The sequence below is a fragment of the Chenopodium quinoa genome, unplaced genomic scaffold (assembly GCF_001683475.1).
Source record: "Chenopodium quinoa cultivar QQ74 unplaced genomic scaffold, ASM168347v1, whole genome shotgun sequence".
Lineage (NCBI taxonomy): Eukaryota > Viridiplantae > Streptophyta > Magnoliopsida > Caryophyllales > Amaranthaceae > Chenopodium > Chenopodium quinoa.
The window spans coordinates 2,148,644-2,220,732 of NW_018744821.1; the positions used below are offsets into that span (position 1 = coordinate 2,148,644).

General features: G+C 36.2%; 5 protein-coding genes across 5 annotated transcripts; all 5 read right to left on the reverse strand.

Moving 5' to 3' along the window:
• Positions 1-2,700: 2,700 nt before the first annotated feature.
• LOC110704171 (serine/threonine-protein kinase WNK8-like) lies at positions 2,701-17,244 on the reverse strand. Its single transcript, XM_021881956.1, has 2 exons — positions 16,304-17,244; positions 2,701-5,397 (listed from the first exon to the last, which is right to left on the reverse strand). Exons 1-2 carry the CDS (start codon positions 16,359-16,361, stop codon positions 4,280-4,282), a joined length of 1,176 nt encoding a protein of 391 aa, XP_021737648.1. The 5' UTR covers positions 16,362-17,244; the 3' UTR covers positions 2,701-4,279.
• A 6,757-nt stretch (positions 17,245-24,001) lies between these two features.
• Positions 24,002-24,559, reverse strand: LOC110704130 (uncharacterized mitochondrial protein AtMg00810-like). Its single transcript, XM_021881908.1, has one exon. The coding sequence runs from the start codon at positions 24,557-24,559 to the stop codon at positions 24,002-24,004; it is 558 nt and encodes a 185-aa protein (XP_021737600.1).
• Positions 24,560-29,672: 5,113 nt separating this feature from the next.
• On the reverse strand, positions 29,673-31,010 carry LOC110704131 (probable serine/threonine-protein kinase WNK9). The gene has a single exon (XM_021881909.1). It carries the CDS (start codon positions 31,008-31,010, stop codon positions 29,673-29,675), a length of 1,338 nt encoding a protein of 445 aa, XP_021737601.1.
• A 32,009-nt stretch (positions 31,011-63,019) lies between these two features.
• Positions 63,020-64,012, reverse strand: LOC110704132 (probable serine/threonine-protein kinase WNK9). The gene has a single exon (XM_021881910.1). The coding sequence runs from the start codon at positions 64,010-64,012 to the stop codon at positions 63,020-63,022; it is 993 nt and encodes a 330-aa protein (XP_021737602.1).
• Positions 64,013-66,525: 2,513 nt separating this feature from the next.
• On the reverse strand, positions 66,526-67,692 carry LOC110704133 (probable serine/threonine-protein kinase WNK10). The gene has a single exon (XM_021881911.1). It carries the CDS (start codon positions 67,690-67,692, stop codon positions 66,526-66,528), a length of 1,167 nt encoding a protein of 388 aa, XP_021737603.1.
• Positions 67,693-72,089: the final 4,397 nt, after the last annotated feature.

Sequence of the window (72,089 nt, forward strand, 5' to 3'; positions counted from 1 at the left end):
TAAAAATTACTAATTTTAATTTTAAAATTACTAATTTTAATCTTCCAAAAAATAAAATTTTTACTACTTTTAATTGCCTACGGTCTACGGAGTATAAAAATTTCCTTCAACTAGTATTAAAAAAAAAAAAAAAAAAAAGGCGTAAAAAATATTCCCTCCAAATTCTCATTTAAATAAAAAAAATAACAAAAAAAATCCCTCCAAATCTCTTCACTAAAACTCACAAACCCTAAACTTTGAGCCGTTGATTCTCAAAGACTCAAACTTTGTCATTCATTTACTTTCTAATTTCGATCAATTGAGGCGATTGAGCAGCTTTTAAGGTAAGATTTTGTTTCTTTTTGTAAACATGGAATATTAATTTCACAATCTAGGGTTTACCGTTAAATTAATTCTCAGTATGCTCAATTTTGGGTTTTTCTAAATTCGATATAATAGGAAAATTTTGAGCGTGATTTGATATTTGAATGTTGTTTGCCTTTAATGTTAGGATTTAACTATAAAATTGGACCCTTTCTCTGTAAATTTAAGAGCCTTAATTTGATAATTGAATCATATTTGGTTGCTAATGTGTTGCAGAACCATTTGATTATTTGGATTTCGATGATAAGGTTGCTATGTCTCCTGAGTATAGCTCTATTTTTTGTATGGTTGAATTTATTTGGGGTTGTAATTGTTCAAATTCTTGCGTTTTGCTTGCTGAGGGTTAAATAGTTCTAAAGAAGTAAGAGTTTGAGGATAAATTGGTGCATAAAATTTTAATTATTATGAAGTTTTCATCCTTATGTTGTTATGGTTAATGAATGAGCTGTTGTGGTTTGTTCAGGATGGAGAAATACTGGGTACGGATGCTGGCCGAGTCGCTTACGTGGAAGAGCTCAATGGTACTCATAGAGTCATTGGTTAACGTTTGTAATCGTTCCATCAAAGTTAATTTGCCAAGTTTTAGTAACACAACTTAAAATATGTTTCTATAAGGAACTAGAATTTCACAGATTTTCATTTGCTTAAAATATGGTTAGTATCCATAATATTTGTAATCCTTCCATCAAAGTAGTATGTTGTTTCCTGCTTTAAATATGTCAGAAAGAAACTAGAATGCAGAAGTAGTCTTATTGAAGGACTAGAAATTTTACAGATTTTCTTTTTTCTCTCTTTACAAATAGTATAATCATGGTACTTTTGGTTATTGAAATGTGAAAAAAGGATGGAGTGTGTATGGTTTGTTTGATATAAAATCATGTATGATGTATCCAAATAAGTAACTCTATATGTTTTGTGCTTTGGTGCAGATATTCAACGGAGGACAACTGTAATAATCTGGTCGACTCTCCTCAGTTGTCTTAACAAGTAGATGGTTTACAACTTTTTCATCTTGTGACGGAAGAATCAGAAGCTATGTTTGGGGAAGATGGAATATGTTCTGACCCATTACAAAAATTTCTACGCCCACCACCAAAAGCTATGTGTTTAGAAGAGTTACAGACTTGCAGGTCAGTGTCTATTTCCTCTCAGCCCCAGAAAATAGTTTGGGTTAAGCATGGTTTAAAATATCAGAACTATTAAGCCAAAAATACTGTTCTGTTTTCCAAGGCTTATGTTAAGTCTTTTGTTTTTGCAGGGGAAGATCAATAATTTTTTTTGCAGTGAAGAGGCAAGGAAGAAGCTTCAAGGTAGAGGTTCGAAATAGAAAATATTATTGAAACCCTGATTTCTTGTGCCATGTCATGAGGTATCAATGAGATAGGCTCATGCTTCAGTTGAGATGTATTTGACCACATGGATATGATGAGAGGGACTACTTTGATGCAATAGGTAATTAACAATCTCTTAGAGCATATCTTATTGCCTTTGTGTTGCATGTGATTAGGTGTTTTTTTGTTGATGATATATGTGCTGAATTTTCGGTGCAAGTCACACAATTTCTCTGTTTTGAATGTGTACTCGTAAATAAGATGATTAAAGGGTTCGAGTATCAGATTGATGTTCATCTGGGTTCAGTGATTCCGTTTTGAGCTTCTTTGTTTTTGTACATAATATTTTGGGTGCTCTATTTATATAATATATTTGGTGGTCTATTTATCTGGTTTGGCTTATAGCCCTCCTTTTGTTTTCCCTTTAACTTATCAAGAGAGGAATTAAATGGCTTAAATTATAAAGAAAAATGATATTACTGTAAATAGTGCTAATATCGAAGTTCAGGGGTTTTCTTAGTACCTTTTGGTCGATAATATCTTGAGATTGCCCGTGCAGTTGGAGTCGTAGCTGTACTTGTTTCTGCTATTGGTAGATAAAGGTATACGTGATATCTTGAGAGCATGTATATTTCTAGGGTAGGGCGGTGTTGTGGTACTTCCCTGATTTTTCATTAATTTATCCTCATATCATTATTGGAAAAACCCAAACATTGATCAAACTGCTGTTCCAGACATTCCAGTTTGTAATTTTTCTTTTTCACTTAATAGAATGAGAATTTTTCCATGTGCTTAGGCTTGAGACTGATTGATGGAAGCTTCTTAATTCCAATTTAATTGAGTGCATTAGGTTTGAATATGGATGGGATTGGGACATTGGGTATCAAACTGTTGATCTGCTGTGTTACTCTTAAGCTCTCTGAAGTGCAATAGTATTGCTCTTGATATTCCATGTGGGAGCCATAGACTATTTTAAATTCTGGTTGTTTTTGGAGTATCAAACGATATTCCCTTGTGATGTCTAGTCTTTATAACCTGTGAATGGCTCTCTTTGTAGCATGGTTAAGTAGGATGAGTACTGGGCTTAAATCACAATGCTCAACTGCACGTAGGTTGATTATCTCAATAAACGCTACTGGATGATAAAATCTTCAAGAATCTACAATCTTATCAACATCAATGTTTTTTACAGTTAATCAAACAAATTAACTAAAGAATAACTCCCCTTCAACCAAAAAAAACCTAAAGAATAACTCCCCCTCCCTTCTGTAAACTAGGAATCCATAGCCCAAAATCTAGCAACCGTACTTATACACACTAAAGAATATTGTCAAACATACTAATGAATGAAGTTGATCGATCTCAGAATTCATACGTTGCAGCAAAATCAATTGGATAGTACAGGAAACCAAACAGATAATAATCGACGAGGTCCTGACTCATCATCTTGCTCTTCATCACTCGATAGCTCGTATAATATTCATGGTTTACCCAAAGTTAGATAGATTGGGTAAATCGATTTTAATCAGTAAGTTTCTGCATTACTCTTGGACAGTAATATAACTAAATTTTACGGTTTTCAATGTTACTCTATATTAGACCCTAACTGACTGTATCTAAATGTCTCGTTAACCAAATTCAACCCAATTAGAACCATCTAGCCCATAAGAAATATACAATATCCTCATGTCACGTTATTTGGCGTATAAAAATGGTTATTGTATAAACTTAATCCCCCTAGTTATGGTATGGTACTTGCAATGTTCATTGGTATAGTTGAAAGTAATAAGTGGTTTGGGTTATATCTAGCTAGTACATACTCGGAGTAGTTAAATTTCATGATGTGTTGTTTAAAAATAATTATAACATATTTACCATCACCTCTAGGTAAATTTTTTTTTTTTGTAAAGAACCTCTAGGTAAATCTTAATTGTGCACAATTGATTAACATCTTGTGAAAATCGAATTGGACACTCATTAAGTTAAACATTATGCAAATAAATTTTTGCCACTAGTATCAATTTAATCCATATATTTGACTCTGAAACACTAGTTCTAAATATTTGTTAAACTGTATACCCAAAACATGTCTTCGCATGCTTGTGATACGGCTAAATGCAAATTGTTGCATAAGCAAGCCTTCATTATATTTTCTGTACATACTACAGAGGACGAAATACAGAACTTTCATTTTCCAACTAAGTAATGAAAATTCAATAAAAAAATATGAGAAAATCCAGAATAATTTAGTATGAACTGAGAAGTAAGCCAATTTATCGGTTACAGAAGCCAAGACAAAATAAGATCAAAAATAATACGAGTACATCTTCCTCCCTGCCAAGTGCCAACACTAGGAGTAACAAATAACAAGTAACATGCCTAATTTCAAGCAATTATACTGATTGAGACTCAAAGTATATAAAACCCCTAGAATTATACTCAAAATTATCACTCTAAAACATACATGAATATTGTCGAAAAGTCTTGTAATACCAAAGAATTGTGTATTGACCTTATACTTCCATCTGTTGCAGCAAACTGATGATGACAGCATCCCAATATTCCCAAAACCATTTAAGAATCAACTAGGTATCAGTCGATGTCTCGTGTGTCCTAGACGGCGAACCAGTCTCAGATGTTCCCTTTTGTGACCCAAAGGTCTCACCCTCACGCTCCATTTCTCTTTGTCGTTCTAAAGATGGTCTAGAAGCCGGAAAATTGTCTGTCGTGCTGTCAAACTCTTCCTTGTCAGGTTCTTTACGCAGTAATCTAGCCACCTGATGACGCACAGACTCTCTCAGAGTCTGAATACTAGCAGCACTAATACCTGCTGTCGATATTTCAGGAACATCGTTTACAAGAAAAGGGTCATTCAGAAGGTCAATTGCAGCAGGTCTCTCTGATTTAGGACGCAGACACTTATCAATGAATTGCCTTATCTCAGAATCTACCGCATTGTTTAGCGCGGCAGGCATTTCACCCCTCCTAATCATTCCGAAAACTAGTTCTTTGTCGTTGTTGCATTCGCTGTACATCTTTTCCTTAGTCACTATCTGCACTAAAGTCATCCCAAACGAAAATATATCAGCCTTTTCATTATATTCTGCTTCTAGAATTTCCGGTGCCATAGTTTCTGGCGTACCAACACACCTAGTTAGACTTCTTCCAGGTTTAATTTTACGTGCGAAACCATAATCTCCTAGCTTAACCGTGCCCAAATTTCCATCAATGAAGATGTTTTCAATCTTCACATCTCGATGAACTATCGGTATACTACGATCATGAAAATAGTTCAACGCACTTAGAATCTGTCTAGACCAATTCTTGATCGCGGTGTTACCTACAAGATTGTGTTTGTTGGTGTACTTTCTCAAATCTCCGGAAGTACAAAGCTCGGTAATCATGTGAAAGATTTTAGTGGAATCATCGTACCAAGAATGGTAGCATTTGATTACATTTTCATGGTCTAATGACTCTAACAGAGAAGCTTCAGCAAGCAAATTCTTGTATATTTGATTTGATGAATTTGTCAATTGCGTCTTAGACCAAGCAATTTCTATCCCATCGACTTTATCAAACCCCATATAAACTTTTTTTGTTGTACCTTGTCCTATGGATTTGTTGTACCTTACGTATCGCTTTCTCGGACACTCCTCCATAGCTCTGTATTCGCGTCTTTGTGATAAACTCGAACCAGCCATTACTGATTTGTTAACAAAACAGAAGATTTGAGATTGAAGAAATGAGTAAGGTTGTTTTCTAATGATTTAATAATCATGTAGGACAAAAACAGAATACTTGGAATGGAAATATATATGGCTGTGATGGTTGATTTGTTACTTTAGTTAGTTAAGTCGGTTATCAAGATCAAGAAACAGAAGTTGTCATATCTTGATTATTACAAAGATTTGTTTAAAACAAATTGTTAACTCATGCTGCTGATGTGGCAAAGTTAGTTATTGTTAGAGGACCATATTCTTGGGCCTCAACCATCAGCTTAAACTTTTGGTTGAATTGGTCCTCTAACATGGTATCACAGCTTTAGGTTACGATCCTAGTTTTATTTTTTTCTTGCTTCTGCTTCACTTACTGCCGCCCAACCTTTCTTCACTGATCTTTTCACCTAGCTTGCAACTATGTCAAAAGATGGCGACTCACCACCTCCTCCACCGCCAAAACCACCAGTGAATGAATTTCACCCGGCCCTCGCGGTCAATAATATCAAGACAGCAACCCCGATTACCCTTGACTACGCGAACGTCCACTATTTCACATGGGTTGAATTGTTTGAGAACCATGCTTGTGCATATAACGTTCTTGATCATATCGATCCCAAGACTCCGAAACCCACTGACATCTCCGATGCGTTTTGGACTCGATTGGATGCTATTGTAAAGCACTGGATTTATGGAACGATTTCTGTTGATCTTCTCAACACTGTGTTGTCTAGGAAAGCCACGGCTCAGCAAATTTGGGATCGCATCAAGGATATTTTTCAAGATAACAAGAGTACAAGGGCTGTATACCTCGAGAATCAATTTAATACTCTTCATCTTGATAATTTTGCCAATGTTACCTCGTTCTGTCAACAATTGAAAAGCATTGCTGATCAATTAGCCAACGTCGACCAACCCGTTTCCGATCAGAAATTGGTTCTTCGCTTGGTCGCGGGTTTGAACAAAACTAATTTTGACACGGTGGCCACCATGATTGCACAATCCGAACCCCTGCCATCGTTCAACACAGCTCGTTCTCGGCTCTTATTGGAAGAAACCCGCCGGAATTACGATTCCTCACCACCACAAACCTCATTTGTTGCCCAGCACCAATTGGGACAGCAGACCGACTCCACACAGCAGCAGCCGCAGCAAACAACCGCCGCCAGGGGCGGTGGAGTGGTGTCTCCGGGAAGGGACGCGGCGGTGGCAGTAAAGGCTGTGGGAAAGGCCGAGGTAAAGCTGGTGGTCGTGGTGCTCCAGCCAACTCGCAACAGCAGCAGAACAATCAACAACAATTGCAACATTGGCAACCTCAGCCCAGTCCTATTGGGCAGCCTAATTGGGCCCAACAGCAGCAATGGCCCAATCAGCAACAGGCCTGGCCACAACAGCAAACATGGGCTGCTCCTCCTGCACCGTTCCCCACAGCACCTCAATATCAACCTAGGCCGATTCTAAATAGGCCACCTCAGCAGGCCTACTCTATGGGGCCGTCCACTTATGGCCCACCGATGACTCCAACCGAGCTAGGCAATGCGTATTCATCAATGAGTTTATCAACTCCGGAGAATGGATGGTACATGGATTCGGGTGCAACGTCTCATATGACAAACAATCCCGGTACTCTTCTTCCCCTTTTTAATTTAAGCACTAATAATCATATTTTAGTCGGCAATGGGCATCGCATTCCAATTACTGGTTATGGTCATACATCCCTTCCGAATAATAACCTTAGGCTTAATGATGTTTTACTTGCACCTCAAAATATCAAAAATTTAATTTCTGTGCGAAAATTTACTTCTGATAATTCGGTGTCTATTGAATTTGACCCTAATGGTTTTTCTGTGAAGGATCTTCGTACGGGGAGGGTAATAACGAGATGCAATAGTGCCGGGGAGCTTTATCCAGTCACAACCCATATTCCAAGCACATGTCTAGCCACTTCTCTCACTGCAGTCAACCCGTGGCATGATCGTCTAGGACATCCCGGGCCTTCATCTTTACAGTTTCTTAGGAGCAATAATTTTATTTCTTTTAATAAGGAGCACAACCCCTCTCTTTGCAGTTCTTGTCAAATAGGAAAACATGTTAGACTTCCGTTTCATGATTCAAATAATAATACTGTTTCTGCTTTTGATATTATTCATGCTGATTTGTGGACCTCTCCTATTCGGAGTATTAATGGTCATAAATATTATTTGGTTCTACTTGATGATTTTACACATTATGTTTGGGCTATCCCTCTTGCTTATAAATCTCAAGCTTTCCAATCATTCTTACATTTTCGGCAATATGTGCAAACACAATTTGAACGTCCTGTTAAATGCTTTCAAAATGACCATGGTCGCGAATTTGACAATGACCCCTTCAAAAAGTTCTGCCTTGACAATGGATTGGTTTTTAGATTTTCTTGTCCTCACAATTCATCTCAAAATGGAAAAGCCGAACGAATGATTAGAACCATCAATAATATCAACCGAACTCTATTATTCCATGCTTCTTTGCCACCTTCATATTGGTCCCATGCTCTAGAGACGGCCACTTATCTCCTTAATATTTTGCCAACCAAATCTCTTAAGCACATGACCCCGGCTCAAGCTTTGTTTCGTAAAACCCTTCATATGATCATCTACGGATTTTTGGATGTCTATGTTTTCCTAATCTTTCGGCTATTGCTCCTCATAAACTTGCTCCTAGGTCCACTCCTTGTGTCTTCTTAGGGTACCCCTCTAATCATCGAGGTTACAAATGTCTAGACCTTGCAACCCGCAAAATTATTATTTCTCGACACGTAACCTTCAATGAGTCTTTTTTCCCTTTTAAAGACATTGACAAGTTCACTTTAAAAGATTATGATTTTTTGGGCATTGATGACAGATCACCTTTGCTAACCCATGTGTTATTGTAGCAGCCCACTTCCCATAATCAAGCCCAAGTCCAACATCCCAACCCATTGGACGCTGGAAGCCCAGCGGCCCAACCACTGGGTGTCGGACCTGGACCAGCAGCCCAGCCAACAGGCGCTGGGTCTCCCACCCCATTGGGCGCTGGAAACCCAGCGGCCCAGGCAGACCGAGCAAGCCCAGGTCCAACGTCCCCTCCTTTGGGCGCTGGATCACCCAGCTCTCCGCAAATGGGCTCGCCTCTTATACGACCCATTTCCCAACTTTCAGCTCACAGTCCACCCCATTTTACACCCCTAGCCCGCCAATCTGCCATTCTTTCTCGACCCAACATTCTCTTTTCCCCTCAAATGCAGACGAGATCCCGTCATGGCATTATTAAACCAAAACCCAAATATGCTCACTTGACCATTGAGCATAAATCCCCTTTACCAAAACATCACAAACAAGCTCTCCAAGACCATAATTGGAATGCCGCGATGCTAGATGAATATAGTGCTTTAATTAAAACGGGAACTTGGGATTTGGTGCCTAAACCTATGGGGGTGAATGTTGTTAATTGTATGTGGCTTTTTAAGCATAAATACAAGGCTAATGGTGACCTTGAAAGGCATAAAGCTCGTCTTGTGTGTGATGGCAGGTCGCAGGAAATTGGAGTTGATTGTGATGAGACATTTAGTCCGGTCGTAAAACCGGCTACTATTCGCACAGTACTCAGTTTAGCTATGGCTAAAAGTGGTCCATACATCAGTTAGATGTTAAAAATGCTTTTCTACATGGTGACTTACAGGAAACAGTTTATATGCATCAACCTCCGGGCTTCTATGATCGGAGTAAACCCGACTATGTTTGTCGTCTTCGCAAGGCTCTGTATGGTTTGAAACAAGCTCCAAGGGCTTGGTATCAACGTTTTGCGAATTATTTGATCAAGTTGGGGTTCGTCATTGCTAAGAGTGACACTTCTCTTTTCACTTTTAGGCAAGGGAACGATTTGGCATATTTACTGCTTTATGTTGATGATATTATTCTAGTCACTTCTTCTGACAGGTTGCGCATGGAAATTATTTCTAGCTTACAGACAGAGTTTCCTATGTCAGACTTAGGGCCACTGAGTTACTTTATGGGGATTGCAGTTACACGCACACCCTCTTATATGTTATTGTCTCAACAGAAATATGCACAGGAAATTTTAGAGCGTGCAGGTATGAGTTCCTGTAAACCTGCCGCCACTCCAGTCGACACTAAGTCTAAACTTAGTGCCAATTCGGGTTCTCCATTCCGGGATCCTACTCTGTATCGCAGTCTTGCAGGTGCACTTCAGTATCTTACTTTTACTCGTCCAGATATTGCTTATGCGGTACAACAGGTGTGCTTATTCATGCACGATCCCAGGGAGCAGCATTTTGATGCGTTAAAACGCATTCTGCGTTGTATTCAGGGTACTATTGATCATGGTTTACATTTATATCCTTCTGCTCCTACTCGCTTGATTACTTATACTGACGCTGACTGGGGAGGTTGTCCAGACACCCGTCGTTCCACATCGGGTTATTGTTGTTTTCTTGGGGACAACCTCGTTTCTTGGTCAGCAAAGCGTCAACCTACTTTGTCTAAATCAAGTGCAGAGGCGGAGTATCGAGGCGTTGCAAATGTGGTTTCTGAAGCTTATTGGCTTCGTAATTTATTATTGGAGCTTCATTGTCCCCTTCGACAGGCTACTATCGTTTATTGTGATAATGTCAGTGCAATCTATCTCTCTAGTAACCCGGTTCATCACCAACGCACCAAGCATGTGGAATTGGACATCCACTTTGTTCGGGAAAAGGTAGCGTTGGGTGAAGTTCGGGTTCTACATGTGCCTTCACGATTTCAGTTTGCGGACATCTTCACTAAGGGCTTATCAAGGGAGCTATTTTTAGACTTCAGATCCAGTCTCTGCGTTCGTCCTCCTACCGCTTCGACTGTGGGGGTGTGATAGATATTATTTTCTAGATAATATTTGTCGGATATATTTGTATATATTTTGTATAATTATCTTATTAGATTCCTAACGTGATTAGGAATCGCCTGGTAACATTATATAAAGTGATCAATGGTACACACTCCAATTTGAGGAGTTTTCCCGAAATCTAACATGGTATCGGAGTCAGCGTGACACAAAGGTCACGGGTTCGAATCTCATCCGCCCCTCCTTCAAAGTGGAATTAATTCGCACCAGGTATGGGTGGGCCTGTGTTGCATCCACATTTCAAGCCCAAAGGGCCTTTCATGTGAGGGGGAGTGATAGAGTATAAAACATATTCTTGGGCCTCAACCATCAGCTTAAACTTTTGGTTGAATTGGTCCTCTAACAGTTATAATCATAACAAACTTCTTCCAGTATCTTCTTCTGTTATTACATGAATATATACTTGTTTTCCTTCTCTGTAAATTAAGACTTCATTATGAAATAAAATCTCTTAATTTTCTCCCAAATTCCCTCTATTTCTTCACTTTTGTTCACAAACATAACTAAATAATTTGTAATCTACAAAGTAATTAACAACAAATAAAGTTATCTACCGACCCCCATTTCGCAATACAAAGAAGTAAAGACATTTTCATCTATTTATGACTCTTTCGGCCATCCAACGATTTAGTAATTTTTTGTATTTGTATGGTGTTTATTAGACCTGGTTATTAGGCTGGCCGAGTAGGGTTGGTGCAAGTCGGGTTAAAGAGGGTCTCATTTTTTAGGGACAATAGCGGGTTGGGTCATTAGTAAGCTGATAATGGGCGGGTTAACAAACTATCAATTAAAATAACAATTGACAAAGTTATTATTAAGTATATATAACTACAAAAATATTTATGTATTTATTATTATTATTATTATTATTATTATTATTATTATTATTATTATTTTTTTTTTTTACATTATCTATTTTCTTTATCTATAAAATTGAACAAACATTTTGAGCCTATATCCTTCTTACCCAATAAAGGCCTTGTCCAATAAAAACCCTATAAGGGCCTGTTCACTTTTACTAAAATAAGCTGAATTGAACTTATCTGAAGAGGTATTGGAGCTGAACTGAAATATACTATACTGAATAGAAATGAAGCTGAAATGAACAGGCCCTAAATCTTACCACAACCCTTTTATTATTACCCTACCCAATGACCAAGTGTATTGTAGTCGTCGTCAACATGTATAATTGACTATAAATAACAAAAGTTATTATGAAAATTGTTTTTTTATTATTATTATTTTTTTTATATTTTTATTTTTTTTATTATCAAATTGCACATTTTTACGAATCCAATATAAATCCCACAACTATTTTCATATATAACCATTGTTAATTATTACGTGCAATTTTGAAAATTTTAATATCTCACAAATAATATCCTAAAGTTGCACATAATAATTGTTAAATTTCGAAACAATGTGACTTGGGTCTAGGCAACCCGAATAAGGAGGAGGAGAGTTTGGTCCACAAACAAGGCTTTGGAGCTTCCATACTAAAACCAATTGGCAATAGTAGGAGTTACTCCTCTACCTTATAAAGTGGAACCACCTCTCATCTTTCTCCAATGTGGGACACCCACAAGTGATACACGTTGGGTTCCAACACTCCCCCTCACTTGTGGTACAATATAAATCCTCTTTGGGAATGAACATCCAATAGAGACCCCTTAACCAGTGGCTTGACAAATACCCAGTTATAAACGGCCCAACAAACCTGGGCTCTGATACCATGTTAAATTTCGAAACAATGTGAAATGGGCCTGGGCAACCCGAATAAGGAGGAGGAGAGTTTGGTCCACAAACAAGGCTTTGGAACTTCCATACTAAAACCAATTGGCAATAGTAGAAGTTACTCCTCTACTTTATAAAGTGGAACCACCTCTCCTCTTTCTCCAATGTGGGACACTCACAAGTGATACACATTGGGTTCCAATAATAATTAACGGAGGTAACATATTATCAGAAACTTACAACAAATTATTTAAAAGTTTTCGTATGAAATAAGATTTAAGCTACCACTATATTATACAGTTTTTCAAAAAAAAAAAAAAATTATATAGTAGGACATAAGCTTTTATAATACGTAGTAAGTATTAAGCAGACACGTTCCTGACATTTTTTGGGCCTTAGGGCCAACAAGACATAATGGCCCTTTATAATTTTTAATTTTGTCGTCACTTTGACATATATATAGATACGAATTGTTTCATACACTCTTCTTCTTTATTTTTTATTTTTTTTATGAGTTATTGCTTCACACAAATAATACGAATTGCCCTTTAAAATATTAAACATTACCTAGACTAATGGTAATGTTTAATATTTTAAGAAAAAATTTATATATTTATATATTTTTTTGTAAAATAACTAAATTCATTAAGAGTATTTGTACAAATTATTACATTACCATAAGCATTTAAAGATACATTTAAAAAAAAAAAAAAAAAACAAACAAGAATTCAACCAAATGACACAATCGAACCCAAGATCTTATATCCAAACAAGAATTCTCCTATAGCTTTCAAACGTTTATCCACAAAGTTGAGTATTACAAATATTAGCGTAAAAAAGGTTTTATATCATGTTAAACTGTTGGTGATTTTACAAATATTAAGCCCCTAATTGCCATGGCCCTAAGCCACTGCACTCCTCGCCTACGCCCAGGTTCAGGCCTGGAGTTAAGCTTCACGTAATTTTCTATTATCCATCTTTTCAATAAATAAGTGTTAGGCTAATCAGATTCAATCATGTGTACACATATCAAAATTAACTATGTCTTACTAGTGCTAATAAGCTAAGTTAGAAAAGTTAAGTGAATAAAATGCACCTAGCAGAAAGCCAAAGCTGACTTATTGATTTGATACTGAAAATTCAATCTGCAGATGAAGCAAAAGCAGGTAAAAGGCTCAAGGAATAAAGGCGATTATTCCCTTCTTGAGCTAAATCATTGACCTCGCGCCTGGTTTGATAGGACAGTACAACATTTCATCCCGTCTTAGCCGAACTACCTGGCTCGGGTCAGTTCACTCTTTCTCTATCGCAAGCAAATAGCCAAAGAGCTGATGAAAGAGCCTGTAAATTATTGGAACCTAGGAAAATAAACAATAGCTAATTAGCTATGACCTTGGTCTACACGGTATAGCTGTGTGCACTATGCTTAGTGGTAGGCATCGTGACGTGCTGGGCCACTGCATGCCGTGTGTCGCCTTGCCTAGTGGTGGCTCGTATCATGTCGTGTCGTGCTTGCATTTTGGTGGGCCGTGCCGTGATGGGCCACCATTTTGCACACCCGAGCCCACAGCACGACAAGACTCACGAGCCTGCCATGCCATGTCAAGCCGGTCACCGTGTCGCCCATTTTTTTTATTTAAAAAATATCAATATAATATTGTTGAACAACTTTAAAAATGGATACTGTATTTAAATTATTTTATTAATTTATGTGTATGTTATTTTATTATTATATTATTATTATTCTTTTTATTATTTTAGTTCTTTATTATTTATGTTATTTTTATTATTAATTTATATCAAGCAGCGAATGAGTAGTCGTTTTGCACGGGCCGGGCCGTGCCTGTCATGCCACATGTCGTGCTTGGTCGTGCCATGTGTCGTGCTGGCGGGCTAAAGTACTGTGCCGCGCCGCGGGTTCATGTCATGCCCGTGCCGAATTTCAAAATCGTGTTCATGACACGGTCCACGACCCACTCCTCGGTCATCGTGCCGTGTCGTGCCGCTGGCGTGCTATTGCCGTGTCGTGTCTTTTTTCGTGCCGGATCCTTGCCGTCCGCGGGACAGCGTGGCCCATGCCCATCTCATGGAGCACTCGGTGTGAAAACAGAGAGTTAGCTTTCTTTAAAAAAAAAAAATCAAACAATTCACTCACTCAATTAAAAAGGGTTGAGTGTGATCTTTTCCATTATAGTATCTTCCAAAATTAAATGTCTCCATGTTTGCAATTTACTAATTTTGATTTAGTTTAGAGAAAAATTTACAGAGAGCGTGTTTATATAGAGACAAATTTCTAAGCTAGGGAGCGAAATTGAGAAGCAAGAGAACTTACAAAGCAATATTAATGATGTATTGATCAGAATTTTTCCATAATGTTGATAATGAAGGTGAATTTAAGCAGCAAGAAGAGATATGTTGGATTCACCTCACAATTCTAGCAACGTCTTCAGTAGGAACTATTTAAGTACTTTTGTTAATATTTTGCAGCCGCACTTGGCTCCAACTTCAGTCTATAATAACTCTAACTGTAGGTTTAATACTGCTACTACTAATCTGACTACTATGCACAACGGGGGTGGTAATCCACCCACCCACCAGCAACCCTGAGTATTAAAGGAGCCTTTTGTAAGTTGGCTTTGGATTGTTCCTTTGCCATAAACTTTATTATGCATAGTTAATATATTGCCCCTTGAAACAAACAAACAAATAAAGGGGGTGAATTTATTGTATTATTTCAACAATTGGATAGACTTGTTGAAATTATAGCATGAAACCATGAATTTTATCTTGCTCATATAAATCCTTTAAATTAAGGCAGTGCAAATCTTCAAAATAAAAACTGAACTCATTCTCTTATATCATTTATTACTCAGCTTACAAGTTCATTGTTAAGCATTGGCTTCTTCACCACATTTCTCTCAACCCCATCCTCATGATACTCATCCCTATCATCACTGTGTGCATCCTTAAGATAAGCATTCATCACCTCCCCTAATATGTATGATTTTGCCAGTGTTAGTAACAATGTTATTAATATCTGTGTCAACAGAATCAAAAATTAATGAACTAGATCCAATGTCTGTTTCTAACACAAGCTTTCTTTTTGATTTGTCTCTCTTTCTCTTTCTCTTTTCCTTTTATTTTTCTTGCTTGTTTACCTTTACAACCTTTGAAGATGGCCCTTCCTCCCCATCTTGCTTCTTTTTTTCTTTCACACTCTCTATCAACAAGCTATTCTCCTTTTCTTGTACACTCTTTGCATTAGGACTCTCTCCAACCTTATTTCCACCTTGCTTATTGTTTGTCTCTTCCTGGTGTTTAATAATAAGTGTTAAGATCAGGCCTAGAATTTGTTCTTACTTTTGTGGCCTTTTTAACATTGTTTTGACTACTTGTGTTGGTTGTACAATAAGGATTCTTCACTAACTTTTCTAAACCTTTCATGACTAGTAGAAAAGAGTTCTACATACCCATACCTATTCTTTGTCTCTAAAAAGATTTTCACTTTATAATCATTTACAATTTTCTTTTTACTAGTTGACGAAAGCTTTCCCTTATTATTATTTTTATACATAAATAAACCAAATTCCTCAACCTCGGAACATGCAAATCTAAGTTCACAAATCCCCAAATACATGATTCTCTAAGAAAGCGGATTCAAAAGTCATCAATCTTACAATCATACTTCCAATATTCAATTCCCATCTAGCCTTATATACCGAAATCTGTAAACCCTTCCCCTCCCCCCAATTTCTTTTTTCCCGAACAAACCCACCACATGTCCTAACCTTAATATCCATATATTCAACATCATCACCAATCTGTTCAATTTACAAGAGAAGGGCAAGTCATATTCATCTATTTGTAATACCGGTTAAGTTTATTTAGTCAAGGTTAAATTTTGATATTCACATGTGCATAACACAACAATAATAAAGTAACGAGACCGTAATTCCAAAGCATAGCACAATATTTAAACACTAAATCCTGGAATAAAGAATCCCCAATTGTATGCTACCATACCCCAATTACACTATTTTCCCCAATTAACTACTCAAATAGTACATTCTCATTGTTAATTAAACTATAATAAACTGGAATTAAGTTTTAATAAAAGAATTATATAATAATCAAGGTTGATTTTTCTAGGGTAAAGCGCAATTCAACAATGAACTTAATTACCAAAATTGCAAAAACACCATCAATCCACACATTTAAAGTTTCAATAATACTAAAATTGCTTACATATTTTTCCTTTGGTGTCCACCTTAATATCATCACCACACCCACCATCTGGATCCATCAACTTCAAAGATGGCGACTTGTCGTTCTACTTCCACTTTTATTCAAAAAGGTGGGAAACACGGAGTACTTTGCAAGGAAAGAGACGTAACTAGCTTAGTTATGAAGATGTAGACAAGGAAGGAAAAAACTTAGGATTTTTTTTCATTAAGCGTTGGGAGATTGAAGAAATTAAATGTGATTTAATGTTGAAGATAAAGAAATTAGTGGAAGTAGAACATAGGGAAATCGTGGAAGAGGGAAATTAAAAAAGTGGGTCCACAAGCCGGATTTTTCACCATAATAAGGCAATTTTTTATTTTGGAAGGAAGACGTTAGCAAGATTATATTCCAAATCCAACTTTGCAAGAACTAAAGTGCTTTACGGGAATTTGGAAGAAGGTGGTGATGACTAAGAGATTTTTTTTATTATTATTATTTTTTTCATGGGTGGTAGTTCAAAAGATGAGTTATTTGTCATAGAGGTAAAATGCATACAGGCAAGTTGTTAGAATCCAACCTCTTTACTATGTATTCTAGTTTATTTTCCTTGTATTTTCCCTTATGTAATGTCTCTTTAGTCTTTCTTTTTACTTTCTAGGCTCTAGGGAGAATTATTGTGTTACTGTCATGTCAACGTTCACTTGTAATTCTCTACTAATGCAATATAAAGCTCTTTAGGGAGCAAATGGTTATTCAATCAAAGCTCTCTACCCTGTTGCTATTGCTTTAAGACTTGTGTGTTGTTTAAGCCTTTATAGATATTGTGCTTTCCTTGTTTTAAAACATCCCCCACCAAACCAAGAGACCCTAGAGACGTCCTCATTTCGTCTGTTCCGCTTGTGCCCGCTTCGAAGTATCGGCCGTCACAAGCCCCAACTCCGCACTCATTGTCATCGCGTGCCCTCTTGAGACACCTTAGGTCTGTATTGCTGTGCTCACGAACCTCCTTTGCTTTAGGCTTGCGCCCTTGTCGCCAATAGACGAGAGCACGCCGTACGATCCGGTGGTGAAGCACTCGGACCGTGACAGTTTGGTATCAGAGCCAAGTTTGCCGTAGAGATGGCAGACGAAGGAGAGATGCATGAATACACATTCGAGGAAAGACTTTCTTGGCTTGAAGGCAAGTCCGAACATTGGGCTATGCTTGAAGAAAGGTTGCCCAAACTCGAGGATATTGTGATAAAACAAGCCGAAGAAATGGAGAGGCTTGCAGCAACCGTGGATGGGCTAACGGAGCAACTTAACTTTGTGCAAGGCGTTGCTGATGAAGCACAAGATAAATGTGCAACTTTAATGCGTGCCCAAAGAGGGCTCGGGGGAAGTGGATGTGCCAAGATAAAACCTCCAAAGCCCCGGACCTTTAATGGCACGAGAGAATCAAAATAAGTTGATAACTTCATTTTCGACATGGAGCAATACTTTCGGGTCTGTTAGTTGGAGAATGAGTTAAAAGTTGATACCGCCACTATGTATTTGGTGGATGATGCAAAGCTTTGGTGGCGCACCAAGTACGCCGACATCCAAGCTAAGAGGACGTCGGTAGATACTTGGGAGGATCTAAAGAAAGAACTGATGGCCTAATTTCATCCCGAGAATACCGAGTTTGTTGCTCGCACCAAGCTCGCTGCTTTGCAGCATAAGGGTTCCATCCGGGAGTATGCCAAAGAGTTTTCAGCGTGCATGTTGGAGATCCACAATATGCCCGAGGAAGATCGCATATTCAACTTTGTGTGTGGTCTGAAAAAGTAGGCCCAAAGAGAAATTTGGCACCAGAAGATTAATACTTTATTGGGAGCCATCGCCACAGCTGAAAGGCTGATGGACTACTCCTCAGAGAAAGGGAAAAATTTGAAGAAAGGGAATAGTGGGCCGACACTGAATCCTCCTAGGAACTCGGGACATGATTCGCAAGTGAGCTCCAACAACTCGAACAATAGATACAACAGGAGTGGGGGAAAATACTCTCGGAAGAGTGGAGCTTCTTCCTTCTCTAGTAGAGAAAGCACCCCTAGTTCATCTTCGGCAACCAGGCCATTAACGTGTATCCTTTGCCGAGGACCGCACAAGTGGTTTGAATGTCGAAACAAGGGAGAAATTGACAATCTCCAAAAGAAACTGTCCTCAATGTCCTTAGAAAACCCCGAGGGTGAAGAAGCCGATGAGATAGAACCTAGTGAAGGAGAACATTCAAGACTGGGGGCCTTTCGCATGATGTGTGCTATGGGAAGAGAAGTCTCTGAGATCCAACCCAAAAACTCTGAGTTGATGTATGTGAATGTGTTGGTAAACGAAAAGGAAACTCGAGCCATGGTGGATACAGGTGCTACCCACAACTTCATTTCAGAGAAGGAGGCAAAAAGACTGGGGTTGAAGCTGCTACCAGAAGGAGGCAGTATTAAAGCGCTGAATTCAGTTTCCAAACCGATCCACGACGTTGCCAAGAAAGTAACAATAAAGCTAGGAGATTGGAGCGGGCAGGTGGACTTTACCGTTGCGCCAATGGACGACTTCAGCTTGGTGCTCGGCATAGACTTCTTACACTCTAGTAAGGCAGTCCCGATGCCACACGTTAGATCTATTCTTGTGCCCAGGCAGCAACCATGTCTCCTCAGAACCTGCGATCCTGGAAAAGGGCCGAAGGGGCCCCTCCTTTCAGCAATGCGATTGGAGAAGGGGTTGAAGAGGAACGAGCCCACGTTCCTAGCAACACTTTCCACTAAGGAAGATGAAACAAGTGGAGACCTTCCGCCTGCAGTTACCGAGCTACTAACAGAGTTCCAAGATCTCCTCCCAAAAGATCTACCAAAATTTCTCCCATCTAGAAGGATAGTGGACCATGAGATCGAGCTGGTTCCAGGGGCGAAACCCTCAGCACGAAGCCCTTATCACATGGCTCCCCCGGAATTGGCCGAACTCCGGAGACAATTGGAGGATTTGCTTGAGGCTGGCTTCATCCTCCCATCAAAGGCTCCTTATGGGGCCCTTATGCTTTTTCAGAAGAAACAAGATGGAAGTCTTCGATTGTGCATTGACTACCGAGCATTGAATAAGGTTACGGTGCGCAATCACTACCCTATCCCTTTGGTGGCGGATTTGTTCGATTAGTTAGAGGATGCAGTGTACTTTACAAAGCTAGACTTGAAGTTTGTCTACCACCAAGTTCGCATTGCCGAAGGAGATGAACCAAAAACTGCTTGTGTGACAAGATACGGGGCATACAAATGGTTAGTCATGCCCTTCGGCTTGACGAATGCACCTGCTACATTCTGTACTCTGATGAACCAAGTATCCGATAATACTTAAACAAATTTGTGGTCGTGTACCTCGATGACATTGTTGTCTACATCAAGACTTTGGAAGAGCACCTTGAGCACCTAAGATTAGTCTTCGAGAAGTTGAGAGAACATCACCTGTTTGTGAAACGAGAAAAGTGTGCCTTTGCGCAGGAAGAAGTTGGATTTCTTGGACACTTTGTGGGGAAGGGTCGATTGAGGATGGACCCAAAAAAGATATGTGTTGTTCGCTATTGGCAGGATCCTAAGAACCCCTCTGAGTTGCGATCCTTTCTAGGACTGGCGTACTATTATAGAAGATTTATTAAGGGATACTCGGAGATCGCAAGTCCCCTCACCGACCTATTGAGGAAAGAGAGTCGTTGGGAATGGTTAGGGCCCCAGAAGGAAGCTTTCCAGAAGTTGAAAGAAGCAGTGGTGAAGGAGCCGGTCCTTGCCCTTCAAGACATCACCAAACCATTTGTGGTCCAGACGGATGCTTTAGATTTTGCTTTAGGAGGAGTGCTCCTCCAAGAAGGGCATCCCATTGTTTTCAAAAGCAGGAAGCTGAATAATGCTGAGAGGAGGTATGCGGCACAAGAAAAGGAACTACTAGCCATTGTGCACTGCCTAAGAGGATGGAGGCACTACTTGTTGGGATCAAAGTTCACCGTCCGCACGGACAACACCGCGGCGAGTCACTTTCTCACCCAACCTAAGCTGACAGGAAAACAAGCTCGGTGGCAAGAGGACTTAGCCGACTTTGACGTGGAGTTGACCTATAGAACGGGATCCAGCAATAGAGTAGTCGATGCCCTGAGTAGGCAGGCCGATCTTGCTGCGATGTACAAGTTAGCGCCAATGACTGCAAGCAGCATTGCCACTTCTGTTAGAGATCAAGTTCGTGCTTATCTCTCAGATGATCCGATGACAAAAACCATAACAAGGATGTTAAAGAAGGGAAGACTAGACACTTTTGGTTAGACGATGGCCTCATTTTCACCAAAGGTACAAAGCTTTTCATCCCTAAAGCAGGAGGATTGAGGAAAATGTTGTTGAAGGAATGCCATGATACGCTGTGGGCGAGACACCCATGTTGGCAGAGAACCCTCAGTCTACTCGCGATGGGGTACTACTGGCCAGGAATGAAGGAAGACGTGATGAGCTACACCAAAACTTGCCTTGTGTGCCAGCAAGACAAGGTTGACATACAGAAGCTCGGGGGCCTCCTTGAACCACTCCCTGTACCCACTCGACCTTGGGAGAGTGTGTCGATGGACTTCATTAGTGGCCTCCCAAAGGTGGACCGGTTCTCTTCTATCATGGTGGTGATAGACAGGTTCTCCAAATATGTAACGTTCGTACCCATGCAAAAGGCTTGTGGAACGGAAGAAACGACATCGCTCTTCTTTAAACATATTGTGAAGTACTGGGCATTGCGAAAGAGCATAGTGAGAGACAGGGATACCAGATTCACGAGCATATTCTAGTCTGAGCTATTCCAAATGATGGGGTCTGATCTCAACATGTCGTCAAGCCACCACCCTCAATCTGATGGGCAGACATAGAGATCCAATGGGCTTCTTGAAGAATACTTGCGTCACTTTGTGAGCGCTAACCAGAAAGATTGGGTGAGACTTTTGGACGTAGCACAACTTTGCTTCAATGCTCAAAGGAGTTCTTCTTCCAACAAAAGCCCCTTTGAGCTGGTCACGGGTCAACAACCTCTCCTCCCGCACATAGTGGCTGACTGGGAGGGCGGTAGGAGTGCTTAGGCTCGAGATTTTACAAGAGAGTGGAAGCAAAATACTGACATTTCAAAAGCCTACCTAGAGCGAGCATCGCGCCGGATGAAAAGATGGGCTGATCAAAACAGAAGGCCAGTAGATTTTGCAATTGGGGACATGGTGATGGTGAAGGTCTAACCAGAACAGCTGAAATTTCTCAGAGGAAGAGATCGTCGTCTAATTCGGAAATACGAAGGCCCTATCCGCATCACCAAACGGATTGGGAAGAACGCATACAAGGTAGAACCGCCTGCGTGGATGAGGATTCACCCCGTCTTCCACGTTAGTCGTCTCAAACCCTACCATCCAGATCCCGATGACAGCAACCGCGCCAACATCAGAACCAGGACAAGAGCCACCCCTACAACAAAAGACTGAAGCTGCTAGGATCTTAGTGTATATTTTGTAAGTCGACGAGTATGTCGACGGCTTAAGTGGGGAAGGATGTTAGAAACCAACCTCTTTACTGTGTATTCTACTTTATTTTCCTTGTATTTTCCCTTATGTAATGTCTCTTTAGTCTTTCTTTTTACTTTCTAGGCTCTAGGGAGAATTATTGTGTTACTGTCATGTCAACGTTCACTTGTAATTCTCTACTAATGCAATATAAAGCTCTTTAGGGAGCGAATGGTTATTCAATCAAAGCTCTCTACCCCGTTGCTATTGCTTTAAGATTTGTGTGTTGTTTAAGCCTTTATAGATATTGTGCTTTCCTTGTTTTAAAGCATCCCCCACCAAACCAAGAGACCCCAGAGACGTCCTCATTTCGTCGGTTTCGCTTGTGCCCGCTTCGAAGTATCGGCCGTCACAAGCCCGACTCCGCACTCGTTGTCATCGCGTGCCCTGTTGAGACACCTTAGGTCCGTGTTGCTGTGTGCTCACGAACCTCCTTTGTTTTAGGCTTGCGCCCTTGTCGCCAATAGACGAGAGCGCACCGCACGATTCGGTGGTGAATCACTCAGACCGTAACACAAGTGCAAAATTTTTTTTTTTGCCTCAAGTTAGTAAGTGATACGTAGTATAAAAATTATTTATTTAATTATTATATATTGATATTAGACCCATTTTGAATCTATTTTAAAGTCTCTTTACCCAAAAAAAACAACCGAAATAGGCAATTAGAACCGTGCATCTAAATAGGGAGTACTAGTTAACTTGTGGAATGGGTGGTGTTCATTAGTCGTGGAGTTCGAACGGTCCTAGCTATTAATTACGGAGTAGTAGTTAGCTTTCAATCTAAAAAGTGTTCACGAACAATTCTAGTAGAGCCTAATAATGTTTGATTGATGAACATCTTGTGCAAATAACTCACCAACTAGCTATATTCATTAAAACGTGAAACATTAATGAATGAATGTACTCCTTACTTTGTTAGCTACTTTCGAGTTCAGCTAGAATTTTGTTTCGCCTCTATTTAAGTCTTGGCTTGGATTTGAAATGTTTGCCTATGTGTTGACGTGTGGTTGCTCTTAGGAGTCATGTCTAATTTCATGTTTGTGTGATTTTGTTTACTTTTTTTCACCTTGGACTTTTTTCTCTAGATTTTCTAAGCTATGACATTTCATTAATGAGAATTCTTTACATGTGAAATGTATCACCAAATTCTGCCCTTGCCAAAATAAAAACTAGTCTTATGAAAAAAAACAATGTAATTATGGAAAAACAGAATAATAACTTGGTAGATGATAAAACTAAAGAAAATGCTTCAATGAAACAGTAATGAACTAATGAAAACTTCATGTACTTCATCAAATGTTTCAATTACATGAAGAAAATACAAAGAATATATGAAAGGAAAATTAAAGAAAATAAAGAGAGAAAATGTGTTTATCGCACTAAACTTGTGATTACAGATTATAATTAAACCTAAGAGAAAATACAGAATTTGTATTCTATCATTACAAAGATTCCTTCTAACAAACTCTAGCCACACCATCAAAGATGTAACAAACTCTTGCCACGTCAGACCAGGTAGTTATGACTTGTTTCCAGAAATTAAAGTTCTCTTGAGCTTCCAGCTTATCATCCTCTACTAACACAGATAGGTCGTATGCTGCCAATGCACTAATGCTGATGTTGTTGGGTCTTGCAAGAGTACTACCTACAATGCCTCCCCCTCAAGCTAGACATTGATTGAGAATTAATCATTCCTAGCTTGGAACTGAGATCACCATGCTGAGGAAAGCATAAAGGCTTAGTGAACAGGTCTGCTAACTGCTCTGAACTAGGAACAAAATGATGCTCTAACAAGCCTTCCATGACTTTTTCCCTGGTGAAATGATAATCAAGCTCAATATGTTTGGTCTTTTCATGAAACACAGGGTTTTTGCCAATATGTATTGCAGCAGCCTGATTATCACAATTAAGTCTCACGGGCTTGAGATTGGTGACACCAAGTTCCTGCGATAATCTGACCAACCAAGTTATTTCAGAAGATGCTGCAGCCCTGTATTCAGCCACAAAGGAAGACTTAGAAATAATCCCTTGCTTCTTGGACATCTAAGAAATAAATTACTTTCCTAACAGCGTGATGTAACCAGTAATTGATCTTCTAGTGTTAGGGCAGGCACCCAAATTAGAATTTAGATAAGCCTGTAGAGTCAGCTGTCTAAAGCCTGCAAATGACCACCTTGACAAACTATATCAATAATGTATCTCATAACTTGCTGAAGAGCATGATAATGATGCAGCCTTGGTTGTTGTAAGAATTGACTCAAGGTCTGAATAGCAAAGGAAAGATAAGGCCTTGTGTGAGTGAGGAAATCCAATTTCCCAACAAGGCACCTGTAATGAGTAGGATCTGAGTAGAAATCACCTGCATCATTAACCAGCTTAATATGTGCAGGAAGTGCTGTTTGAGCTTGTTTATACACATCCATGAGACATTCTTGTAACAGTTCCTTAGTAAACTTCTTCTGGGACAAAATAATGCCCTGAGAAACATGACAAACTTCTATTCCAAGGAAGAAATGGAGTTCACCCAAGTCCTTGATATTGAAAACATTGTGCAAATGAGCCTTAAGATCCTGAATTACAGCCACATTATCTCGAGTTAGAATGATATCATCAACATAAACTGCAGAAATGGAGATGTCACTTGCAGATTTGTTCATGAAGAGTGAATAATCATTCTTTAATAGTGAGAATCCTTTGACCATCTACTTAGCATTGAGCCTAGCAAACCACTGTCTAGAGGCCTTCTTTAAACCATATAGGGATCTTTTCAGCATGTGAACTAGATTGTCTGGGTTAGGGATGCCTTTTGAAACCCTCTTATAAACTTCTTCAGTCAGTGTTCCATGAAGGAAAACATTGTTAATGTTAATTTGGTGCAAAACCCTATGTTTACTTGCTGCAAGTACAATTGCCATTTTAACAATTGGAGAGAATATTTCTTCAAAATCAATCCCATATCTCTATGTATAACCTTTAGCAACCAGTCTGGGCCTGAATCTTTCTACCGAACCATATAATTTTAATTTGACTTTGAACACCCATTTGCAGTCTATAGGTTTCTTATCTCTAGGCAATTTCACATGCTCCCAAGTTCCATTAAAAACTAAAGCATCAACTTCATAGCTTCAACCAGACTGGATTCTATGAAGCTTCTAGGTAACTAGATGGATCTATAACTTGAATCACATGTGAAATAAGAGCTCTAAGAGGAGCTGGAACATCATTGTATGTAAAAATGTTGCACCAATGATGAGAATTAACTACTTTCCCAACACAATATGTCATCCAAAATGGAGCTCTAGTTGGTCTGTCAGACTGTCTGATAGGTTGAGGATCAGAATTAGGTGGAGGTGGGTTAGTGTTTGGGGCTTAGGTATTTGTATTTAGGGAGGTGGGATATGTGTTTGAGGTCCAGGTATGTGTGTTTGAGGCTTAGGTATTTGTGTTTGAGGAGTTTGTGAAGAAATAGGAACAAAAGTTTGATCATCTTCAAGGATGAAAGGTTCTGGTATTTCAAAGGTATTGTCAATGAAAAAGCTGATGAGATGGTAGAAAATAGGTTGGGGAGATGTGTTAGGCTGAGAGTGATGAAAGGGAAGATGTTTTTCATGAAAGACAACATCTCTTGAGATAATAATCTTCTTATTTTCAAGATCAAAGAGCTTACAGGCTTTCTGTTCAGTAGAATACCAAATTAGAATGCAGGACAGTACCCTGGGATCAAACTTTCTTCTATTATTCATGAGAGTAGAAACATAACAAATGCATCCAAAAACTCTGAGATGGTAAATACTTGGTTTGACACCTATCAATATCTCAAAAGGAGACATACAACCAATAGTACTCAAAGGCATTCAATTGATTAAATGTGTAGCACATTATAGACACTCTCCCCAAAGATATACTGGCACTTTAGACTGAAAATACAAAGCTCTGGCAGTCTCTAAAAGATGCATGAGCTTCCTTTCCACAACACCAGGCCATTCTGCTGTGGTGTATTAGCACAACTTCTCTAATGTTTAATGAAATGTGATTGATAAAATACTAACATATCTCTTTCATAGAGTTCTTTAGCATTATCTGATCGTATGCATTTAATACTAACATAAAACTTATTTAGAACAAATGCATAAGAATTTTCAACAGTCTTCACAGCATCAGATTTATTCTTCATAAGAAAAATCCAAGTGTTTCTTGAAAAATCATCAATAATAGTCAAGAGCCAACTGTAACCATCATGAGTAGCTATCTTATATGGTCCCCAAGTATCAATATTTAGCAAATCAAAACAGTTTAGCTAGTTGTTTTAATAGCACTACTAGGAAAGGGAACTCTAGTTTGTGTAGCTTCAGGATAAACTTGATAAATGCTATCAAAACTACTCTTAGAAGAAAAAACACCATTAACAAGATGTAATATATTGAATGGCATGTGTCCTAACCTTAAATGCCAAATCTTAGCTTCATCAGAACTTGCTAAACAAATGTTACCAGCCCATTTGAACCTTCTGCATTATCCACTGCATATAGGCTTGAATCTAGCTTACCAAGAACTAGGGAAAAATTATGTGTAGGATCCTGAATTACACAGGTATCATGAATGAACTTGATATCACACCCTGGGTATCTACACAACTTATATATGTGTAGAAATAAGATTGAATTGAAATCCAGGGACATGTAACACATTTTTCAATTGAATTCCATTTTGGAATTTTACTGTGCCAATATGCTCCAGTGTAACTTGCTTCCCATCAGCAACAGTTATAGTGTTAATTAGGAAACTTTGTATACTTGTGAAATATGTCAAACAATTCAAGAGATGAACACATATGGTCTGTAGCTCAAGTGTCAATAACCCACTTTGTATTATAACATGTCAGAAGACAAGTACCCGCGACATATGCTGAAGGTGTAGTAGCCTGAGTATTCTAACCAATTGATGCAGTTGTAGGTGCATCAGATTGAGAAACATTGATGCTCTGCGATCCTTCTTGACTCATATGCTGGACAAACTGATTGTACAGTCCCAAAGAAATGTGTGCAGCCTCACTAATTTCTTCTTCAGCTGATATGTCATCTCCGTATACAATAGCAACAATTCTCTTGCCTTAGAACTTATTTTGTCCAAAATCTGGTGGATGTCCATGGAGCTTGAAACACTTGTCAATAGTGTCACCTGTCTACTTACAGGGATCACAGAACAAATTTGAGTTTCTTCACAGTCTTGGTGCATAGTTGTTCCTCATATAAGGCTGGTTAGATTGGAAACAATTAGATGATGGCTGAAAATGAGGTGGTTTTCTATCATCAAATGCTGCAAAAGCCATGGTGTTGCTATTTCTAGCATCCATCATGCTTGCCTGTCTTTGCTTCTCTTCTTGCATTAACAATCTGTAGGCTAAGGACACATTTGGCAGAGGTTGCATCATCAAAATATTGGTTCAAACTGTAGCATACTTGCCATTTATCTTTATTAATAGCTGAATTAGCCTTTCTTCATGCTGTTGATTAAGAATCTTCTAAGAGATCTGACATGTACATCCATAACAAGTATAAGCTAGAATTGGATTTATTCCATTGATTTCATCCCAGATTGCCTTAATTTTAGTGAAAAATCCAGCCACTGAAAAAGAACCTTGAGTTATATCACTCAAAGATTATTGCAATGTATAAAGCTAAGGACCAAAACTTTGAGAATACCTGTCTTCCAAATCGTTCCAGGTTTCTATGGCTAAAGTGAAATACTGAACACTTCAAGCTATATTATTATCCACATAATGCAGAATATAGCTAGTGATCATAGCATTACATCTATCCCATGCTTGAACCTCAATACCAGAGTTAGGTCTAAGTAAACTTCCATCAATGAAACATAGTTTATTCTTAGCAGATAATGCTATCATCATGCTTCTCTTCCATTCATTGTAACTCTCACCATTAAATTTCTCAGTTACCAATGAATTAGCACGATTTTCAGAAGGATGTATAAAATATACACTTTCTAGGATCATTAGTTGGAGCTACTTAAACTACTAGAATTACCAGCCACTGTTTTAAAAAATCAAAAGAAAATGCCTCAAAATTGATCTAATTGCAGCAAGAATAAAGCAATAGTAGAAGAACAAGAAGAATTTCGTCAACAATCGAGAGAAAATTACCAGAAAATGTAATCGATTCTTCAACAAAAGAACTTCAACAAATCGATAAAAAACCATGATACCATGATTTAACCGAAGAAAATGCTTCAATGAAACAGTAATCAACCAAAGAAAACTTCAAATATTTCATCAAACGTTTTAATTACATGAAGAAAATACAGAGAATATGTGAAAGGAAAATTGGAGAAGAAAATAAAGAGAGTAAATGTGTTTGTCACACTAAACATGTGATTACAGATTATGATTAAATCTAAGAGAAAATACATTTATATTCTGTCATTACAAAGATTCCTTCAAACAAACTCTAGCCACATCATCAAAGTTGTAACAAACTCTTGCCACTTTAGACCAGTAGGTAGTTATGACTTGTTTCCAGAAATTTCTCTTGAGCTTCCAGCTTCTTATCCTCTGCTGACTCGGATAAGTCGGATAAGTAGTATGCTGCCTAAGCACTAATGCTGATGTTGCTTGATCCTGCAGGAGCACTACCTGCAATAGTAGACACAAGCTTTTGAGTGGCTTGTTTCACTCTTAAAGGCTAAACAAAAGAAAACATTCCGAATTCTGAATGCACAGGCCAATTCATCAAAAGTTGGCTCTAACTAATGAGCACAATTTTGTCAATCAGTTGAGTATAATTTGCTCTAACTAACGAGCACAATTTTGTCAATAAACTTGTAGTTGCAAGCCTCCTGATGGAAGCACCTCATAGTTACTATGCAAATTAAAGCTTGTAGATGCAATATGCATATCTTCAAGTTAACATTAGCTACACACCCTTACATGTTTGTTCATGATTTATTCATAAAAGTGACTTTTTGTTTGGCAGAGGTTATAGAGGTTTCCTCATAAACAACAAACTCTTTTCCTAACGGCGATAATTGTACCAGCTGACCAGCTATGATCATGTCTTTCATTAAGACCGTATGACATACGTAAAGGTAGATTATTGATTGGGCTTGTTCGCAATGTTGAATTAATTAATTAAGTTTATGTTTTTTCCACTGGTTTAGTGTGCATAATATTGATGAACTGAAAAGTCTGAAGTATCGAAATCAAATGCCTCCAACTTTTAATAGCTCGGGTAGCCCAAATCCACAAAATCATCAAGGGATGATAACAAGACAAGTACTAGCTGAAATCCTGAAGAGGTCCAATTTTATGAACTTCAGAAATGTTTAGGTCCAATTCACCTTTTTACCCTTACTCAATTGCTACTGCTAAAGCACTACTCCATTTTAACACAAGCTCAACATTTAATTGACTACTATTCATAGCAATTGCTTACATAATTGTATTTATATAAAAATGAAGCCTTTGTTACATGTACAAAAGATAATAGCTATCTCATTAATGTTTTTAAATCCAAAACAAACATTTACAAATGACAACCAATCAAACAAATTAACGAAAAACTGAAAGAGTATCTTCACCTCCCCTGCCAAGTCCCGACACTAATTAGGACCCCCAGCAAGTACAACAAATAACAAGTACAATGCCTAAATTCGAGCAATTATTCTAATTCAGACTTATAAGTATCTAAAATGAAGCAAAATATTGTGAAAAGTGTACTTTAATACTACAAAATCATATTGATCTTAAATTTCTTCATCTGTTGCAGCAAAAGCATGATAGCTTCCCAAACCAATTCGGTATCAATCCATGTAGCTTGCCTGATCTTGCTCATCAGACGATGTCTCGTGTGTCCTAGATGGCGAATCAGTCTCGGACGTTCTCCCTTCTGACCCAAATGTCTCACCCCCACGCTCAACATTGCGTGTTGTTTTCCTTCGTAACAGAGGTGTCTCATCCTCTTCCTCTTGTTCCTTAGATGCACCAGTCGACGTTTCAGGATCTCCTGTCTCTGGCTCCGTAGAAGGTCTAGATGGAGAAGCAGTACGCGATCTGGATGTTTCAGAATCAGTCTCAGACGTTCCCCCTTGTGACCCAAATGCCTCACCCTCATTGTCAAAATCTGCCTTCTCCTGTTCCGTATCTTGTGATTCAACAGGCGGACGCTGCTGTAATAATCTTACCACCTGAGCACGCACAGACTCTCTCAGACTCTGAATACTATCACTACCACCTGCTGTCAATCTTTCAGGAACATCATCGTCTGCAAGAAATCCGTCCTTCAGAAGATCAATTGCCGTAGGTCTCTCAGAAACAGGACTTATACACTTATCAATGAATCTTCTAATATGTAAGTCTCTGACATTGTTCAGCGCAGCAGGCAGTTCACCATTCTTAATCATTTCACAAACCATTTCCGTGTTGCCGTTGCATTCGCTGAACAGCTTTTCCTGAGTCACCATCTGTAATACAGTCATCCCAAGCGAGTATATATCAATCTTCTCATTATAATCTTGCTCGAAAACATCAGGCGCCGTAGTTTCTGACATACCAGCAAAGCTAGTAGTCCTTCTCACACGTGCAAATGGAAATGCGTGACCAAAATATCCAAGCTTAACCATGCCTAACTCTCCAATAACAAAGATGTTATCAATCTTGACATCATGATGAATTAACGGAATAGTACGATTGTGAAGATAATGCAACGCATTTAAAATCTGTCGACACCAAATCTTGATCGCGGTATTGATATGCACAAGAGTGTGTTTGTTGATGTAGTCCTTCAAATCGGAAGTAAAAGACTCAGTAATGTTGTTAAGGATTTTAGGTTTGGAACGATCTCGAAAAAATCTGTAGCATTTAATTACATTCTGATGGTCTAATGACTGCTTTAGCAGACTACATGTATGTAATTTTTGAATCAATTCGTCGTCTGCCAACTCCGTCATCTTACACCAAGCGATTTCCTTACCAGAAATCTTATCGAACCCCTTATAAACTGTTTCTGTTGCACCTTTGGCTATGGTAGTATCGTACCTTACGTATCGCCTTCTCGGACTCTGCTCCACCATAACCCTGTAATCGTCTGTGTCTGATGTATCTATCGAACTCGTTGAACTCGAAGCGCTCCAAGTAGACATTACTGATTAATTGAGCAAATAGAAGATTTGGGATTGAAGATATTACTTAGGAAGGTTGTTTTGTAATGATTTATTAATGAATGGATGATCTTGTAGGAAAAACAGAGAAATCTTGGAATTAATGGAGAATGTGTGGTTGCAGCTATTTAATAATGATGGGATGAGTATGAATTTAACAATGAAGGAATTATTTAATTATAATAAAGGGATGATTTTGTAGAATAATCAGAGAATTATTCTTGAAATGAATGGTTATATTACTATATATGGTTGCATTAGCTGGTTTGTTACTTCAGTTAGTTAAGTCGGTTATCAAGATCAAGAAACAAAAAAATAAATGCAATTTCTTGGTTATTAAAAGGGTTTAGTACCCCATTTCACGATATTTAATTAGAAGATATTTTTATTGAATTGTTACTTGTAAATCTTAACTTGTTATACTAATTGAAATTTGAGTACATATTTTACTGGTATAATGGAATTAGCGATTATCATCATGGTTAGTCATAAACTCATAATAACATCTCATTGTTAAAATAAATATATAAATAAATAACATCTCTACATTTTACTTTGACCTTACCGCCAATAACATCTTATAGAGTTAACCACACAAGTAAGCCCTCAATTCTTACATTTTCACCCCTTGGGTACTCATTTTTTGTTTTTTTTTTCACTTTTTGGGTACTCTAACCCAAATTCCGGCCAATTAACTAGCTACTAACTCATCATTAACCACAAGTAGTTAAATATTAATTAAATTTAATCAAAAACAAAAAAAAAACTTAAATGAACAGGTACTTAGTTTTTTTTTAAATGAAAAAACTAGCCTTCGGAGGCTATTAAAACAGTAACACAACTGAAAAAAAAAGTTAAAATTATTATGACCGATTTTAGTTTAAGGAATTTTATACAACCAGAATACAAAGTACGGAGTATGTTAGTTTGAAGAAACTAAACAAGTTAATAATATTGTTCTCACCAATAGTTATAAAAATTTTACATACCATCCAACGTACTATAACTATTTTTATTTATCTAAAATTACCACCAATTAACAATTTAGCCAAAAGCACAATATCATTGTTTCTGAAAATAGGGTCATCCAATCTATCACCCTTAAACATGGTGCAAACGTCAAAATACATAAGATGGAGTAAGAGTGAGATTATTCAACTATGAATTGGTATAGAATAAAGTTACTGATAGAATATAAGATTAATATTCTAGATATTCTGTTATTGTTGAATATATTTTGTAATTATCTTTTGATATTTTCTAACAGAGATTAGGACTCATACTTGTAACCCTATATACTGAGATCAATATATAGAATCGACTTCAATCTGAGGAGTTTCACAGTATCTAACATGATATCACAACCAAAGTTACAATCCTAGCTTCCGTAATTTTTCTTCCTTTTTAATTTTTTTTACGTTCTTTTCCCAAACCATAGTCGTCATCTACTCATCTTCTTCCTTAGTATTATCTAGTTGGCCACCATGACTAAAGATGGTGAGTCTTCTTCGTCCTCTGACTTTCATCCAGCTTTTGGTGTCAATAATATCAAAAAATATAATTCCTTTAACTCTTGATCAAAGAAAGTCCAATACTCAAATTGGGTTGAATAGTTTGAGTGTCATGCTCATGCTTACAATGTCCTCGATAATATTGACCCCAAAACCACAAAGCCAACAGATTTATCTGATGATATGTGGAAGAGGCTTGATTCGGTTGTTAAAAACTGGATCTATGGCACAATCTCTAAGGATTTAATTTACTCGAAACCGGGGGATACAGCGCAACAGCTTTGGGATAAACTTAAAGGAGATATTTCAAGATAATAAAATTACGAGGGCGGTATATCTTGAAAATCAGTTTAATTAATTGCACCTGTCCAAATTCTCTGACATCTCTGCTTATTGTCGAGAATTGAAGATTGAACTTGAAGGATCAACTTGGTAATGTTGATCAACCTGTGTCGGAATAAATTCTTGTTATTCGCTTAGTATCAGAACTAGTGAATACAGACTTTGATACAGTTGGTGCAATGATACAACAAACGACGCCATTGTCTTCATTCGAGATAGCAAGGTCGCGTTTACTCCTCGAGGAATCAAGGCGTGCTAATGACTCTTCGTCACAAGCATCGTCCTTTGTGGCCCAATCCGGCAACATAGCCGATTCTACCACCCCTCAACAGCAGCAGGCGACGCCGACCGGACAAGGTGGCAGTTATAATGGTCAAGGTCGTGGTCGCGGTCGAGGTCGTGGCAAGGGTCGTGGTTGAGGCACACCACATCAGCAGCAACAACATCAACAACAACAAACTGCTCCACAATGAGGCGCCCCTCAAACCTGAAACGACCTATTTTATCAGGCCCAGAATGCAGCCCCACAATGGGGTCAGGCTCCCTATCCGTTCCCTCAACAGTGGGCTAGGCCATGTCTAGCTAACCCATTCCAACAACAACGACCTCCACAGGCCTATTATTTTGGGCCACCTCAACAAGCTCAACCCGGTTTTTCCAATTCAAGCTCGGAGTATGATTCAACCATGGCACTGACAGAGATCGACAATGCGTTTGCAACGATGGGGTTCCAAAACTACGATCCATCTTGGTACATGGACTCCGGAGCCACTTCTCATATGACAAACAATGCCAATAATCTCTTACCCCTATTTAATTTATGCACATCTAATTATATTAAGGTGGGTAACGGTCAAATCATTCCAATAATGGGTTATGGTTACTCTACTATTGCAAATAAATCTCGTACTTTACGTGATGTTTGTTTAGCTCCCCAAATTATCCAAAATTTAATTTCTGTTAGAAAATTTACTTATGATAATTCTGTGTCTATAGAGTTTGATCCCAGTGATTTTTTTGTGAAGGATCTACGAACGGGGAATCTAATAACCAGATGCAATAGTATCGGAGACCTTTATCCAGTGACCACAACACCGTCAGCTTGATTAGCCACCTCTCTCATAGCCTTGTCTCCATCCACATGGCACAACCGCTTAGGACATCCCGGGGCACCTTCTTTTAATTTTATTAGGAATAGAAATTTGATTGATTGTAATAAGGAGCTTGACTCCACTCTTTGCATAGGTTGTCAATTAGGAAAACATACTCGCTTTTCGTTTCATAATTCCAATATTGCGGAAGCTAGGATTGTAACCTTGGTCGTGATACCATGTTAGATACTGTGAAACTTTTCAAATTGGAATCGATTCCATTGATCTCAATATATAGGGTTACAAGTATGAGTCATAATCTCGTTAGGAAATCTAAAAAGATAATTACAAAATATATACAAAATATATCCACAGTTACTTAGTATAAAACTTTAAAATCTATATAGGTGTACTTTTCAAACTATAGGTTTTAATTAAAAAAAAAATCTATATAGCTAGAATTTTAAAAGCACCTTAATAAAATTAAAAGCGGTCTCACTTGGACCTATGTGTAGGATGAATAGTTAGGTGATCTTACACTATTCAATATCGTTTATATTAAAAAAAGGGAAATTCTCTTTGGTAATACTATAGTTTTAAGTTTTCTCAGTGGTGAATTGCAAAAAAAATATTATCTTTGGTAAACTCGAATTTCTTATATTCAGCTAACGGTAACATTAATGACTAATTTTAACTAAATATTTAACTATAGTTAGGTTTTTTTTTTATTAACATTTAAATGATTTAAACAATAATTTTAAAACAAATTTATTTTTTAAAAAAAAAATCACAAAAAAATCACCTCCTTCCCCGACCAGCATCCACCACGCCGGCACCGGCGCCGGCGCCCACTCCCCTTCCCCAAGCCACGTCGACGCCGCCTAGCCACCTTCCTCGCCGGCGCAGTATCGGCATCTCAAGCCCCGAAAATCACCTCCCTTCCCCACGAAAATCCAGCCCTCCTTCCCCGACCAGCATCCACCACGCCGCACCTTTCCCCCTTCCCCAAAACCCACCTCCCTTCCCCACGAAAATACCAGAATCCACCCCCGAAAATCTGAAACTCCTTAGCCGCTCAATACCCCACCATCAAAATCCCTAATTGGCTTCGAAATCCCCCACCTTCAAAACCGATCGATTTTTAGAACCATGGCCTTCAAGCTGAATCACCACCGCTGATTTTCGCCGTTGAAATTGATTGATTTCATCCTTATTTGCGCTGCTAATTTTCGCCGGTGGTTTGGGTCGTGGGTTTAGGTTCGGTCTAGCGTAGGAAAGGGAGGTTGCGTGAAAGGAGGAGATAGAAAGAAAGGATGGTTGTAACGTAGTTGCGGTGGGAGGAGGATCGTGAGCGGTGGTGTGAGGTTTTGGGTTGGTGGTGGTTGAGGAAAGGGAGGGGGATAGGGTCGCCGGCTAAGAGGGGATGTGCGCCGGCCAGGGGAGAGGGGGGTTGGGATGTCGACGGTGGTTGCTGGTTGTGGCAGTAGCTGACTGGTGGTGGGAGGGGAGATTGTTTTTTTTAAATATATTTCTAAATTTAATTAATTGTTAGAAAATTAATTAAACTAACCATGGTTAAGGGAAATTGGTTAAAAATAGTTATTCTCTTTGGTATCAAAAATTCAAGTTTACCAATGATAATAAGTTTTTTTTTTGCAATTTACCACTTAGAAAACTTAAAACTACAGTGTTACCAAAGAGAATTTCCCAAAATTAAAAAAATTAGTGTCATGAATAGCTTGTAGTGGTGAATCAGCTTGATTTGTGGCTTGTTATTCCTTTTTTGTATGTAGTTGAGTTTTCTTTCTTGTTTTATTAATCAGGTATTTATGATAGTGGATTATTGGTAATGGTGGCCTAAACATTTTAGTAATTTAATTACATAGCCGAAAAATATTTGTTTGAACATATACTTCCTCCGTTTTTAAATACTTGCTCCACTTTCCTTTTCCATCCGTTTTTATATACTTGCTCCATTTCCTTTTTTAGGAAAGCTATTACAATATTTAATTCATTTCTCACACTTAGTGGACCCAACATAATACTCTCTCTCTTCATATTCTTCCACTACTTTTGCCTTTTACAATTGTTTATTTTCTCAACTACCCCATGTCCCCACTACATCCATATTTTATTACTTTCTACAATTTCTCCTAAAATTCCGCGCATGGAGAAATGGAGCAAGTATTTAAAAACGGAGGGAAGAATAAAATCACATTTTTAATTGGTTACATTATTTATTTGTCTTATTGACTTTTTGTACGTACACTTTTATATTTTTGTACAAATTGTACGTACGTAAAATGTGTTTTGGTACAAATTGTACATACATAAACTGTGGATCTCTGATTACAATTTGGGACGTCTGACCTTATATTACAGGAAAAGTATTGTGTATAACGGACTCATGTGAGTCCAATCATACAAAAAAAAAAAATAGTTGTTAGAAATTATATAATAATGGTCTGATATTAGACAGTATGTATCAGAATTTAAATAATATTGGTCAGGTATTAGATAATAAATATTAAAAATTAGATAAAATTGGTCGAATAATAGATGTTAAATATGGAAGAGAAAATATAGAGAGATGGGGAAGATTATTACGTTGTATTTCTTATTCCATCTAGTACGGGATATATATATAGGTACATTGCCTAGGGTTCCATCAACGGATAAGACCAAATACCCAACTCTAGAGTATTCTAGATAGTACATGGGATAATAGTCATCCATATTTAGACATTATCATAACACTCCCCCTTGGATGACTATATATTGAATAAAACAATAACTAACATTTACTATAAAATCCGTACAAAATAATACACTATAATGCGCATAAGATGCTGCCTCGTTAAAAACCTTACCAGGAAAGCCCAGTGGGAAAAACCATGGTCAAGGAAAAAAGAGTGCAGCGCGCATTAACTCCCTCTCATGACTACATCACTTAAGATCTTTAAGACGACGTAATCCAATGCCGTAAGCTAACTTTTTGAATGTTGCTCTCTGAAGAGCTTTAGTAAATAAGTCTGCTAAATTCTCACTTGAACGAATCTGCAATACATTTATGTCTCCATTCTTCTGAAGATCATGAGTGAAGAAAAATTTGGGTAAGATTTGCTTTGTTCTGTCGCCTTTGATGTATCCTTCCTTAAGTTGAGCAATACAAGCTGCATTATCCTCATATAAAGTTGTTGGTGCCTCTTTCGCAGATGATAAACCACAAACTTCTTTTATATGTTGAACTACCGACCTTAACCATACACATTCACGACTAGCCTCATGAATTTCTAAAATCTCAGAATGATTGGAAGAAGTAGCTGCAATGGTTTGTTTCATGGAACGCCAAGAAATGGAAGTACCACCATATGTGAACACATATCCAGTTTTTGACTGACCATTATGAGGATCAGATAAATAACCTGCATCTGCAAAACCAATCAAATTTTCTTTGGACAACTTTGGGAAAAATAAACCCATATCCTTCATACCTCAAATGTAACGAAGTAAATGTTTAATTCCATTCCAATGCCTTTAGGTTGGACATGATTTAAACCTTGCTAATAAATTAACTGAAAATGATATGTCGGGTCGTGTATGACTTGCAAGGTACATTAGTGCTCCAATTGCACTAAGATACGGTACTTTAGGACCAAGAATTTCTTCATCATTTTCCCGAGGTCGTAATGGATCTTTCTCTACTTCAAGTGATCTTACAACCATAGGGTTGCTCAATGGATGTGCTGTATCCAAAGAAAATATTTTAAGAACCTTTTCTATGTATGTTGATTGATGTACAAGGATTTCATTCTCTAGGTGCTCTATTTGTAACCCCAAGAAGAATTTTGTCTTTCCAAGATCTTTTGTTTCTAACTCTTTCTTTAAATAATTTACAGTCACTGAAATCTCTTCAGGAGTTCCAATGATATTCAAATCATCAACATACACTGCAATTATAACAAATCCCGATCCAAATTTCTTTATAAAAATACATGGGCTGATAGGATCATTCTTATAACCTTCTTTCAACAAATACTACTTAGACGATTATACCACATACGCCCAGATTATTTCAATCCATAAAGAGATTTGTTCAATTTAATACAGAATTGTTCTCGAGAACTAGATTTTGCTGCTTCTGGCAGCTTGAATCCTTCTGGGAGCTTCATGTAAATGTCATTATCCAGTGGGCCATATAAATAAGCTGTGACTACATCCATCAAACGTAAGTCAAGTCCTTCTCTTATTGCTAGACTAATCAAAAATCTAAAAGTAGTTGTATCCACCACAGGAGAATATGTCTCCTCATAATCAATACCAGGTCTTTGTGAGATTCCTTGTGCAACTTAGTGTGCCTTATATTTTACAACTTCACCCTTTTAATTTCTCTTTCGCACAAAGACCCATTTATATCCCATTGACTTTATACCTTCAGGTGTACGGACTACAAGTCTGAATACTTCTCTTTTTCCAAGAGATTTTAATTCTGCTTCAATTGCTTCTTTCCATTTTGGCCAATCATTTCTTTGTTTACATTCTTCAATGGATTTTGGTTCATGATCCTCATTATTATCCATAACATCTAATGCTACATTGCATGTAAAAACATCATCGACGTCGATTTGATTTTGGTTCCATGTAATTCCAGACATGACATAATTTATTGAAATTTCATCATTATTAGTGTAAACACCCATTTATGTCTCCGATCCCCAAAACCAAACCCGGTGATTAGTACTTTTCGCGTAGAATCATAATCGAATGAAGTGAAAGTGTGGAAAGTCTAGTGTTGCGGATAGTTTTAATTTCTGTTCTCTTCTCTCTGTTTTTGAAAACCTATTTTAAGAAAACAGCCAATCCAGTTTGGTTTGGTCCATATAAAGGGTCCAATAATGGTGTAGTTGGATGGGGCTTGAAGAGAGCTTTCCAACGATATATTATAAGCCCAATTCCGATGAATAATGAGGAAGTTATGGCCAATATTACTAAACTGGGCTCGATTTGATACTTATATGCGACCCAATGATCTAGGGGAGGGCCTTATATGGATTTATCATTCCTAATACAATTAGAATTGATTTTAGTGTTCTAGATTCTTTTAGAAGGTTCTTTTCATTCCTAATTCAATTAGCATTGATAAATAGACTTTGGTTGACTTTTCAGAGTTTTAATCAGAATAAAAGAGTGTTTTTAAGGAAAATACGATTTTGCCCTTCTGTACGGCTAAATTATATTAGAATTAAGAAAACGCGTGAAAATAATTTCTAGCGCCTGACGATAGGGATTAGCGCCTAGCGCTAATGCCTGGCGCCTTGCGCTAGCCTTAGCACCTGGCGCTAATGTTCAGCGTCCAACACTAACCTATTTTATCCTCGTCGAAACTCTGATTTGTTTTTCTATCCGTTTGGCTGATTTTCTCTATAAATAGCCTCCTAAAACCTTCGTTTTCAATCATCAGTTCCTATCAATTAATCATCAACTTTCTAGTTTTCTAATTCTCTCCTCTCTCTAAGCTAAACCTTATTTCTCTCTCTTTTCTAAACCAACCCTTTTGCATACAAAATTTCGCATTCACAAGACCAAGAAACACCTATCCAAGTTCGAAGTTGCCTTCGCCCTAGACGTGAAAGGTTTTAATTTTTGAGGGTTTGGTCCCAAATCTCTTTTTCAATTATTACTTAATTTAATTTTTGTTTATTATTTTCGTTGAAGTTACTAACGTGTGTATTTTGTTATTAGAAAGAGATACGAGGCATCCAAGTAAGTGCTTTAATTGGTTTAATTGATATCATGATATAGAAATCATGTCTAGGTTATTATTATGATTCCTAGTATCATGTTAGGGCGTTTTGATCTTCCTAGTATCATGTTTAGGGTAAAGAATATAATGACAATTGTGATTTCTATGATGCTTTTGATTGTCTTTCTTAATATTCATGTTAGTATCATGTTAGAGTTAAAGCTTTGATTTTTATTGCTTAGTGACATGCTAGGGTTAGTTATTAATCTTGTTAGCATCATGCCTAGGATATTGTTGTTATTATTATGCTTTGACATGATTATTTTAATTGTGGTTATTGTTTTGATGATTATAATTATAATTGTTATTATGGTTATTATTATGTTACTTGATTATATTTATTGTTATTGTTTGATCACACCTTTTATGCATGTTTTAAGAAAATTTTGGTACTTGTAATCACGCTTAATAAGATAATTAATAATCTTGTTTAGGGTTAATTTAATTATAATTCAAGTGATTGCCAATAATAGTTTTATTTGTGCATTAATATTCAACCAACATAGATAAACAGGTTTAGGGTTAATTCTATTGAATGCATGTTAGTCAGAAAGCGCACATGAATACGATCAGAATAAAGTAGAGGCCTATTATTAGGGAAGATTCAATCTCTTTTAGGTTGGATATCCCCGAACTACCAGTCATGGTTCCAGACCTATTGGAGTTGACGATCTCCTGGATCGTTAAGGGGTGTAACCTTCACCTCATGAACGGTTTACAAGTTCCTAAAACTTGTTGACGACTCTTTTCCTCTATCTTCTTTCCCTTTGGACGCCACCATACTTTAGTGTATGATCACAGTGGGGTTCAATCTATGGGTTAATGCTTGAAATATTCCCTACAATTAGGTACCTGAATTTCTTCTTGTATCATGTCTAAAGTCTCTTCTGGAGATCCTTCGGAAATTATTTCTTCAATTTGACCATCATCAATCAATGCTCCTTTTCTTTTCCGAGGATTCTTATCGTTGGAACCTATTGGTCTTCCACGTTTCTGACGTGGTTTAGACTCATTAGCAAATTTATTTTTTCCTTCCGGGACATCTAATCTATTTTAAATGGAGCATTTACTGCTGGAATATGTGACTTGGTCACTCTTTTTGGGTCAGCAAACGAGTTTGGTAATTGATTCACTAAACTTTGTAAATAAATTATCTTTTGAACTTCTAGTTCACATAGTTTGAGGATCAAGATAGGATAATGATAATTCATTCCATTTAATTTCCTTTTCCATCTCTCTCTTTTTTCCCCTTAATGTTGGGAAAAGTGACTCGTTAAAATGACAATCTGCAAAACGAGCCGTAAATAAATCCCCTGTTATAGGCTCAAGATATTTAATTATTGACGGGAATTCAAACCCAACATATATCCCCAACCTCCTTTGAGGACCCATTTTAGAGCGTTGTGGTGGAGCTATTGGAACATAAACCGCACATCCAAAAATTCTTAGATGGGAAATATTTGGTTCCTGACCATAAACCAATTGTAATGGGGAGAACTTGTGATAAATTGTTGGCCTAATGCGAATTAGTGTTGCTGCATGTAATATAGCATGTCCCCAAGCAGAAATTGGGAGATTGGATTTCATAAGCAATGGTCTAGCAATTAACCGAATACGTTTTATTAATGACTCTGCCAGACCGTTCTGTGTATGAACATGTGCTACAGGATGTTCAACATTTATCCCAATGGACATGCAATAATCATTAAAAGCTTGAGATGTAAATTCACCAGCATTATCAAGCCGAATAGTCTTAATGAGAGTATCTGGAAAATGTGCCCGTAACTTAATCAATTCGGCAAGTAATCTCGCAAACGCCAGGTTACTAGTTGATAACAAATACACATGTGACCATCTAGTTGATGCATCAATTAAAACCATAATATATCTAAATGATCCACATGGGGGATGTATGGGCCCACAAATATCTCCTTGTATACGTTCCAGAAAACTAATTGATTCAAAATTAATTTTAGCGGGTGATGGACGAATAATCAACTTGCCTTCTGAGCAAGCAGTACATGAAAAATTATTATGAAGAATCTGCTGGCTCTTCAAAGAATGTCCACATGAATTCGTAATTATTTTTCACATCATTATTGAACCAGGATGGCCTAACCGGTCATGCCAAACAACAAAATTATCAGTAAACTTCTGGTTTACTATAGCATGAGCTTCAATAGCATTGATTTTTGTGTAGTACAAACCACTAGAGAATGCAGGTAGTTTCTCCAAAACATGTTTTGAGCCGTAAGTTATATTTGTGATTTGAAGGAATTCGTTATTTTCTTCATTGGTTGTCTGAATATGATAACCATTGTTGCGAATATCCTTAAAACTTAATAAATTTCTTTGAGACAATGGGGAGTATAAAGCATCAATTATTTTAATTTCAGTTCCCCAAGGAAATTTTATAGTGGCTCTTCCGGACCCCTCAATGATATTTGTACTACCCGATATGGTACTTACATTAATCCTTTTCATCATCAAATGAAAGAAATATTTTTTATTTTTAAGTATTGTATGAATAGTTGCACTGTCAACGAGACATAATTCTTTCATAGCAAATTGAACATGAGTAATATCCATGTTCTTCATGAAGTAAAATACATGTCAAAATATTAAGCATAAAAATAAAGATGATAAAACAAATAAATCAATAAAAACACTCAAATAGTTCATAAATTTATAAAGCAAAAATCCTTATTACAACGAAAGAAATAAACTTAAGTAAATCACTAGAGTAAGCAAACATAAGTTTAATACTTAAAACTGACACAAAACAATATAATTTTAATTATTTTCTTCTGGGGCAGTGAAGAAATCAGCAACTTCTAAATGAGTTGCACTGCCAAAATCAAAATTATTCCCTTCCGGGGAAGTAAGGAAATCAGCAACATCGAATTGATTGACATTGCCAAAATCAAAATCACCTTCACCATCTTCAAGAAAAAGGTTTGCCTGAACTTTCTTTCCTTTATTCAATGATTCTTGGTAAAGTTCAACAAGATGCTTTGGAGTTCTACAAACCCGAGACCAATGACCTTTTTCTCCACAACGGTAACATATATTGGTATCACTTTTCTCTTTATCATCCCTACGTTCCCGCTTCTGGTGGGAATGTGAGTTTGTGAAATGACCTCCACGACCTCTACCATATCCACGTCCACGACCCCGACCGCGCCATTGGCCACGACCGCGATCTCTACCTCAATCACTACTGCTGGAATGCTCTCTGTTTTTAGTTTCTTTCCCGTTATGGGTTTTCACATTCATTTCAAGGAATGGAGTAGAGCCAGTAGGACGTGATTCATGATTTTTCATTAACAGCTAGTTATTTTGCTCAGCCACAAGAAAACAGGATATTAATTCAGAATATTTTTCAAAACCTTTTTCCCTATATTGTGTTTGCAGGACAATATTATCAGCATGGAAAGTGAAGTATGTCTTTTCAAGCATTTCTGCATCAGCAATATTTTCTCCACATAATTTCAATTGAGAAGTTATTTTAAACATAGTCGAGTTATATTCACTAACAAATTTAAAATCTTGCAATCTCAAATTCAACCATTCATAACGAGCTCTAGGGAGTATTACTGTTTTTTGGTGGTCATACCTTTCCTTTAGAATACTCCAAAGGATTTGTGAGTCTTTCACAGTTAAATATTCATTTTTAAGTCCTTCATGGAGGTGATTGCGAAGGAATATCATGGCCTTAGCCTTATCTTGAGGTGTTGCCTCATTAGCCTCTTTGATTGTTTCACCAAGCCCTTTAGCATCTAGGTGTATTTCAGCATCTAACACCCATGATAAATAATTCTTTCCAGTAATATCAAGGGCAACAAATTCAAGCTTGGCAAGATTCAACATTTTCACTATACAAAATATTGTTCAAAATTAGATCTCATAAAATATCAAACATATACATACCAAATGTATTGGCAAAATAAAATTAATGTTGCAGAACTAAAATAAGCCATAATAATAATTTAATTTAATAACAATCAAGATATATATTTAGGGTACTACTCACAGTTGGTAATCAAATTATTAATTACAATACAAACATAGTATTATAAAATCTTAACATTCTCCTAGTATATTATTCATATTATGATAATGATGATATATTATCACATACTCCACTAATCAAAACAAAAGCTAATCATAAATATATACATAAAGGAAAACAAAACATTATAATTTACAAATTTCTTAATTATAAACACAGAGAATATGAATAGAGATGCTTATAGATCCATACGAATATGAGACATGATTACACTTGCATATATATGGACTTAAGAAAATAAAACAACAAAAATATGCAATTCAGTAATTCGGCATTAACAAACAAAAGACCAAAACTTTCATGATTGTAATCAACCAAATCTTATCCAGTTCAAAACAATCTATTGGAATATAATTTTAATCTACACAAAGTGGAGGTGGAGGAAATTACACTCACCTCAATTGGATGAAGTGTACGTATATTTTGCAATTCGGCAAATTGAGGTTGGTGCAACAAGGCGGCTAGCAATAATGTTTCTTCTGATTCCCGATAACTAAAGCAATTGTGTTGATAACGTGTTAAATATGGAAGAGAAAATATAGAGAGATGAGGGAAGATTGTTACATTGTATTTCATATTCCATCTAGTACGGGATATATATACATGTACATTGCTTAGGGTTCCATCAACGGATAAGACCAAATACCCAACTCTAGAGTATTCAAGATAGCACATGGGATAATAGTCATCCATATTTAGATATTATCATAACAATAGATAATAAATATCAGAAATTAGATAATATTGGTTAGGAATTAAATAATATTGGTTAGGTATATATATTTTTGGAGCTTTCTGTTATTTCCATTACGAACAATTGAAAAGAAATATTCGTCATTGAACGCTGATAAACTTGAATTGCTCACAAGAAGTATCTGACCAAATTATCTGAAGAAACGAATATTATCTTAGCGAAACACTATATTCACCATATTTGAAGGAACTTGTTTACAGCTCAACAAGAAATTAGATAGTATCTAACAACATGCTAATAAACTTGAAGAAACGAAGAATCTGCTGCAATTTACAGCTAATCAAACAGCATTAAAGATACATATATACTAGTTCCAACAACTCCAACCTTCTTGATAGTAGCTCGTTAGATTGAGTGTAGTGTTCGTCTCCTCCTCTTCATCAGTGGCGGCGGCAGCGGCAACGGTCGTCGAGGTTTGCGTTCAACAGAGTCCGCCATTGAAGAAGAAGGAAGCTCCTACGATGAGGTAAGGATCCGAATGTGGAGGAGAGAGAAAATGTGAAAAAAATGGTGATGAATGAAGGATTGTAAAAATAGAGGGGAGAGAAAATGGAGATGGTGTGTTTGAAGGGTATAAAATGGACTCACGTAAGTCCGTTCTACGCAAAAGCTTCTAAAAAAATTATTAGATTATAATTCTAAAAAAAAAACTCAAAAAATTCATTTTTTATATTATAATTTTTTTTGACCGAAGGATATCAAAAAAATTCATTTTTTATGTCATAATATTTTTTTGACCGAAGGAAGTAGTTTAAAGCGTAAAATATACCTCACAATCCAATAGAATTTTATTACTATACAGGTAGACCTGTCAATTAGGGTCGGGTCTTGAGTCATCTCGGATTGGTTCACTTCAGGTTATAAGTCAACACTAGTGCATAATTGAGTTTATGTAACACATGATTGGTAATACTTCTTAAAATGCAAAATATTAGATTTATAAGTAACACTTTGGTAACACTTTATTAAATAGTATCACTTAATGTAGCACTTTTAGCATAGGTAACATTTTAACGTATCACTTTTAAAATAGGTACCATTTTATAGTAACACAAATATAGATGTTACCTTATTTTTTGGAAAACCAAAATAAATAAAACATTTAAATAAAAAAAATACAAGTGTTAATCCCAAAATTTATACCAATTCATTAAAATAGCCAATTAACCGCCAAAGTTAATAGAAAATTTGGGCCAAAAACGCCAGATTATTAAAAAAAACAAGAAGAAAAGAATATTGCAATCTCTCAAAATTTTATTTCATCTTCATTCCCAGTTCAACAGCGCCCTAGCAACGATAGATAATCAATTAGGTTTAAGAAAAAATCTACAATTCCATCTCCATAATTTCATTAGAATCTCGCGCAATTTCATTTGAAGTTTCGTTAGATAATCAGTTCGTCTCTCGCAATTTCATTTGAAATCAAGTCATCTCGAGCAATTTCATCGTGATATTGGGTTTCATTGTATTCGTGCTTCTAATTTCAGGTACTTAATGATTTGTTATGGATGGTTTTTTAATTTTTTGGTTATTTAACCTTTAATTTTCAATAATGTATGAATGAAAGCGTTTATTTTTCAATAGAATTGTGAATGGTTATTGGCTTTGTGTTTGATATGGTTCTATTTTTTAATTGAATTTTTTGATTTGGGTATTTCAAGTTTTGTTTGTGATTCTGAATTTTAATTGTGTGCTATTGGCTTTTTTTTTTGTTTAGTTCATGCATGTCGTAGAGGACATTGTAGTTGCTATTTTTAAACCTTGTTTGCATTGTGTGAGAAGTTTTAGAATTGTTGTTAGCTGATTTATGTATAGAGTAAAAACCAAATGAACTCAATGAATAATATTATATTTTTTTAGTCTAATGGCTATTGTACTGTTGAGTATAAGATCAGCCATCACCCCTACATCTTCCTGTTTCACCAAGGTGGTTATTGATTAGCTAGATTGTATTATTATTGTCAACATTGAAATGAATAAAGAAAGTGTAAAAACTAATCTGAAAGGCAGAGTATTATGTCTGATAACTTGATACAGTATGTTCTAAAAACAGATAAAAAATCTCAAAATTTGGTTCATATACTTGGTATATATGTAAGCGTGCTACCTGGAGTAAAAAGAAGTTGAGACATGATGAAATTAAACTGGAAAAACATGGCATGTTTTGAATTGATCAGTTAAATTAACATAGTTTATGATCCATAAACATAATTGCCACCACCATATACCAGAATAAAAAGAAATCTAGGCACCCAACAATTAAAATAAAAAATGAAATCATATCTTATAAAGAAAACTAGAGATAAAAGTAGAGGTTTCATTGTAAAATTAAGCAGATTGATAATTGCAAGAAGAAGAGCAAGCATTGAACTAGAGTATATTGCAGTTTTCTTAAGTATGAACTGAGTTTTTATTTTTTTCACGTAGATAGTGTGCAGAACTTTTGAACCTCTTTACGTCATTTTTTTCCCTAAATCTTTCATTGTATACATCATAGTATGTGGTAATGTGATAATGGGTAAGAAACTCATTATTTGGATTTGACGAACTATTATTAAAGTGTTTTATTTTTCTATTTCAAAGAGAATTATCACCAAGAGGATAGAAATAACTACTCCTCAAGATGCCTACTCCCCAAGCAGAACAATACTTCAGAAAGTTGGCATATTCTCCTGGTCCTGTGTTTTGTGGATATCAATAAAGGGGAAGGTGGTTTAAAATGCTCTTTCCCCTTTGTCGCTATTAGGTGGGTGGTTTTTACCATTGAATATCGCTATTAAATTCTTAGAGTTCCCATTCCCCTCCGTTTTATTACCCCTCCCCAATGTGGAACTTGCCCTTTACCTCTTTATCCTCTACCCATCTTCTCTACTTTTCATCTTCCATTCTCACTCCATAGTCCAAACCCATTCATCCCTGAAACTTTGGTGAAGATCTGACAGATTGTATAAGCCTACCTAGAACTATGAGCAGAAGTGTATACCTCTGCCTTGTGTAAAAAAAAAAAAAAAAAAGCGATTTGCACTTTTTAGATGATAGTAACCTAAAGACAGGGATAATGCTTCCTTAATTAAGCTGTTTTCTTCTCTGAAGTATAGTAGTCTTCTAATCTAAGCATACATTTGGACCTACTTGTTTGATTTTTATTATTATCATCATATATACAAGGTTGAATTTATGGGCGTTTATTTCCATGGATATTCTCATTCCTTTTAGAAATGTTAAAATTATATGCCAATATTTATTTTAAATCTTTAAATTCACTATGTTTAAATTTTGATAAAGGAGACAAAATGAGTAGTTGGACCAACTTCTTACAATCTAGTCATGAGTATGAGAAAGGTGTAGAGGATTATTTAGATAAAGCGTTCTCTACACGAGCAATTGGAGATCAAATTACTTGCCCGTGTAAGGCGTGCTATCACCGCTTTTGGCATCGTAAAGAGACAATGTTCAATCATTTGATTGCAAACGGGATCGAACCTAGCACCGAAGGATGGCATTGCTATGAAAAGGGCATGTGAACAACATCAAATACTAAAAACGATGTTGAAGACATGCATGACGATATTGAACGTCTGATATATGATGTTCATAGAGATGTGGCAGAAAGGTATGAAGGTGTTGGAGATGAGCCTAATGATGAGGCTAAGAAGTTTTATAAGTTAGTTGAAGATGGTTAACAAGAGTTATATCTTGGGTGTAAAAAATTTTCAAAGCTATCATTTCTTATTCGTTTTTACCTTTTGAAGTGTACTCATGGGTTAACTAATATAGCAATTTCAGATTTTTTAGAGCTTTTTAGATAAGTGTTACCAGATGCATCCTATTTGCCTAACTCTTTTAATGAGGCAAAGAAATTGATAAAAGATCTGGGTCTTCATTATGACAAGATTGATGCATGTCGTAATGATTGTATGCTATATTGGAAGGAGCATGAAGCTGCCACGTCTTGCTATGTTTGTCATGCTCCAAGGTGGAAAGAAACACAAACTGAATCCCAATAAGATATTAGCAATCAACCATCTAAGAAAGTGCATCAAGCCCCTGAAAAGTTCTTTGGCATTTCCCTCTTAAACCAAGGCTTCAAAGGTTGTATATGTGTTTAGAAACAGCAAAGCTAATGAGGTGGCACGATGAAGAAAGAAATAAGGATGAGTTATTAAGGCATCCTGCAGATGGTGAGGCATGGAAAGAGTTTGACCAAAAGTACCCAGATTTTGCTAATGAGGCACGTAATGTTCGTTTGGGCCTCGCAAGTGACGGATTCAATCCATTTCGAACTATGAGCATACAACATAGTACATGGCCCGTTGTTCTAATTAATTATAACTTACCACCATGGTTGTGCATGAAGCTAAAATTCTTAATGCTATCTATCCTTATTCCCGGGCGCCACCTCTCCTGGAAATGACATTGATGTCTATCTTCAACCATTGGTTCAAGAACTCAATGATTTCTGGGAGTATGGGTTGGACACCTATGATGCGGAGAAACGTCAAACATTTAAGATGCATGCAGCTTTACAATCAACAACCAACGACTTTCCAGGTTTACACACTACTACATTTTTGACCTGTTGCAACCCCTAATTTCGTTGCATTAGGTGTCAAAATCCGTGGCATTAGGCCTATTGCAACGACCATGTACCGTGGCATCTGCTGGCGTTGTAGTAGGTCTAATGCCACGGTATATGACACCTAATGCCATGGTATCTATGTTCCGTTGCATTAGCTCAATACCTAATGCAACGACATAAATTATCCGTGGCAATAGATTACCGACTAATAATTATGATGAAATTGGCACCTAATGCAACGGTTGTTGTATACAACGATATATATATGGAGAGTGTATCTATTGCAACGACATTATTATTATTATTATTATTATTATTATTATTATTATTATTATTATTAATGGAACAGTAAAATAATATTATATGAGTTAGTTAAATTAGTTGTAAATTAAATCACTAATTATATATATTAGTCACTACAAATCTAAATATACTAACAAGCTAAGAGAAACAAAAATTCATTAAATTTATATACAATAATAATTATAATGCTAAATACGTACATTACAAAATATTACTTACTTGTTTTCGGTATGACACCCTACTAATAAACTAAATTTATATAATTAATTTAATAGTCAAAAATACAAATTCCAACATATATATAAGCCGGTTTTTTCAAATCTTCACAACTTGAACTAATAGATAGGATCGGAGTCGCCAAAATATTTGCACCATTTTTTAGACGACTAGCTAGTCATGTAGTCACTATACTTCATCTCCATTTTGCTCATTATGCACCTACATGTAAAAAAGAATAAAATAATATAACTAAACAATAGAAAATAATGTGACTAAATAATTTAACTAGATAGTATAATAGAACCGAATTAAGGAAACTCGTAAAGCACAACAAAATTGTAGTATTCATAAAGCACAACAATAAAAATAATACAACTCTAGCTTTTGACATATTATTATAAGAAAGTGGTGTAATGAATCAAGAGCAAAATCTGAAACTATGCAAAAATCCTCTGTTTTAATTTTCTTGGTACTATCATTAATAATGAGCTTTCATAACTCAAAATCAGCAAAATATGAGGTTTTTGCATAACTGAACTAAGTTTAGGGATAAACCTTCTTTTTCTAGTTGTAAAAAAAAAAAAAAATTCAGCAACAGAAACAGAAACATACATGAACAACAACATACATGAACAACAACCATATTTCAGCAGTAAAGTGTACAACCATATAAGTGAAAAAAGGGGGCAAAAGTAAGGCAGACAAAACCAACCAAAAGCAGTAAAGGAATAAAGCAAAAGTGTGCATCAGAATAATACATGAACAACAACAATATTTCAGCAGTAGCTACGGCAGAATCAGGTCAATAGCATAAACTAAATTTAGACAGAAGCAACAGAAAATAATTTATGTTACCTGATTAATTGTAGCCCCAGATTTAGAAGATTGCCTATTTTGGTCAATGAGAAGATGTGGCGCACTACATGCATCCTTTGGAGCCGATGGAATCGAAAAATCAGGAATGACAAGATTAATCCCGGGGTTAGCATCCTGAAGTTGAGACAAAATTGCAGTTGTTACACTTGGTGCAAGTTGTACTAATTGAGCTTGCATATTTTCTAAGAATGTTGAAAGTTATTGGTCATTATTGATCATAGATGAAGTAATTTTTTCATGTTGTTTGTGTAGGTTCGTGTTGATGTTAGTGCTGGTAACCCTGAAAAAGTCCAGGCTGCTTTGACGGAAACCAGAAGAGGGTTGTCAGAGATGACTCTATGAGGTAAGCCATGAACTAGTCTTGTTTATCACAGAGTATCATTCTATCCAACAGTGGATCAACAGTGAATCTCACACAATTGGTCTTATGGTTGGCTTCATGTTGTTAGTTGTTTTCGTGATGCCCAAACTAATGGAAAACATGGGTAATTGTTCTGAACTCTTAAATTAGTTAACTCTATTCTTGCTTACATAGAATTGCATCTATTTGTGAATTAAAAATTTAATATTTAATTTATCAAAATCAAGCAGCACACCCCAAATTTCGAGCACAATATACACCAGAAAATCACAGCATTTTTTCCCCATATAATTCGAGCAAAAACAACTACAAATTCAACCAAACATAACCCAAAAATGTATAGCATTTTCACAGTAAAATTTTAGAAAAAATAAACCTGAAATTCAAACTCAAAGATAAAGAACATTCCATATTCCATGGCCTCAAATACAAATTCCCAAAGACAGTAATATGTGAATTAAAAATTTAAAATTTAATTTATCAAAATCAAGCAGCACACCCCCAAATTTCGAGCACAATATACACGAGAAAATCACAACAATTTTTCCCCATATAATTCGAGCAAAAACAACAACAAATTCAACCAAACATACCCCAAAAATGTATAGCATTTTCACAGTAAAATTTGAGAAAAAATAAACCTGAAATTCAAACTCAAATACAAATTCCCAAAGACAGCAATAAAAATTTAAAATATATTTTATTTAAACGCAACAACAAAAATTACAATTAAGAAATTTCTGAAATGTAGAATCAAATTTCTGAAATGAAGAATCGTTGTATACCTTGAACTCAAAGTCGAGATATCAGCAACAGGGACATGCAAAACGAAAATGGAATTTCTCCACTTGAATTACGCCGCCTCTTGAGCAACCAAATGTCACTTAAATTACACCACCTCTTGAGTTCTGCCTTCCTCTACTTCACTAAGTTTTCCTCTCAGAATTTTCAAGAAATTGTAAGTAATTTTTGAGTATTTTATGGCCTTAAAATCGGAGATTTGGGGAAAATTGAGAATTTAAAGTTTTTGGAATTGCTAATTAAAATAGCTTAATAGAATTGGGGGAAATGGAGGATTGGGGGAAATGGAAAAATGGGGGAAATGGAGAATTCGAAGAGAAAAATGGAGAAATCAGAAAAATGGGGAAAGTATACGGATAGTACAGTAGAGAGAAAATAAGGGTTCAAAATATTTGGGAAAAAAAGTAGAGGGAAGATGAAATTTTCAGCGCGCCTCCTATACTATTTCCATTACTATAATCAACCGTTGCAATAGCTTTCCTTTTTGTTGAAATATCTAGGCTGATGCAACAGTTCATTAGAGCCGTGGTAATAGCTCTACTTCTCACAACATTAATAAGCATTAGCCTACTCTATTGCAACGACAATTAAAATACCGTTGCAATAGGCTTTATTAGGCCGTGGCATTTGATAAAAAATGTAGTAGTGACATTTGACAGTTTTGAGCTGTGTGGTATCTTAGTGCTCCAGTGCTTTTAGGTGCTTTTTCTGTGCTCAAGTGCTCGGGTGATATGACCTACTCTTTCTGTGCTCATTCTATGTTGTTGTTTCTGTGCTCAAGTGCTTTTTTCAGGTTATGTATGTGCATATTGGCTTTCATATTTTTTTGTTTATGTATATCAGCTACATATCACAGTTATTATACTTTTATTGGACCAAGTGGTCTTTAGCTACATGCCTTGAGCTACTACAGTATGTATTCTTGGCTTATTACCTAGTTTTTGCTGTGATTTAAATGTATTATAGTGAGGTTGATAAGGATTATACAGGGCAGGTTGCAGCCAATTCAAGGCTCAGAAACATTTGTCACTCTATGAACTTGATCTTGGTCCTAGCATGTCTTAGTAGTCAAAACCATGATTTAACATAGTACCAATCACTCAACTTGTTTTCTTATGAAATTTACAAGTTAGTGGTTAAATTTGGTGTTGTGCTATAGAATTTACTCTAACCTTTATTTTAATTGTTAAATTTATTTGAGGTTTGATATTATAGTGATAGTGTTTACATTTGGCAGTTCTGAGCTGTGTGCTATCTTGGTGCTCGGGCAGCAGGCGAGTTGTGTCAGCTTCACTGAGGTAGTTTCTACTATTGACATAATTTCAATTAACTTTTATCTTTGCACTCCATGATAAAAGATTAATTTGCCTCAGACTTTTTGCAATATTTATAAACCTGGCGTGTGAGGTAAATTTAATCTTGCTAGCAGTATATGGCCTTGTTTAGCAAATGACTGTTGGCGGTTGACTGTTGGCTGGTTCACTTAGCTTGTTTGACTAGCTAGAATGTTTGGCTGTTCATAATGGCTTTTGAAATTGGCTGTTTAAGCTGGCTGTTTATAAAAGTGTTTGGTAAATTAATTGTTGGTTGTTTATTAGATAATTTGTGGGCCAACAAGCCAAAAGCCAACAAAAAATCTACTCAAAGCAGCTTTTTCATTTTAACTTAAAAGCCAGTTTTTTTGCTGACTAAAAAGCCAATTACCAAACACATTTTTTGGCTATTTGACCACCTAAAAAAGCCAAAAGCCAAAAGCTAACCTAAAAGCCATTAAAAAACCAATTACCAAACATGGCCTATGTCTGAGTATTAGCAAGATTAATATGTACCTCAGACTATTAGCTGATCAGAGTTGAGTATAAGGTGATCATAGTATTATGTATACTGAAATTTGCATTGCATTGCTCTTTCTGGCAAATAATATGATTTTATACAATTAGGTGCTCAGGTGCTTTTTCTGTGCTCAGGTGATATGCATGCTCTTTATGTGCTGAAGTGCTTTTTATTAATAATTGTATTTAATTGTTTTATTTGTATTACCTTTGACTCAGTTTTGGGTCATCCAGGTGAATATAAAGTCAGGGCTGATAGTCTTATGCTCTAAACCCAAACTGATATGAGCTGAATTTTTACTTTGCTTGATCTGATTAGCTACGAGGGAAAGTTCATGTATAACTAGCTAACTGATATTGCATGCATTAAGTTCAAAATAAAGGTTTTCTCCATACATGGATCAGATGCAGACATTAAGTCACAAATCTATGCATTGACTTTTGTTCGGCAGAATTATGCATGCATGTCATAGGACCTAAGCTGGTCACTTTCACTAATTAGGATACGGGTTTAACAGCTTATTACCTTTGTTAAGCAGATAATAATGATCCCACCTGACTACAGATTCGAGCACCTGAGAAAATGAGCACAGAAAGAGCAACTGAGCACTGACTTCACATAAGAACTAGGACAAACAGGCCAACTAACCACCATAAGAATTCAAACTATTAGCAAGATTTATTTACCTTAGACTCGGCTTTATTAAAAGTGCTATTAATCTGAGGTAAAGTAATCTTGCTAATACTCAAGTATACACTAAAGTACGGTGGCGTCCAAAAGGGAAGAAGATAGAGCAAAAGAGTCGCCAACAAGTTTTTAAGCAACTTGTAAACCGTTCACGAGGTGAAGGTTACACCCCTTAACGATCCAAGAGATCGTCAACTCCATAAGGTCATGAACCAAAATAGGGTTCGGGGATGATGGTACAAATCCAACCTAAAAGAGATTGAACCTGCCCTAATAATAGGTCTCTACTTTATTCTGCTCGTATTCATGTGCGCTTTCCGACTAACATACAATCAATAGATTTAACCCTAAACCTGTTTAATCTATGTTGGTTGAATTTAATGCACAAATAAACTATTATTGGTGATCACTTGAATTATAATCACAATTAACCTAACAAGATTATTAATTATCTTATTAAGCTTGATTGCAAATACCAATTCCCTTTAACATGCAATAAAAGGTGTGATCAAGCAATAAAGAATAAATAATGTATCAAGCAACATAATCAATAATAATTATGAATAATAATAATAATCATCATAATAATAATAGTAATCATGAATAAAAATAATCATTATCAAAATAATAATAATAATATTCATAAATTATTATAACAATTATAATCATAATCATGTTCATGTTAATATTAAGGCATAATAAACATAGCAAGATTCTAGGCATGATACTAACAAGATTAATAACAAACCCTAGCATGTCACTAAACAATAAAAATCAAATCTTTAGCCATAACATGATACTAACAATCATAAATATTAGGAAGAATATAGGAAGCATCATACTTTTAATCATACTTGATATTAAAATTACCCTAGACATGATATTAGGAATATCATAATAACAATCTAAGCATGATTTCTACATCATAATATCAATTAAACCATTAAAGTACTTACTTGGATGCCTCGTACCTCTTTCTAATAACAAAATACACACGTTAGTAAATTAAAGGAAAATAATAAACAAAACAATTAAATTTAAATAATTGAAAGAGAAATTTGGGACCAAACCCTCAGAAATTAAAACCTTTCATGTCTAGGGCGAAGGCAACTTCGAATATGGCTAAGTGTATCAAGATCTAATGAATGCGGAATTATTTATTTGAGAAAAGGCTAGTTTAGAAAAAGGGAGAGAGAGAGAATAATCAAGAAAATCTTGATGAGAGTTGGTGATTGATTAAGAGGAAATATGACCTCTATTTATAGGAAAAAAGAGAGTCGAAGAATTAAGAAAAGAATCCAAATTCGAATCGAAATAAAACTCGTAGACATCAGTTTTTGCGGATTTTGTTTTTATCATATCTTTTGATCCAGAAATCGGAATAAGATGAATAAGATGTCGTTGGAAAGATCTTGAATTCTACTTTCTAACCCAATTAGAATCAGATTAAAATATATTGTAGAATAAAAAATATAAACGAAATAGTAAGACGGTGTCAGTTTTGGATAGAGTTTGATATCTTATTCATATCTTTTTCGTTATAGCTCGGAATTATTATTATAATATATCATTGGAAAGATAATTTCAAGATCTATCCAACCATATAAAATTTGGATATAAAATATGAGGCACGAAAATAATATCTGACTGTCTTTGAACATGTTTAAATCCGAATAGAATTAGGACTTTAAAAAAGGAAAGTTTTATAAAAAAAAGGAAAGTTTATATTTAAATCAAATTCCAATATTATCTTTTCAGAAAAGGATAATTAAGATATTTTTGAAACTTATTGAAGATTCTAATCAATCCTAATTAGTTTAGGAATAGGATTAAACCTTTGAACCCTCCTCATGATCATTGGGTCGTAGGTAAAATCCAGTTTGGGCCCAGTTTAGTATTTTGGCCATAACTTCCTCATTATTCATCGGAATTGGGCTTATAATATATCGTTGGAAAGTTCTTTGCAAGCCCCATCCAAATATACCATTATTGGACCCTTATCATGGTCCAAACTAAACTGGAATGGACGTTTTCATAAAATAGAGCGGGTTTTCGAAAACAGAAAGAAGAGAAAAGAAAATAAAAGCTTTCCGCAACACTAGACTTTTCCACACTTTCGTTTCATTCGATTATGATTCGACGTGAAAGGTACTCATCACCGGGTTTGGTTTTGGGGAGACACAAATGGGTGTCTACAGAAGCCCCCACTTTGACTGAGTTTGGAGAAACACAAGTTTCGAAAACGAAAGTCAAAGTATCGATAGGGACGGAGAATGATTCAGAACGTTCTGCGATCCTAAATCACTCTTGTAATGCCGATACCTGCAAAACTAGCATTAGTTAAACAGATAGAAGAGTTAAGAAACGCGTATCTTGCACCGTCGAGCACACGTCTCTGAAAGTAACCGATTTGCTTTGTTGTTGTTGTTTTGACGACCTCCTGCAAGCTAGAGAATGCCACCCCGCTTGAAAACCGCTACGCCTTGTAACTGCTTCCAAATTAGAAGATTGTTTCGCCTGAAACTATCCTCTCCGCTTTGATAATATTCCACATCCAAGGGAATACTATCGAAGATTGCTTCTCTTGAAACAATCTCCATCCGCATTGATAATATTCCACATCCTAGGGAATATGATCGAAGACAACTTCGCCCGAAATTACCTTTAGTTGTTTGTGACAACTCTCCACAATCTAGGGAATGCCACCTTGCTGCTTTGACATTCTGAACAAAGAGCTCCTTTTTGATATGTTCAATTTCCGCTGTGATAGTCTTCGAAAAGATCACTGCTTTTTAATCCTTAATACTGTCATGCCAGTACGTCTGCGCTTTGCTGCTTGTGAACCAGTATGTCGGTGCTTTTGTTGTGATGACAATCCTCTTTTCTTTGGGAATAGTTGCCAACACAAATCTTGTATGATGTATGACAATCCGATTTAGGGAAAGTTGTCAATGTCACGTAACAATCCATCCTTGGAAATGTTGTCACGATGAAGCGACAATCCGTACCTCGGAAAATTTGCCAAAATCCAATTTTTGGAAAAGTTGCCAATGCTTCGTAACAATCTTTCATAAGAACTTTGCTACGATCGACAATCCACATCTTGGAATATAACTCTTGAAAGCAATCCACCTTGGAAATTTGCCAACGCTATGCGACAATCCTTTCGGGAAAATATTGCCACAATTGACAATCCGCGTCTTGGAACATTTGCAAAAAAGAGTCGACCGACAATCCACTTCGAGAAAATTTGCCACTTACTGAAATGAATGACAATCCATGTTGAGGAACTTTGCCGAAATTTATAATGAATAGAGACCTACGACAATCCTTTGGGAAATTTTGCTATAGGGAACTGGGTGTATGCCAATCCAATTTCGGAAAACTTGCCAGCGATGACAATCCAATCTTTGAAAAAATTGCCAAACAAAGAAGGAGCACGACAATCCACGCTTGGAAACTTTGCCAGAGATGACAATCCAATCTTGGAAAAATTGTCGTTGAAGAAGATGCACAACAATCCATTTTTGGAAATATTGTCAGTTGGGGATGACAATCCAATTTTTGGAAAACCTTGTCGTTTAATAAGAATGCGCGACAATCCATATTTGGAAATATTGTCATTTGAGTGCTTGCTTTTGAACCGATTGTAATGAACCAGTTTTTTAGGCGCTTAAGCTAAGTGAGACGATCTTTTGTCAGGTCAATCACTTACTACGATGGTAATCGAGCCGACTACTAATCATGTAAAATTGCTTATAGGGGGTAACTGGCGTACCAAGGAACCCGAAATTGCTGCATGAGGTTCAAATCACCTTTTTGAGAGGCTTCGAGTTCTGTCGTTGCTGAAATATCTCCGGCGCCAAGATTTGGAGTAGGGTCTTCCCTATTCTGCTACACCTATATTTATTTTTGACTATAGAACTTTGCCAATCTTTTTTAATTATCTTAGGGTTGACCTAAGGTTTAGCATTGCTTGACTCAATAACTTGACACGACTCAAGGTATAAACTAGACTCGCTGTGATTGACTGACTCGAGGTTGACTCGACTCAAAGTAAAATGACACGTGTGTTAGACTCAAATCAAAGTGATATGGCACGACATGACTCAATGTGTACATGACTCGTGTGTGCATTGTAATGTGATCGTGCGACTCGAAAAAATGCAAAAAAGCAAAAAATTTCCGTCAATTTTGTGGAGGGTACCGACTTTCTCCCGGAAAAGAAAGACGTGAAAAAGAAAATCAAAAGTTTGAAGATGCATGTTGAATGAGCTTAGTCAAATGTTGTTTGATACTATCTCTCAAGGTTCAAGGATTAATTCAACCTAGGCTATCTCAACTGTTGACTCCATGATGAAAGCATTTGGGTAACTTAGGCACGGAGGCTAAGCACTTCATACTTCGTGATGCAATGACAATTATGAGTGATGAGTGATGTTGATATGACAAGGCATTCTTCAGCGTTGTGTTAAGATTTCATGACAAAGGGTTCCTAAGGGAAGTATATTTGGTCATGTATGTGTGATGTGTGTGATAGTGACACTAAAGTTAGGCCGCAAGAGCTAAGAGTGTGGAAAAATATATTATTGAAAAGAGTCAAATGGTGGTGACTCTTAGGCTAGGTAAACTAATGATGTAGGGATCAAGCCCCCAAGTCTAGCTCTAAGTGAATAGGGATGAGCATTGGAAATCCCTTGATATGATCATGGTGTAAGTGTGTGAATGTGAATATGAATGCATGTTTATTACGGCCGCACCTCGATGTGAGGTTGCCTACGTATCCGTTAGGAATCAGGCCGAACGTAACTCTAGCGAAACCTCGCACAAGTGTGTATACCTCAAAAAGGTCTTTTTAAGGGTTGTAACGTGGTTAGGCTAAAGGTTTAAAGGAGAAGGGGATAAAGGCTCAAGACCCTAGACAAGCCCCCAAGGTGTGCAACCTTGCTTATGAATCTTTGTATTTTCATGCTTGAGGTTTTCTACTCTTTTTTTTTTAGCTCTTTCTTTTGCTTTAGCATTTATTTTATTTTAATAAGTGTGAGCAATCTCGATCATGCGGTCTATCACTCACTTGGCATTCATGTTTCTCAGGCACGATACCGAGCACTCGATAAGAGACGCAATCTGAGACGTGTTCTTATCAAAGATATTTTCACATCATAGACATTGGAACACTTGCCCTTTTGTACACTTTTATTTATTTTTGTTTTTGCTTATTTTTGCTATTTTTTGAATTACTCAAGATTTTTATGAAATTGAAAATTGCATAAGTTGCACACCATCCCATCCCAAGGTTAGATAGATGTAGGTTGAAAAAAGAAGGGTCTATCGTTAGACGAGACTCAAAGTGGTTTATGAAGAAAGAATTGTATAATTAAAGGGCGAAAGGAGATATGATGTGGCTACAAGGGGTGCCTCAAATTATTAGTATACCTTGTGCTTAATTCGACATGTTTTTTTTTTTTTTTTTTTTTTTTTTTTTTAATGCAATGTAATGAAATGATCATATATAAGGAAATAAATGCTCATTTTATTAAAAAGGGAAAAGAAAAGAAAAATTACAAAATTAATCTAAAGGAAAAGAAAAGGTGCCTATGCTAGACTTATTGGGGAAAGGAAAAAATGAAAAAGAAATAGAAAAAGAGGTCATGAAATCTTTTCGTTGAATCTCGCCTCTTGTCTTGTGTTGTTTCATCATTACCCTCATTTTTTTTTTGTCAATCATATGACTCAAACTCGATTCAACACACATGGATGGAAGGAGTGAAGAAAGATGGAATAGAAAGTGAAAAAGAAAAAAATGATGGAGGTGGAGGGATATGAAGAATTAGGGATAGAATGTACCCCCAACTCAAATGACGGAAAATACCGACTCATGCATGAACCTAAGACATGGCCATGGTGACATGTGCTCAAAGTGTGTGCTAAGACTAGTGAGTGTAGATAGTACTTTAAGACTCGTGTCATGACCATGTGGCTAGACTATGTGACTAGACTCAAGCAAAGACTAAGTTAAGACTTCACGTATATGTATTAAACTGGACAGACTGTGGTATTTTAGTCATAACATTTGATCTGCGACTCTGATTGGGATGAAACCAACTCTAAATTAAAGATAAAACTCGGGGCTACAGATCCATAGGATGTACGACTCGTAGTTCTTTCTAGAACTCCATATATGACCAAAACAAGTTGACGTTTGTGCAGTATACGGGAATAAAAATCCGGGTTGACTTAAAGGAACTATGACTCGATTTTATGTTTATTTTTTTAGCTCAAATTAATTAATTAATTAATTAAACAAAGTCCTTTAGTCATTAATCAGTTTATTTATTCTTAGCACAAGTCAAACAAACGGTTAGGAAAAATCACATAGAGTATGCACAACAAATAATGCACAATTAGTCAAGTAGGCACAATATGATGCAATGAGTTTGCAACCTAACCATGGCTCTAGTTCTCTAAAATTCGGGATATGGTTTAGTCAAACAGGGTCTATGGTTAATTGTCCAGATGCACCGCGTAGAAGCCTAACCGTGAAGGGTTAACGCGTGTGGATAGAACACCGCGAGTTTTTTAGAAAAAACTCGCTTCCATGGTTTGGTTAATTCAACCTCACAGATGTACCCTTTGTTACCAGGAGCGTTCAATCCGGTAGATAGAGCATGAATTCTCAGAGGGTTATGTCCATATGTAGAACACATATGGGTTTCACATTCGGGTCAACTTCGAGTCAAGTCATATTCGGGTGATTCATTGGGTTAAATTCTACTCTTTATATATATATATATTTATTTATTTATTTTTACAAAAAACTCACTATATTTATTAAGAATTTTTTTCATGGATTATAGTAATTGTTTGACTTTTATTAACTTTTTTTTTTCTTTTTTTGTGTTTAGACTGAGAATCGCTTTTAGGATCTCCTGAAACTAAGAGGGATGCTCTAACTAATTAAGTTATACCTCACTCTCTTATTGATCTTAGTTTTAATACGTACTCTTATTATCATTGTCATTGTTGTAATAATTTCTTTGAATTATTCTTATACTCCCTCCGTCCCAAATTACTCTTAACGATTTAACATTTTACACTATTCACACATTTTACATTATTCTTATACTCCCTCCGTCCCCAATTACTCTATATTAATGTATAATTTCCTAATATAAACTTTTTATAACTTATATAATTATTTACAAAAAGAAGTTAAAGGTCGGGTCATTTTCGGGTCGGGTCAACTTCAGGTCTCGGGTCAACTTCGGGTCGGGTCGTTTTGGGTCTCGGGTCAACTTTGGGTCGGGTCATCTCAGGTAGGGGTGTCCATAATTTGGATAAAAACCGAAATCCAATCCAATCCAAACCGAATTATCAATTCGGATCGGATCCAAACTTTAAATCGGATCGGATCGGATTGAGATTTTTTGGAAATTCGGATTTTCGGATTGGATCGGATTGATCCTAATTGGATCCAATCCAAACCGAAAACCGAATTATAAAATTAAGCTTGTATAAATATGGATTTTTGTATATTTTGAAGTTTAGCTTAAATACTTACTACTACATAAAATAAGTTAGAGAGACTTTGTATTAATTAATTAATCACTTGACGTTGAACTATTTATTTTAATCATGATTTTGAAGACTTTTATTTATAGTAAAGCTTTATTTTTATAATTGTATTAGGCGCTAAAAAAAATGTATTATAATTCGGATTTTCGGATCGGATCCAAATAACCGAATTTTAATTCGGATTGGATTGGATTGGATCAAGAGAGAAATTCGGATCGGATCGGATCGGATTGGAAAATTAAAAACCAAATTATATTTCGGATTGGATCGGATTTGGACTAAATCCAAACCGAAAACCGAACGGATACCCCTAATCTCAAGACGGGTCATTTCCGGTTTCGGGTCAAGGTCGGGTTAGTTCCACTTCGAGTCGGGTATGGGTCGGGTCGGGTAGGGTTAATTCGGGTTTCGGGTCACTAGTTTCGGGTCGATTTCGGGTCATGGGTCGGGTCATCGGGTCTGGGTCAGGATTGCCAGGTCTAATTTGTACTAGTATATATTTATTTATTAATTAATTTTTATTTTTTTGGAAAACTAGCAGTTACACTTGGAATTTTTGGCGTTTACTATTCAAATTGTATTTGCTCATCGGTTGTACAAGTTTGAGTGACCTATAATACTAAACTCTTTATGTCTCCCATCAATTTGTTTTAATGCCATTAATTTGTTTCAATTGTATTAATCTAGGGAAAACATCTTGTTTAAAATGCGATTATAACACAAGAAAAACAAATATTGTGAAACAAGTAAGAAAACCAACTACTCCATATTTAAATCAACTAAGGCTAACATATAAAACACATATAACTAGCTAACTAAGCAATAAATGCTTAGAACAGCAATCACTTACACTTTTTTTTTTTTTGGAACGCACTTACACACACTTATAACAGGCTAAGTAACTTTGAAAATCAAAGTCTTAACATACCCTAAATTAAAGTCTAACATACCCTGAATTAAAGTCTTAACACTAATTTGTAATCTTGAAATACCCTGAATTAAAGTCTTGCACTTAACACTAATTTGTAATCTTGACATACCCTGAATTAAAGTCTTAACATACCCTAAATTAAAGTCCAACATACCCTGAATTAAAGACACAATTTGTAATCTTGACATAAACAAAAGAAAATCAAGACTAAATTCTTAATTTCATACTGATGTAAAGTATCGAATCATCAAGCCTAGGAACTGCTCCTTCGAGTCAATGACAGCTTCCGTAAGGACCTCAACCATGCTGGTTTCGTCGTCTCTGCAAGAAAAGGGTGCTTCAAGAGATCAGTTGCCGAGGGCCTCTTAGACGCCTTAGCCAGACACTTTTCAATGAACTTCTTAACCATTTTGTCTTGCACTAAGTACAGATCAGCCGGCTTAACACCCGACTTAATCTTTCCTAAAAGTTCATATTCTGATCTGCATTCGCTATACACAGGGTCCTTAGTCATCATCTGTAGCAGGCACATTCCGAAAGCGTATATATCACTCTTCTCACTCTGTTCACCGTTCAAATCCTCTGCTGACATGTACGATAGTGTACCAGCAACATCATCAGTTTCGCCTGCAAAAGGTACCGCGACACCAAAATCTGCTAGCTTAATCTTGCCCGACACCCCATCGATTAAGATGTTTTCACCCTTAACATCGCGGTGTATAATCACGGGAGTACGGTTGTGAAGATACTCTGACGCGCTTAGAATCTGCCTGCACCAACCCTTGATTGCACTCATTGCAGTAACATTACCAACAAGTTCATGTGACCTTCTGTAATTACTCAAACTCTTAGAAGAAGCAAGATCAGTAATCATGTTAATGAAAGTACGATCTTTACTGATCCAAAAACAATAACACTTGATTATATTCTCGTGGTCTAACGTTTGCAACAATTTAGGTTCTCCACAACAATTTTCAACGCTTCCCTTTTTCTTTAAGTCTACATTTGTCACCATAATCTTGTTCCAAGCAACTAGTATACCATTCAATGTATCCAATCCCTCGAAAATTACCTTCGAGGTCCCTTTTCCTATGATTTTATTGTACCTTATGAATTGCCTTGACGGACTTCTCTCCTGAACTATACGAGAATTGGCTCGTGAACTCGAACCCACTTCAATAATATCAGGATTCTTTCCCAGTGAAATCGGACCTTCAGTTTCTACTATTCGTGAACTCGAAGCCATTAGTATTAACAGCAACAAAGAATTGAAGAACCCAAGAAAGATCTCTTACGATTAAATGTTGATGAAAGTAGTTTTGTAAAAACAAAACACTTGAAAGGATGATTGCTCTTTCAGAATTCTTGGAGCAAATGATTTAATAATGAAATGAAGGGATGATTTTATAGGATAAACAGAGAATTCTTGGAACAAATGATTTATAACGGATTGATAGCTATTTATAATAGTATTATATGTATAATGGGGTTAGTTGTAATCCAAACAGATTTATCTTGTTAGTTTGTGGCAGTTATAAAGTCGGTTATCAAGAAAAATACCCTTTCTTGATTTTTTATTTTTTTATTTTTCATTTTTTATTTTTTGACAAGTCTTGATTATTTAATATTTTTTTAGTCAATTTCTAAATTTGCAGGTTTTCTATTTATGTGATTATATTTTATTATTATTATTGTTAATGTTATTTACGAGTGCTTACTAGTACTAAGTTAAGACTGATATTTGTCATTAGAATGGGAAACATAATCCTGTTATTGTTTAATTTTTTTTCATGAACTTTATGGCATAATTGAAGGTCATAAATTCAGTTTGGCTATAAATACTGGATGCTGAACATTTTGCCAAGAAATATTAGCAACTTTTCTAAAGAAAGTTGAAAGTAAAATATGTGCAGTCTTTTCATAAGAGGCAGATGATGAATATTTGGTTGAACTTGAAATCAATTTTAAGACTAGTAGTAGTGTATGCAAATTTGATCCATTCTGTTTCGGTCTATCTAGGTTATGTATGTGTGAGTTTGCACACCTTATGAGTCTATGCTTAGCCATACTTAGCTATGTACACGACATTGTATACGCAACTTTATGATTTTGAACTTGATTAATGACAACTTTTAGGGTCTCACAACATTCCATACATTGCTTATTCAATTGTTTTACAATGGTTTAGGCCGAAAGAACATGCTATAGTTGCCTTTTTTTTTTTTTTTTTTTTTATTCCATACATTGCACATGCATTTTTATATCTTTCGCTGTTTCCTTTTGCTTGTAAAGTGACTTTGCAAAGTTATATGAAGGTGAAACTCATTAAATTCTTACAGGGCTTCAGTGATATTTTTGGGCGTGTATGAAGCAGAAATTGTTAAAGGTCCTTCCCAAGAACTTAAGTGCTCTGGCTCATCTTGAAAGTTGCATAATAAATAAGCAAAAGGGGTAAACTAACTGAAAAGATCTTGACGATGCAATTTGAACCTACCGTGTAAGACAGGACTAATTTTGGTGACATAATTATTATAATACTTGTAGGGTTGTACTTCATTCCCAAATTACACTATCGAAGTCATACAGAGGAAGTGTACTTATTTATTATTTCTGACATGTGGTTAACAAGTGTATGTGGTTTAAAATATACAATAATACAGGTTGTGAAACAAAGGATGCATAAGGGTCAATTTGCCACAGCTCCTAATGCAATGCATATGATTGTTTCTGGAGAGGGATTCAAAGGACTTTACGCGGTAAATGACATCTTCTGTTGTGCAGTAAAGACATAATTGTTGCTTTTGTGAGGAATGTTGTCATATTGACCGATGCTTTTCAATCCTAAAATTTTGGTTTCTGTAGCAGGGTTATGGATCTTTTCAACGTACTGTATGGTTTGTCTTTCCATGCCATCCAATTTTGTAGCTATGAGCTAATAAGGATTGATTACACGCTAGCTGTGAGCTGGTATATATATTCTCTTGATAAGAGCTCTATATTCATTAAGATATTTCATCTTGTCTGATTTGTGTACTTAATTTTGTATGACTTATTTATCGAATTTAATAATGAAGGGATGATTGCGTAGAATAACTAAGAGTTTAAGAGAGTTCTTGGACATATGTTTATATCTTTTTACTTGTATATGATTTATAATGGTTTGTGGCAATTGTTAAGTTGATTGTTTCATTATACAGGATGTCATTTTCCATTAATGGGAAAATTGTTTTCTAACCCTATACAATCCAAACAAAGGTAAATAGGAAAACATTAACCTTGTGGACTGGTGATTAACTTTGAAGGATTGAATCAGAGTTATATCAATTGCTGTTATTAATAAATTACCAGTAACATTTATGATCGATCACATTGTGTTTCTAAATTGCTTTATTTACTAGTTTGCTAGTTTAAGTTTGACTTGTCTTGCTCTCTTTATTAAATGGTTATTTAGGTTAACTCTAATAATTTGAATTTATTAATCATTTAGTTATATCACAATAATCAAATCAGTAGAGGAAAGGTTTTGTTACATAAAAGATGCTTATGAAGAATTAAAATTGAATTATGTAGTACTGAACTACAATCTTACTAATATAATGTTTCTTTGTCCAAATCAAACATTTACAACTAACAATTAATTGACATAACGAAAATAAACACTTACTACTAACAATTAATTGACATAACGAGAATAAAATCTAGGCAGACAACCTAAAACATACATACTTAACTAAAACTCAAAGTGTCTCAAAGTCACATTTAGTACACTAACATATTCTCGAATTCTGTTATGAGTTGTTCCATATTTTCAGAAACCAGCGCAATTACTTCAGCAGACGAGTCAATTTCTCCTTGAATTTTCTCCATGATATCAGGAATTGTATCAACTCTGAGTAAGAAATCAAAATTAATCGTTCTAACCATATCAAAGCCATCGATAATAATCCTCAAAGTAATAGATATTGATACATCCTCTGACATTTTCCCCTGTAACCTGATTTTCTTATTTCCGCTGTCAAATTCCCTCACTACTTCTGTAGGCTGCAGTAGTAGTCCAGCCACCTGATCTTGCACAGTTTCTTTCAGTGACAGATTACCAGATCTAGTACTTGCAGTCGATATGTCAGCAACATCGACTGCAAGCAATGGGTCATTCAGAAGGTCCAATGCCGTCGGTCCACCAGGTGCAAAGTCAATACACTTATCAATCAACTGCTTCATCTGAGGGTCAGTCACACCGAGTAAACCAATAGGCTTGAAACCGATGTTAAGTAGATCGTTGTAGCTGCCGAGTTCAGTGATTTGTACTTCTTTATTCACCATCTCCGTTAAACTACTCCCAAACGAAAATATATCAGTGCTAAACGCTGGTGTACTCCCTGATTCAAAAATCTTTGCCATTCCCAAGTCCCCTAGTAAAATCGTGCTCGTGTTGCCTTTAACAAATACATTAGTACACTTAACATCACGGTGTGTAATAGGCAGATTATGAGTATGAAGATAATGTAACGCGCTTAAAATCTGTCTACACCAATTCTTGATCGCCGTATTTCCTACAAGATTATTCACATGTTCTCTGCTGTAGTCTGTCAGATTTCCGGAAGAACAAAACTCAGTAATCATGTTGACGACTTTCTGGTCATCATCAATCCAATAATGATAGCACTTCGTAATGTTTTCATGGTCTAACGACTGCAGTAGTCTAGCTTCTGCACATAATTCCTCAAGATTTTCCCTAGACTCTTCTGTTCCTGGTGGTAATTTCACCTTACTCCAAGCTATTTCAGTACCATAACGCCTATCGAACCCCATGTAAACTTTTTTTGACGAGCCTTCTCCTATGAATATTTCGTACCTTGCGAATTGTCTTGTGAGATCTGTCTCCATAACCGTATAATCGTTGGCTTGTGAACTCGAAGCCGCCATTACTAATCGAGTAGTAATTAATTAGAAGCAACAGAACAGTACACAGAACAACCGAAAGAATAGTTTTGATTAATTTTATGGATAAAAATGAAGGGATAATTTGAAGTAGAAACAAAATAATAGAAATGGATGGATGAGATATTTATAGTTGTAATTAGTTATTAAGTTGTTAGTTTTGTAGGGAAATTTATTAAGTCGGTTATCAAGATCAAGAAACTTAAAATGGGGTTTCTTGATTTTTTATAAAATTTTCTGTATTTTAATAAAATATACTTCATTTCTTTAATTTGTCTTACTTAAATAAAAAAGTTCAAATTTTGTTTGATAATTACTTTTGAAATTAATACAGTTTAAATGTAATCAAATAGAAAGATAAGAAAATCAGTAAAGGAAAGGCCATGGTTTTGTTACATAAAAGATGTTTATGAAGAATTAAAATCGAATTATTTAGTGCTTAACAACTATGTTACTTATATAATGTCCTTTTTTCCAAATAATTAATCGATCCGACTTAGTACTAAACTAGCAAAGAGTGGAATTTGATACTCCGTTTTCCATTAGATGCAACACACCCTTTAGCGCAACAATTAAGAAAGGTAGGTGGGGTTTATATGATATAATAAACTTTAAAATAGGATGAGTGGTTGTTAGGAGTGTAATTTAGTGGACCATGTGCTTTAAATAAGGGATATAGTATACGTTTTCCCTAAAGTAACTTTCCTTAGTGTGTTGCAACTATTGTGACATTTACTTTTTAGGGAAGTGTTGCAAATAGAAGAAAACGGAGGAAGTATATTTTAATATTGCAACCGTTACTTTTGCCAAACACTCATACTTGAAATTTAAGAGTAGCGGTTGATAGTAGGAGTGTTTGGCAAAAGTAGCGGTTGATAGTATGAGTGTTTGGCAAAAGTAGTGGTTGAAATTTAACATGTATAATCGTTAGCCCAAAGCCTTTAGGTCGAGGGCACGCATCGCGTCTCCCCCACCCATATCTTTTTTCTCTAAGACCTCTAAAACACTTGAAATTTAACATGTAAATTCTAAAAATAGGAATTTTTATATTCACATATAGCATTAATATAGTCACATCTTTTTATAGACATATGATATTTTTGTCACAATTTTTTGTATGTGGCCTGCTGTACCGTGTGACAAGGGTTACTCGAATTGTCAGGGTTACTCAAGTTACTCGGTCAGGGGTTACTCGAGTTACTCCTAGCCGAGTAACTCTTCAAGTAACCCCTGATCGAGTAATTCCTCAACTTACCCCCGATCGAGTAATCCCTCGAGTAATCAATGACCGAACCCCTCAAGTAACCCCCCTGATTGAGTAACCTTTCAAGTTACCCCTAACTCCTTAAATAAACCTTAACCAAATTATTCGAGTATGTAACCTCTTACCGAACCCCTTAAATAATCGTGACCTAGTAACTCGAGTACGTAACCCTTGACTGAGTAACCCCTCAAGTAACCTTATTAGAACTGAGTGAACCCCTCAAGTAACCCATGTCCAAACTCCTCAAGTAATTCCTGACCGAGTTACTCGAGTAACCCCTGACTGAATAACTCGGGTAACTCTAACAAAATAATTCGGGTAACCCCTGCCACACGGTGTGGCGTGCTGCACCAAAAAGTTGTTGTAATGTTATTATATATGTAAATATTATTTCTCATATGTATTTTTCTTTCCCTCGTGGAGAATAAAAAATATGAAATTATCTTCTTTCATCACCTACTAAATTTTATCAAATCATGAATCAACCTCATCACCACTCACATTGCATATTACATCTTTCACATCCAAAAATTTGCAGGTCTAAAATCTGAAAAGCTACTGCTTAGTACAATCTTTGTTTTTCAAAATTTGTAACCTTTAGCTATATATGACTTTAGAAAGATGCGTAGGCTTGTCCTTAATTATTTGATTAATTGTATTATTATTATTATTATATGTAATCATTTGATATTTTTATTGCACATACAAGTATATAATAGTGAAAAAAAATTATATGTACCCAGATATAAGAGAAGTAAAAAAAAAATGCATATTAATCTTACATATCTAACTTGACGACATATACAAAATCTACAACACATTTTCTATGCGACTGGCAGTCTGGCACACCGTGTGGCCGCTTGTAAAAGGAAATAGTAACGCTTATGATACCGACAAGGTAACCTCTAGTTTACTAACATATTAGAGTAGCCCCTTATTATACTTACTGAGTAGCTCACAATGCAACCATTATAACACTTACTAATAAGTAAGCCTTATATTTTCCTCAAAAAAATAAAAGTAAGCCTTATATCACTAATTATTTGTCGCTTACTAATAATTATTTAGTGGTTTGCTAGTTTAAGTTTTCGTCATTAATTGACTTGGTCTTTTCAGGCGTTGACCCCCTTGTGTAGGTCAAATGCCTAATTTTTTTCCAAAACCCACCCTTTTTCTTTTAATTTTTCTCTTTCTCATGCTCTTTTTACTTTTTTAGATTCCCACTATATAAACCCTTATTTCTCTCCTTTCTTCAAAAACACATATCTGCCATAATTATACTTCCTCCGTTAATCTGCAACAAATTCCAAAAATGGATGTTACACATTATGTGCAACAAACTAAAACTTTCCTCTTTTTAGTAAATTTTGTTGTGCATAATTATCAATTTACCATTACTTAACTTCAATAAATACATCAAATCACATGTTATTAACCATTAACCTAAATTAGTTCATCCATTATTTATACTTAACCCACATTCTCTCTCCACTCTCACAACCAAATCTACCAGACCACCACCAACACCACCACCACGTTTTCTTTATCCTCCCTCTCAATTAACCACCGCCACCACTTTTCTTTCTCTTCTTTTAGATCTCAAACCCACCACACCGCAACCACACATCACTCTTTTTAATCGCTGCCCCTTTTCCTCGTGATGTTGTCGCTGCTTTCTCCTCCCCTCATCAGAACCGTCGTTTTATCCTCACCTCGTCATAATAGTAGCCACCTTTTCTACCCTTCTCAAAGTCGTCGCTCCTCCTTAAATTAGTAATTGATTAGGAAAAAGGAGAAATAGAGTAAGCTTGAAATCTCATATCTAAAGCAAATTTGGTGAAAGATGGATCGATCGATATCGTGGCTACGGAGTGACCGAGTGAGTGTGGGGTGTACGTCTTTATTGTGGGTAAGATAGGTGAGGGTGGTGGTGAGGTTCCATGATTCCGCTCAGGAGGTGGGGTTCCACGATATCGCTTTAAGTGGTGGGGTTTTGCAATTTCGCTCAAGTGGTGGGGTTTCACAATTTCACTCAGGTGGTGGGGTTTCACAATTTCCCTGGCGGGGTTTCGGATCATGGTGGTAGTGGTGGTTACGAGGTAGGCCTAGGGTGGTGATGGTTATGTGGTAACGACGAGTGCGTGTGGGGCATGGGTGGTGGTGGATGTTGCTGTTGGTAGGTAGTGTCGATGAGGCCATTGCATGCATGGCAGTTTGTAGTGGTGGATATCAATTTTCTCTCCTACCCTTAATCACATACCTTTCACGTAGTTAATCAACATTAACAAATTATATCTTGGGGAACGTGCAACAAAGTTTGTTGTAGATAATGCAACAAGGTTAGTTGCAAATAGTATGTAACAGAGGAAGTACTACAAAAATAAATCAAACAAACATTTCCAAAGGATACTACGACATAAAATTCAGTTCCAAAATCAAATAAAAACCCATTAAAAAGTAAAATCAACCCAAAAAAAAAAAAAACCAAAACCTAGTAACATCATGGTAGATGGAACTACATGTACTAGTAGTAGTATATTGTTGAGGGTCTTTCAAATTTTCAAACTAAGTCTGATTATTTACACACTTTATTATTTGTGTTGTCAATACAGAATTTTGACTTGAAATTTTTTTAAAAAAATTGAACAATATTCCAAAGTCAAATACTAGATCTTTAGGATGTAGTAGCCAAGCATTTGCTCAAGCTAAGATTAGGAGAATTTATGTCATTGTCACTTTATGTAATATGAGAGGCTCTACACGGGACTTAAGCGTGCCAAAAATTCACGTTTAGTATTGCATTATTCACTGTACATAGGATCCCTAGTTACGGAACTCTAGCATGCACATTCCAAAAGAGGATGAGCCATAACTTTTTATACAACTCTCTTGTTTCTGATAACGAGAACCCAAAGTTTCCAATAATGACCCTTGATGTTTTCCCATAGAATAAAATGTTATCACCATTAATGTCACTGTAAACAATCAACACGATGCCATGAACAAATTTTAGCCTATCCATAAGCATTCTACTCAAAATCTTGATTGCAGTACAGCCTTGCCTTCAGAGTTATATTGGCTAAGATACTATACCAATTCCTTGAAGGAAAAAATCCAG

Bases quoted from the DNA above. Each gene is read 5' to 3' on its own strand.
- LOC110704131 (XM_021881909.1), bottom strand. From the start codon at position 31,010: ATGTCTACTTGGAGCGCTTCGAGTTCAACGAGTTCGATAGATACATCA.
- LOC110704133 (XM_021881911.1), bottom strand. From the start codon at position 67,692: ATGGCGGCTTCGAGTTCACAAGCCAACGATTATACGGTTATGGAGACA.
- LOC110704171 (XM_021881956.1), bottom strand. From the start codon at position 16,361: ATGGATCCAGATGGTGGGTGTGGTGATGATATTAAGGTGGACACCAAA. The intron at 5,398-16,303 runs GTAAGCAATTTT...TTAACAAATCAG, and splicing joins GGACACCAAAGGAAAAATAT to TAATGGCTGGTTCGAGTTTA.
- LOC110704132 (XM_021881910.1), bottom strand. From the start codon at position 64,012: ATGGCTTCGAGTTCACGAATAGTAGAAACTGAAGGTCCGATTTCACTG.
- LOC110704130 (XM_021881908.1), bottom strand. From the start codon at position 24,559: ATGGTCAAAGGATTCTCACTATTAAAGAATGATTATTCACTCTTCATG.